The sequence below is a fragment of the Rhipicephalus microplus genome, chromosome 8, assembly GCF_043290135.1.
Source record: "Rhipicephalus microplus isolate Deutch F79 chromosome 8, USDA_Rmic, whole genome shotgun sequence".
NCBI lineage: Eukaryota > Metazoa > Arthropoda > Arachnida > Ixodida > Ixodidae > Rhipicephalus > Rhipicephalus microplus.
The window spans coordinates 67,163,126-67,235,214 of record NC_134707.1 but is presented as its reverse complement, the minus strand read 5'-3'; the positions used below and the strand labels follow the sequence as shown (position 1 = coordinate 67,235,214).

Sequence of the window (72,089 nt, the reverse complement as noted above, 5' to 3'; positions counted from 1 at the left end):
AGTGTGAAAACACTCTTATTCGCATGTTTTGGCGTCACGTAGCACGTGAGCTTATTATGAGCGGGCAGCTGATTAATTGTCCCTCTTATACAACCTAAACACATCAAGTCTGCCAGTACGAGACCCTCGTTCAATGAAATAAGGGAGAGAAGTGTATACCTAAGGGCTCGTATTTCCATGGTTTAACACAATATTACTGAGATATAACAGACAGTAATGCCAAGGAATGTACAGGGGAAGTTATTAGAACCAATGGAATGTATATAAGAAGAAAGAAGAAAGAAAAGTGGATGAAAACATTACCAGCTGTGAGCAGGAATCAAACCTATGACCTTCGAATAACGCGTTGGATGCTCTAACCACTGAGCTATCACAGCGGCCGTCCCTCCATCCACTTCTTTTTGGGGTTTATATGTGAATTTAGAACTAGGAGTGACAGTCAGCGCCATCTATAAGCCAAACAACGAGTGTGAAAACACTCTTATTCGCATGTTTTGGCGTCACGTAGCACGTGAACTTATTATGAGCGGGCAGCTGAATAATTGTCCCTCTTATACAACCTAAACACACCAAGTCTGCCAGTACGAGACCCTCGTTCAATGAATTAAGGGAGAGAAGTGTATACCTAAGGGCTCGTATTTCCGTGGTTTAACACAATATTAATGAGATATAACAGAAAAGTGCCAAGGAATGTACAGGGGAAGTTATTAGAACCAATCGAATGTAAATAAGAAGAAATAAGAAAGAAAAGTGGATGAAAAAATTACCAGCTGTGAGCAGGAATCGAACCTACGACCTTCGGATAACGCGTTCGATGCTCTAACCACTGAGCTATCACAGCGGCCGTCCCTCCGTCCACTTTTTTTGGGGTTTATATGTGAATTTAGAAGTAGGAGTGACAGTCAGCGCCATCTATAAGCCAAACAACGAGTGTGAAAACACTCTTATTCGCATGTTTTGGCGTCACTTAGCACGTGAACTTATTATGAGCCGGCAGCTGATCAATTGTCCCTCTTATACAACCTAAACACACCAAGTCTGCCAGTACGAGACCCTCGTTCAATGAAATAAGGGAGAGAAGTGTATACCTAAGGGCTCGTATTTCCGTGGTTTAACACAATATTAATGAGATATAACAGACAGTAATGCCAAGGAATGTATAGGGGAAGTTATTAGAACCATTGGAATGTACATAAGAAGAAAGAAGAAAGAAAAGTGGATGACAAAATTACCAGCTGTGAGCAGGAATTGAACCTACGACTTTCTAATAACGCGTTTGATGCTCTAACCACTGAGCTATCACAGCGGCCGTCCCTCCATCTACTTTTTTGGGGGGTCTATATGTGAATTTAGAAGTAGGAATAACAGTCAGCGCCATGTATAAGCCAAATAACGAGTGTGAAAACACCCCTATTCGCATGTTTTGGCGTCACGTAGCACGTGAATTTATTATAAGCGGGCAGCTGATTAATTGTCCCTCTTATACAACCTAAACACACCAAGTCGGCCAGTACGAGACCCTCGTTCAATGAAAAAAGGGAGAGAAGTGTATACCTAAGGGCTCGTATTTCCGTGGTTTAACACAATATTAATGAGATATAACAGACAGTAATGCCAAGGAATGTACTGGGGAAGTTATTAGAACCAATGGAATGTAAACAAGGAGAAAGAAGAAAGAAAAGTGGATGAAAAAATTACCAGCTGTGAGCACGAATCGAACCTACGACCTTCGAATAACGCGTTCGATGCTCTAACCACTGAGCTATCACAGCGGCCGTCCCTCCATCCGCTTTTTTTGGGTGTCTATATGTGAATTTAGAAGTAGGAGTGACAGTCAGCGCCATCTATAAGCGAAACAACGAGTGTGAAAACAGTCTTATTCGCATGTTTTGGCGTCACGTAGCACGTGAATTTATTATTAGCGGGCAGCTGATTAATTGTCCCTCTTATACAACCTAAACACACCAAGTCTGCCAGTACGAGACCCTCGTTCAATGAAAAAAGGGAGAGAAGTGTATACCTAAGGGCTCGTATTTCCGTGGTTTAACACAATAATAATGAGATATAACAGACAGTAATGTCAAGGAATGTACAGGGGAAGTTATTAGAACCAATGGAATGTAAATAGGAAGAAAGAAGAAAGAAAAGTGGATGAAAAAATTACCAGCTGTGAGCAGGAATCGAACCTACGACCTTCGAATAACGCGTTCGATGCTCTAACCACTGAGCTATCACAGCGGCCGTCCCTCCATCCACTTTTTTTTGGGGGGTTTATATGTGAATTTAGAAGTAGGAGTGACAGTCAGCGTCATCTATAAGCCAAACAACGAGTGTGAAAACACTCTTATTCGCATGTTTTGGCGTCACGTAGCACGTGAACTTATTATGAGTGGGCAGCTGATTAATTGTCCCTCTTATACAACCTAAACACACCAAGTCTGCCAGTACGAGACCCTCGTTCAATGAAATAAGGGAGAGAAGTGTATACCTAAGGGCTCGTATTTCCGTGGTTTAACACAATATTACTGAGATATAACAGACAGTAATGCCAAGGAATGTACAGGGGAAGTTATTAGAACCAATGGAATGTAAATAAGAAGAAAGAAGAACGAAAAGTGGATGAAAAATTACCAGCTGTGAGCAGGAATCGAACCTACGACCTTCGAATAACGCAATCCATGCTCAAACCACTGAGCTATCACAGCGGCCGTCCCTCCATCCACTTTTTTTGGGGTTTATATGTGAATTTAGAAGTAGGAGTGACAGTCAGCGCCATCTATAAGCCAAACAACGAGTGTGAAAACACTCTTATTCGCATGTTTTGGCGTCACGTAGCACGTTAACTTATTATGAGCGGGCAGCTGATTAATTGTCCCTCTTATACAACCTAAACACACCAAGTCTGCCAGTACGAGACCCTTATTCAATGAAATAAGGGAGAGACGTGTATACCTAAGGGCTCGTATTTCCGTGGTTTAACACAATATTAACGAGATATAACAGACAGTAATGCCAAGGAATGTACAGGGGAAGTTATTAGAACCAATGGAATGTAAATAAGAAGAAAGAAGAAAAAAAAGTGGATGAAAAAATTACCAGCTGTGAGCAGGAATCGAACCTACGACCTTCGAATAGCGCGTTCGATGCTCTAACCACTGAGCTATCACAGCGGCCGTCCCTCCATCCACTTTTTTTTGGGGTTTATATGTGAATTTAGAAGTAGGCGTGACAGTCAGCGCCATCTATAAGCCAAACAACGAGTGTGAAAACACTCTTATTCGCATGTTTTGGCGTCACGTAGCACGTGAACTTATTATGAGCGGGCAGCTGATTAATTGTCCCTCTTATACAACCTAAACACACCAAGTCTGCCAGTACGAGACCCTCGTTCAATGAATTAAGGGAGAGAAGTGTATACCTAAGGGCTCGTATTTCCGTGGTTTAACACAATATTAATGAGATATAACAGACAGTAATGCCAAGGAATGTACAGGGGAAGTTATTAGAACCAATGGAATGTAAATAAGAAGAAAGAAGAAAAAAAGTGGATGAAAAACTTACCAGCTGTGAGCAGGAATCGAACCTACGACCTTCAAATAGCGCGTTCGATGCTCTAACCATTGAGCTATTACAGCGGCCGTCCCTCCATCCACTTTTTTGGGGTTTATAAGTGAATTTAGAAGTAGGAGTGACAGTCAGCGCCATCTATAAGCCAAACAACGAGTGTGAAAACATTCTTATTCGCATGTTTTGGCGTCACGTAGCACGTGAACTTATTATGAGCGGGCAGCTGATCAATTGTCCCTCTTATACAACCTAAACACACCAAGTCTGCCAGTACGAGACCCTCGTTCAATGAAATAAGGGAGAGAAGTGTATACCTAAGGGCTCGTATTTCCGTGGTTTAACACAATAATAATGAGATATAACAGACAGTAATGCCAAGGAATGTACAGGGGAATGTATTAGAACCAATGGAATGTAAATAAGAAGAAAGAAGAAAGAAAAGTGGATAAAAAAAATAACCAGCTGTGAGCAGGAATTGAACCTACGACCTTTGAATAACGCGTTCAATGCTCTAATGACTGAGCTATCACAGCGGCCGTCCCTCCATCCACTTTTTTTGGGGTTTATATGTGAATTGAGAAGTAGGAGTGACAGTCAGCGCCATCTATAAGCCAAACAACGAGTGTGAAAACACTCTTATTCGCATGTTTTGGCGTCACGTAGCACGTGAACTTATTATGAGCGGGCAGCTGATTAATTGTCCCTCTTATACAACCTAAACACACCAAGTCTGCCAGTACGAGACCCTTATTCAATGAAATAAGGCAGAGAAGTGTATACCTAAGGACTCGTATTTCCGTGCTTTAACACAATATTAATGAGATTTAACAGACAGTAATGCCAAGGAATGTACAGGGGAAGTTATTAGAACCAATGGAATGTAAATAAGGAGAAAGAAGAAAGAAAAGTGGATGAAAAAATTACCAGCTGTGAGCAGGAATCGAACCTACGACCTTCGAATAACGCGTTCGATGCTCTGACCACTGAGCTATCACAGCGGCCGTCCCTCCATCCACTTTTTTTGGGGTTTATATGTGAATTTATAAGTAGGAGTGAAGGTCAGCGCCATCTATAAGCCAAACAACGAGTGTGAAAACACTCTTATTCGCATGTTTTGGCGTCACGTAGCACGTGAATTTATTATGAGGGGGCAGCTGATTAATTGTCCCTCTTATACAACCTAAACACACCAAGTCTGCAAGTACGAGACCCTCGTTCAATGAAAAAGGATGAGAAGTGTATACCTAAGGGCTCGTATTTCCGTGGTTTAACACAATATTAATGAGATATAACAGACAGTAATGCCAAGGAATGTACAGTGGAAGTTATTAGAACCAATGGAATGTAAATAAGAAGAAAGAAGAAAGAAAAGTGGATGAAAAAATTACCAGCTGTGAGCAGGAATCGAACCTACGACCTTCGAATAACGCGTTTGATGCTCTAACCTCTGTGCTATCACAGCGGCCGTCCCTCCATCCACTTTTTTTGGGGGTTTATATGTGAATTTAGAACTAGGAGTGACAGTCAGCGCCATCTATAAGCCAAACAACGAGTTTGAAAACACTCTTATTCGCATGTTTTGGCGTCACGTAGCACGTGAACTTATTATGAGCGGGCAGCTGATTAATTGTCCCTCTTATACAACCTAAACACACCAAGTCTGCCAGTACGAGACCCTCGTTCAATGAAATAAGGGAGAGAAGTGTATACCTAAGGGCTCGTCTTTCCGCGGTTTAACACAATATTACTGAGATATAACAGACTGTAATGCCAAGGAATGTACACGGAAAGTTATTAGAACCAATGGAATGTAAACAGGAAGAAAGAAGAAAGAAAAGTTGATGAAAAAATTACCAGCTGTGAGCAGGAATCGAACCTACGACTTTCTAATAACGCGTTTGATGCTCTAACCACTGAGCTATCACAGCGGCCGTCCCTCCATCTACTTTTTTGGGGGGTCTATATGTGAATTTAGAAGTAGGAATAACAGTCAGCGCCATGTATAAGCCAAATAACGAGTGTGAAAACACCCTTATTCGCATGTTTTGGCGTCACGTAGCACGTGAATTTATTATAAGCGGGCAGCTGATTAATTGTCCCTCTTATACAACCTAAACACACCAAGTCGGCCAGTACGAGACCCTCGTTCAATGAAAAAAGGGAGAGAAGTGTATACCTAAGGGCTCGTATTTCCGTGGTTTAACACAATAATAATGAGATATAACAGACAGTAATGCCAAGGAATGTACAGGGGAAGTTATTGGAACCAATGGAATGTAAATAAGAAGAAAGAAGAAAGAAAAGTGGATGAGAAAATTACCAGCTGTGAGCAGGAATCGAACCTACGACCTTCGAATAACGCGTTCAATGCTCTAACCACTGAGCTATCACAGCGGCCGTCCCTCCATCCATTTTTTTGGAGTTTATATGTGAATTTAGAAGTAGGAGTGACAGTCAGCGCCATCTATAGGCCAAACAACGAGTGTGAAAACACTCTTATTTGCATGTTTTGGCGTCACGTAGCACGTGAACTTATTATGAGCGGGCAGCTGAATAATTTTCCCTCTTATACAACCTAAACACACCAAGTCTGCCAGTACGAGACCCTTATTCAATGAAATAAGGGAGAGAAGTGTATACCTAAGGGCTCGTATTTCCGTGCTTTAACACAATATTAATGAGATTTAACAGACAGTAATGCCAAGGAATGTACTGGGGAAGTTATTAGAACCAATGGAATGTAAACAAGGAGAAAGAAGAAAGAAAAGTGGATGAAAAAATTACCAGCTGTGAGCACGAATCGAACCTACGACCTTCGAATAACGCGTTCGATGCTCTAACCACTGAGCTATCACAGCGGCCGTCCCTCCATCCGCTTTTTTTGGGTGTCTATATGTGAATTTAGAAGTAGGAGTGACAGTCAGCGCCATCTATAAGCGAAACAACGAGTGTGAAAACAGTCTTATTCGCATGTTTTGGCGTCACGTAGCACGTGAATTTATTATTAGCGGGCAGCTGATTAATTGTCCCTCTTATACAACCTAAACACACCAAGTCTGCCAGTACGAGACCCTCGTTCAATGAAAAAAGGGAGAGAAGTGTATACCTAAGGGCTCGTATTTCCGTGGTTTAACACAATAATAATGAGATATAACAGACAGTAATGTCAAGGAATGTACAGGGGAAGTTATTAGAACCAATGGAATGTAAATAGGAAGAAAGAAGAAAGAAAAGTGGATGAAAAAATTACCAGCTGTGAGCAGGAATCGAACCTACGACCTTCGAATAACGCGTTCGATGCTCTAACCACTGAGCTATCACAGCGGCCGTCCCTCCATCCACTTTTTTTTGGGGGGTTTATATGTGAATTTAGAAGTAGGAGTGACAGTCAGCGTCATCTATAAGCCAAACAACGAGTGTGAAAACACTCTTATTCGCATGTTTTGGCGTCACGTAGCACGTGAACTTATTATGAGTGGGCAGCTGATTAATTGTCCCTCTTATACAACCTAAACACACCAAGTCTGCCAGTACGAGACCCTCGTTCAATGAAATAAGGGAGAGAAGTGTATACCTAAGGGCTCGTATTTCCGTGGTTTAACACAATATTACTGAGATATAACAGACAGTAATGCCAAGGAATGTACAGGGGAAGTTATTAGAACCAATGGAATGTAAATAAGAAGAAAGAAGAAAAAAAAGTGGATGAAAAAATTACCAGCTGTGAGCAGGAATCGAACCTGCGACCTTCGAATAGCGCGTTCGATGCTCTAACCACTGAGCTATCACAGCGGCCGTCCCTCCATCCACTTTTTTTTGGGGTTTATATGTGAATTTAGAAGTAGGCGTGACAGTCAGCGCCATCTATAAGCCAAACAACGAGTGTGAAAACACTCTTATTCGCATGTTTTGGCGTCACGTAGCACGTGAACTTATTATGAGCGGGCAGCTGATTAATTGTCCCTCTTATACAACCTAAACACACCAAGTCTGCCAGTACGAGACCCTCGTTCAATGAATTAAGGGAGAGAAGTGTATACCTAAGGGCTCGTATTTCCGTGGTTTAACACAATATTAATGAGATATAACAGACAGTAATGTAATGCCAAGGAATGTACAGGGGAAGTTATTAGAACCAATGGAATGTAAATAAGAAGAAAGAAGAAAAAAAGTGGATGAAAAACTTACCAGCTGTGAGCAGGAATCGAACCTACGACCTTCAAATAGCGCGTTCGATGCTCTAACCATTGAGCTATTACAGCGGCCGTCCCTCCATCCACTTTTTTGGGGTTTATAAGTGAATTTAGAAGTAGGAGTGATAGTCAGCGCCATCTATAAGCCAAACAACGAGTGTGAAAACATTCTTATTCGCATGTTTTGGCGTCACGTAGCACGTGAACTTATTATGAGCGGGCAGCTGATCAATTGTCCCTCTTATACAACCTAAACACACCAAGTCTGCCAGTACGAGACCCTCGTTCAATGAAATAAGGGAGAGAAGTGTATACCTAAGGGCTCGTATTTCCGTGGTTTAACACAATAATAATGAGATATAACAGACAGTAATGCCAAGGAATGTACAGGGGAATGTATTAGAACCAATGGAATGTAAATAAGAAGAAAGAAGAAAGAAAAGTGGATGAAAAAATTACCAGCTGTGAGCAGGAATTGAACCTACGACCTTTGAATAACGCGTTCAATGCTCTAATGACTGAGCTATCACAGCGGCCGTCCCTCCATCCACTTTTTTTGGGGTTTATATGTGAATTGAGAAGTAGGAGTGACAGTCAGCGCCATCTATAAGCCAAACAACGAGTGTGAAAACACTCTTATTCGCATGTTTTGGCGTCACGTAGCACGTGAACTTATTATGAGCGGGCAGCTGATTAATTGTCCCTCTTATACAACCTAAACACACCAAGTCTGCCAGTACGAGACCCTCGTTCAATGAAAAAAGGGAGAGAAGTGTATACCTAAGGGCTCGTATTTCCGTGGTTTAACACAATATTAATGCGATATAACAGACAGTAATGCCAAGGAATGTACAGGGGAAGTTATTAGAACCAATGGAATGTAAATAAGAAGAAAGAAAAAAGAAAAGTGGATGAAAAAATTACCAGCTGTGAGCAGGAATCGAACCTACGACCTTCGAATAACGCGTTCGATGCTTTAACCACTGAGCTATCACAGCGGCCGTCCCTCCATACACTTTTTTTGGGGGTTTATATGTGAATTTAGAAGTAGGAGTGACAGTCAGCGCCATCCTTAAGCCAAACAACGAGTGTGAGAACACTCTTATTCGTATGTTTTGGCGTCACGTAGCACGTGAACTTATTATGAGCGGGCAGCTGATTAACTGTCCCTCTTATACAACCTAAACACACCAAGTCTGCCAGTACGAGACCCTCGTTCAATGAAATAAGGGAGAGAAGTGTATACCTAAGGGCTCGTATTTCCGTGGTTTAACACAATATTACTGAGATATAACAGACAGTAATGCCAAGGAATGTACAGGGGAAGTTATTTGAACCAATGGAATGTATATAAGAAGAAAGAAAAGTGGATGAAAAAATTACCAGCTGTGAGATGGAATCGAACCTACGACCTTCGAATAACGCGTTCGATGCTCTAACCACTGAGCTATCACAGCGGCCGTCCCTCAATCCACTTTTCTGGGGGTCTATATGTGAATTTAGAAGTAGGAGTGACAGTCAGCGCCATCTATAAGCCAAACAACGAGTGTGAAAACACTTTTATTCGCATGTTTTGGCGTCACGTAGCACGTGAACTTATAATGAGCGGGCAGCTGAATAATTGTCCCTCTTATACAACCTAAACACACCAAGTCTGCCAGTACGAGACCCTCGTTCAATGAAATAAGGGAGAGAAGTGTATACCTAAGGGCTCGTCTTTCCGTGGTTTAACACAATATTACTGAGATATAACAGACAGTAATGCCAAGGAATGTACAGGGGAAGTTATTAGAACCAATCGAATGTAAATAAGAAGAAAGAAGAAAGAAAAGTGGATGAAAAAGTTACCAGCTGTTAGCAGGAATCGAACCTACGACCTTCGAATAACGCGTTCGATGCTCTAACCACTGAGCTATCACAGCGGCCGTCCCTCCATCCACTTTTTGGGGGGTTTATATGTGAATTTAGAAGTAGGAGTGACAGTCAGCGCCATCTATAGGCCAAACAACGAGTGTGAAAACACTCTTATTCGCATGTTTTGGCGTCACGTAGCACGTGAATTTATTATGAGCGGGCAGCTGATTAATTGTCCCTCTTATACAACCTAAACACACCAAGTCTGCCAGTACGAGACCCTTATTCAATGAAATAAGGCAGAGAAGTGTATACCTAAGGGCTCGTATTTCCGTGCTTTAACACAATAATAATGAGATTTAACAGACAGTAATGCCAAGGAATGTACAGGGGAAGTTATTAGAACCAATGGAATGTAAATAAGAAGAAAGAAGAAAGAAAAGTGGATGAAAAAATTACCCGCTGTGAGCAGGAATCGAACCTACGACCTTCGAATAACGCCTTCGAAGCTCTAACCACTGAGCTATCACAGCGGCCGTCCCTCCATCCACTTTTTGGGGGTCTATATGTGAATTTAGAAGTAGGAGTGACAGTCAGCGCCATCTATAAGACAAACAACGAGTGTGAAAACACTCTTTTTCGCATGTTTTGGCGTCAAGTAGCACGTGAACTTATAATGAGCGGGCAGCTGAATAATTGTCCCTCTTATACAACCTAAACACACCAAGTCTGCCAGTACGAGACCCTCGTTCAATGAATTAAGGGAGAGAAGTGTATACCTAAGGGCTCGTATTTCCGTGGTTTAACACAATATTACTGAGATATAACAGACAGTAATGCCAAGGAATGTACAGGGGAAGTTATTAGAACCAATCGAATGTAAATAAGAAGAAAGAAGAAAGAAAAGTGGATGAAAAAATTACCAGCTGTGAGCAAGAATCGAACCTACGACCTTCGAATAACGCGTTCGGTGCTCTAACCACTGTGCTATCACAGCGGCCGTCCCTCCATCCACTTTTTTTGGGGGTCTATATGTGAATTTAGAAGTAGGAGTGACAGTCAGCGCCATCTATAAGCCAAACAACGAGTGTGAAAACACTCTTATTCGCATGTTTTGGCGTCACGTAGCACGTGAATTTATTATGAGCGGGCAGCTGATTAATTGTCCCTCTTATACAACCTAAACACACCAAGTCTGCCAGTACGAGACCCTCGTTCAATGAAAAAAGGGAGAGAAGTGTATACCTAAGGGCTCGTATTTCCGTGGTTTAACACAATATTAATGCGATATAACAGACAGTAATGCCAAGGAATGTACAGGGGAAGTTATTAGAACCAATGGAATGTAAATAAGAAGAAAGAAAAAAGAAAAGTGGATGAAAAAATTACCAGCTGTGAGCAGGAATCGAGCCTACGACCTTCGAATAACGCGTTCGATGCTTTAACCACTGAGCTATCACAGCGGCCGTCCCTCCATACACTTTTTTTGGGGTTTATATGTGAATTTAGAAGTAGGAGTGACAGTCAGCGCCATCCTTAAGCCAAACAACGAGTGTGAGAACACTCTTATTCGTATGTTTTGGCGTCACGTAGCACGTGAACTTATTATGAGCGGGCAGCTGATTAACTGTCCCTCTTATACAACCTAAACACACCAAGTCTGCCAGTACGAGACCCTCGTTCAATGAAATAAGGGAGAGAAGTGTATACCTAAGGGCTCGTATTTCCGTGGTTTAACACAATATTACTGAGATATAACAGACAGTAATGCCAAGGAATGTACAGGGGAAGTTATTTGAACCAATGGAATGTATATAAGAAGAAAGAAAAGTGGATGAAAAAATTACCAGCTGTGAGCAGGAATCGAACCTACGACCTTCGAATAACGCGTTCGATGCTCTGACCACTGAGCTATCACAGCGGCCGTCCCTCCATCCACTTTTTTTGGGGGTCTATATGTGAATTTAGAAGTAGGAGTGACAGTCAGCGCCATCTATAAGCCAAACAACGAGTGTGAAAACACTCTTATTCGCATGTTTTGGCGTCACGTAGCACGTGAATTTATTATGAGCGGGCAGCTGATTAATTGTCCCTCTTATACAACCTAAACACACCAAGTCTGCCAGTACGAGACCCTCGTTCAATGAAAAAAGGGAGAGAAGTGTATACCTAAGGGCTCGTATTTCCGTGGTTTAACACAATATTAATGCGATATAACAGACAGTAATGCCAAGGAATGTACAGGGGAAGTTATTAGAACCAATGGAATGTAAATAAGAAGAAAGAAAAAAGAAAAGTGGATGAAAAAATTACCAGCTGTGAGCAGGAATCGAACCTACGACCTTCGAATAACGCGTTCGATGCTTTAACCACTGAGCTATCACAGCGGCCGTCCCTCCATACACTTTTTTTGGGGGTTTATATGTGAATTTAGAAGTAGGAGTGACAGTCAGCGCCATCCTTAAGCCAAACAACGAGTGTGAGAACACTCTTATTCGTATGTTTTGGCGTCACGTAGCACGTGAACTTATTATGAGCGGGCAGCTGATTAACTGTCCCTCTTATACAACCTAAACACACCAAGTCTGCCAGTACGAGACCCTCGTTCAATGAAATAAGGGAGAGAAGTGTATACCTAAGGGCTCGTATTTCCGTGGTTTAACACAATATTACTGAGATATAACAGACAGTAATGCCAAGGAATGTACAGGGGAAGTTATTTGAACCAATGGAATGTATATAAGAAGAAAGAAAAGTGGATGAAAAAATTACCAGCTGTGAGATGGAATCGAACCTACGACCTTCGAATAACGCGTTCGATGCTCTAACCACTGAGCTATCACAGCGGCCGTCCCTCCATCCACTTTTCTGGGGGTCTATATGTGAATTTAGAAGTAGGAGTGACAGTCAGCGCCATCTATAAGCCAAACAACGAGTGTGAAAACACTTTTATTCGCATGTTTTGGCGTCACGTAGCAGGTGAACTTATAATGAGCGGGCAGCTGAATAATTGTCCCTCTTATACAACCTAAACACACCAAGTCTGCCAGTACGAGACCCTCGTTCAATGAAATAAGGGAGAGAAGTGTATACCTAAGGGCTCGTCTTTCCGTGGTTTAACACAATATTACTGAGATATAACAGACAGTAATGCCAAGGAATGTACAGGGGAAGTTATTAGAACCAATCGAATGTAAATAAGAAGAAAGAAGAAAGAAAAGTGGATGAAAAAATTACCAGCTGTTAGCAGGAATCGAACCTACGACCTTCGAATAACGCGTTCGATGCTCTAACCACTGAGCTATCACAGCGGCCGTCCCTCCATCCACTTTTTGGGGGGTTTATATGTGAATTTAGAAGTAGGAGTGACAGTCAGCGCCATCTATAGGCCAAACAACGAGTGTGAAAACACTCTTATTCGCATGTTTTGGCGTCACGTAGCACGTGAATTTATTATGAGCGGGCAGCTGATTAATTGTCCCTCTTATACAACCTAAACACACCAAGTCTGCCAGTACGAGACCCTTATTCAATGAAATAAGGCAGAGAAGTGTATACCTAAGGGCTCGTATTTCCGTGCTTTAACACAATAATAATGAGATTTAACAGACAGTAATGCCAAGGAATGTACAGGGGAAGTTATTAGAACCAATGGAATGTAAATAAGAAGAAAGAAGAAAGAAAAGTGGATGAAAAAATTACCAGCTGTGAGCAGCAATCGAACCTACGACCTTCGAATAACGCCTTCGAAGCTCTAACCACTGAGCTATCACAGCGGCCGTCCCTCCATCCACTTTTTGGGGGTCTATATGTGAATTTAGAAGTAGGAGTGACAGTCAGCGCCATCTATAAGACAAACAACGAGTGTGAAAACACTCTTATTCGCATGTTTTGGCGTCACGTAGCACGTGAATTTATTATGAGCGGGCAGCTGATTAATTGTCCCTCTTATACAACCTAAACACACCAAGTCTGCCAGTACGAGACCCTCGTTCAATGAAAAAAGGGAGAGAAGTGTATACCTAAGGGCTCGTATTTCCGTGGTTTAACACAATATTAATGCGATATAACAGACAGTAATGCCAAGGAATGTACAGGGGAAGTTATTAGAACCAATGGAATGTAAATAAGAAGAAAGAAAAAAGAAAAGTGGATGAAAAAATTACCAGCTGTGAGCAGGAATCGAACCTACGACCTTCGAATAACGCGTTCGATGCTTTAACCACTGAGCTATCACAGCGGCCGTCCTTCCATACACTTTTTTTGGGGTTTATATGTGAATTTAGAAGTAGGAGTGACAGTCAGCGCCATCCTTAAGCCAAACAACGAGTGTGAGAACACTCTTATTCGTATGTTTTGGCGTCACGTAGCACGTGAACTTATTATGAGCGGGCAGCTGATTAACTGTCCCTCTTATACAACCTAAACACACCAAGTCTGCCAGTACGAGACCCTCGTTCAATGAAATAAGGGAGAGAAGTGTATACCTAAGGGCTCGTATTTCCGTGGTTTAACACAATATTACTGAGATATAACAGACAGTAATGCCAAGGAATGTACACGGGAAGCATTTGAACCAATGGAATGTATATAAGAAGAAAGAAAAGTGGATGAAAAAATTACCAGCTGTGAGCAGGAATCGAACCTACGACCTTCGAATAACGCGTTCGATGCTCTAACCACTGAGCTATCACAGCGGCCGTCCCTCCATCCACTTTTCTGGGCGTCTATATGTGAATTTAGAAGTAGGAGTGACAGTCAGCGCCATCTATAAGCCAAACAACGAGTGTGAAAACACTCTTATTCGCATGTTTTGGCGTCACGTAGCACGTGAACTTATAATGAGCGGGCAGCTGAATAATTGTCCCTCTTATACAACCTAAACACACCAAGTCTGCCAGTACGAGACCCTTAATCAATGAAATAAGGCAGAGAAGTGTATACCTAAGGGCTCGTATTTCCGTGCTTTAACACAATATTAATGAGATTTAACAGACAGTAATGCCAAGGAATGTACAGGGGAAGTTATTAGAACCAATGGAATGTAAATAAGGAGAAAGAAGAAAGAAAAGCGGATGAAAAAATTACCAGCTGCGAGCAGGAATCGAACCTACGACCTTCGAATAACGCGTTCGATGCTCTGACCACTGAGCTATCACAGCGGCCGTCCCTCCATCCACTTTTTTGGGGGGTCTATATGTGAATTTAGAAGTAGGAGTGACAGTCAGCGCCATCTATAAGCCAAACAACGAGTGTGAAAACACTCTTATTCGCATGTTTTGGCGTCACGTAGCACGTGAATTTATTATGAGCGGGAAGCTGATTAATTGTCCCTCTTATACAACCTAAACACACCAAGTCTGCCAGTACGAGACCCTCGTTCAATGAAAAAAGGGAGAGAAGTGTATACCTAAGGGCTCGTATTTCCGTGGTTTAACACAATATTAATGCGATATAACAGAGTAATGCCAAGGAATGTACAGGGGAAGTTATTAGAACCAATGGAATGTAAATAAGAAGAAAGAAAAAAGAAAAGTGGATGAAAAAATTACCAGCTGTGAGCAGGAATCGAACCTACGACCTTCGAATAACGCGTTCGATGCTTTAACCACTGAGCTACCACAGCGGCCGTCCCTCCATCCACTTTTTTTTGGGGTTTATATGTGAATTTAGAAGTAGGAGTGACAGTCAGCGCCATCTATAAGCCAAACAACGAGTGTGAAAACACTCTTATTCGCATGTTTTGGCGTCACGTAGCACGTGAACTTATTATGAGCGGGCAGCTGATTAACTGTCCCTCTTATACAACCTAAACACACCAAGTCTGCCAGTACGAGACCCTCGTTCAATGAAATAAGGGAGAGAAGTGTATACCTAAGGGCTCGTATTTCCGTGGTTTAACACAATATTAATGCGATATAACAGACAGTAATGCCAAGGAATGTACAGGGGAAGTTATTAGAACCAATGGAATGTAAATAAGAAGAAAGAAAAAAGAAAAGTGGATGAAAAAATTACCAGCTGTGAGCAGGAATCGAACCTACGACCTTCGAATAACGCGTTCGATGCTTTAACCACTGAGCTATCACAGCGGCCGTCCTTCCATACACTTTTTTTGGGGTTTATATGTGAATTTAGAAGTAGGAGTGACAGTCAGCGCCATCCTTAAGCCAAACAACGAGTGTGAGAACACTCTTATTCGTATGTTTTGGCGTCACGTAGCACGTGAACTTATTATGAGCGGGCAGCTGATTAACTGTCCCTCTTATACAACCTAAACACACCAAGTCTGCCAGTACGAGACCCTCGTTCAATGAAATAAGGGAGAGAAGTGTATACCTAAGGGCTCGTATTTCCGTGGTTTAACACAATATTACTGAGATATAACAGACAGTAATGCCAAGGAATGTACACGGGAAGCATTTGAACCAATGGAATGTATATAAGAAGAAAGAAAAGTGGATGAAAAAATTACCAGCTGTGAGCAGGAATCGAACCTACGACCTTCGAATAACGCCTTCGAAGCTCTAACCACTGAGCTATCACAGCGGCCGTCCCTCCATCCACTTTTTGGGGGTCTATATGTGAATTTAGAAGTAGGAGTGACAGTCAGCGCCATCTATAAGACAAACAACGAGTGTGAAAACACTCTTTTTCGCATGTTTTGGCGTCAAGTAGCACGTGAACTTATAATGAGCGGGCAGCTGAATAATTGTCCCTCTTATACAACCTAAACACACCAAGTCTGCCAGTACGAGACCCTCGTTCAATGAATTAAGGGAGAGAAGTGTATACCTAAGGGCTCGTATTTCCGTGGTTTAACACAATATTACTGAGATATAACAGACAGTAATGCCAAGGAATGTACAGGGGAAGTTATTAGAACCAATCGAATGTAAATAAGAAGAAAGAAGAAAGAAAAGTGGATGAAAAAATTACCAGCTGTGAGCAAGAATCGAACCTACGACCTTCGAATAACGCGTTCGGTGCTTTAACCACTGAGCTACCACAGCGGCCGTCCCTCCATCCACTTTTTTTTGGGGTTTATATGTGAATTTAGAAGTAGGAGTGACAGTCAGCGCCATCTATAAGCCAAACAACGAGTGTGAAAACACTCTTATTCGCATGTTTTGGCGTCACGTAGCACGTGAACTTATTATGAGCGGGCAGCTGATTAACTGTCCCTCTTATACAACCTAAACACACCAAGTCTGCCAGTACGAGACCCTCGTTCAATGAAATAAGGGAGAGAAGTGTATACCTAAGGGCTCGTATTTCCGTGGTTTAACACAATATTAATGCGATATAACAGACAGTAATGCCAAGGAATGTACACGGGAAGCATTTGAACCAATGGAATGTATATAAGAAGAAAGAAAAGTGGATGAAAAAATTACCAGCTGTGAGCAGGAATCGAACCTACGACCTTCGAATAACGCCTTCGAAGCTCTAACCACTGAGCTATCACAGCGGCCGTCCCTCCATCCACTTTTTGGGGGTCTATATGTGAATTTAGAAGTAGGAGTGACAGTCAGCGCCATCTATAAGACAAACAACGAGTGTGAAAACACTCTTTTTCGCATGTTTTGGCGTCAAGTAGCACGTGAACTTATAATGAGCGGGCAGCTGAATAATTGTCCCTCTTATACAACCTAAACACACCAAGTCTGCCAGTACGAGACCCTTAATCAATGAAATAAGGCAGAGAAGTGTATACCTAAGGGCTCGTATTTCCGTGCTTTAACACAATATTAATGAGATTTAACAGACAGTAATGCCAAGGAATGTACAGGGGAAGTTATTAGAACCAATGGAATGTAAATAAGGAGAAAGAAGAAAGAAAAGCGGATGAAAAAATTACCAGCTGCGAGCAGGAATCGAACCTACGACCTTCGAATAACGCGTTCGATGCTCTGACCACTGAGCTATCACAGCGGCCGTCCCTCCATCCACTTTTTTGGGGGGTCTATATGTGAATTTAGAAGTAGGAGTGACAGTCAGCGCCATCTATAAGCCAAACAACGAGTGTGAAAACACTCTTATTCGCATGTTTTGGCGTCACGTAGCACGTGAATTTATTATGAGCGGGAAGCTGATTAATTGTCCCTCTTATACAACCTAAACACACCAAGTCTGCCAGTACGAGACCCTCGTTCAATGAAAAAAGGGAGAGAAGTGTATACCTAAGGGCTCGTATTTCCGTGGTTTAACACAATATTAATGCGATATAACAGAGTAATGCCAAGGAATGTACAGGGGAAGTTATTAGAACCAATGGAATGTAAATAAGAAGAAAGAAAAAAGAAAAGTGGATGAAAAAATTACCAGCTGTGAGCAGGAATCGAACCTACGACCTTCGAATAACGCGTTCGATGCTTTAACCACTGAGCTACCACAGCGGCCGTCCCTCCATCCACTTTTTTTTGGGGTTTATATGTGAATTTAGAAGTAGGAGTGACAGTCAGCGCCATCTATAAGCCAAACAACGAGTGTGAAAACACTCTTATTCGCATGTTTTGGCGTCACGTAGCACGTGAACTTATTATGAGCGGGCAGCTGATTAACTGTCCCTCTTATACAACCTAAACACACCAAGTCTGCCAGTACGAGACCCTCGTTCAATGAAATAAGGGAGAGAAGTGTATACCTAAGGGCTCGTATTTCCGTGGTTTAACACAATATTAATGCGATATAACAGACAGTAATGCCAAGGAATGTACAGGGGAAGTTATTAGAACCAATGGAATGTAAATAAGAAGAAAGAAAAAAGAAAAGTGGATGAAAAAATTACCAGCTGTGAGCAGGAATCGAACCTACGACCTTCGAATAACGCGTTCGATGCTTTAACCACTGAGCTATCACAGCGGCCGTCCTTCCATACACTTTTTTTGGGGTTTATATGTGAATTTAGAAGTAGGAGTGACAGTCAGCGCCATCCTTAAGCCAAACAACGAGTGTGAGAACACTCTTATTCGTATGTTTTGGCGTCACGTAGCACGTGAACTTATTATGAGCGGGCAGCTGATTAACTGTCCCTCTTATACAACCTAAACACACCAAGTCTGCCAGTACGAGACCCTCGTTCAATGAAATAAGGGAGAGAAGTGTATACCTAAGGGCTCGTATTTCCGTGGTTAAACACAATATTACTGAGATATAACAGACAGTAATGCCAAGGAATGTACACGGGAAGCATTTGAACCAATGGAATGTATATAAGAAGAAAGAAAAGTGGATGAAAAAATTACCAGCTGTGAGCAGGAATCGAACCTACGACCTTCGAATAACGCCTTCGAAGCTCTAACCACTGAGCTATCACAGCGGCCGTCCCTCCATCCACTTTTTGGGGGTCTATATGTGAATTTAGAAGTAGGAGTGACAGTCAGCGCCATCTATAAGACAAACAACGAGTGTGAAAACACTCTTTTTCGCATGTTTTGGCGTCAAGTAGCACGTGAACTTATAATGAGCGGGCAGCTGAATAATTGTCCCTCTTATACAACCTAAACACACCAAGTCTGCCAGTACGAGACCCTCGTTCAATGAATTAAGGGAGAGAAGTGTATACCTAAGGGCTCGTATTTCCGTGGTTTAACACAATATTACTGAGATATAACAGACAGTAATGCCAAGGAATGTACAGGGGAAGTTATTAGAACCAATCGAATGTAAATAAGAAGAAAGAAGAAAGAAAAGTGGATGAAAAAATTACCAGCTGTGAGCAAGAATCGAACCTACGACCTTCGAATAACGCGTTCGGTGCTCTAACCACTGTGCTATCACAGCGGCCGTCCCTCCATCCACTTTTTTTGGGGGTCTATATGTGAATTTAGAAGTAGGAGTGACAGTCAGCGCCATCTATAAGCCAAACAACGAGTGTGAAAACACTCTTATTCGCATGTTTTGGCGTCACGTAGCACGTGAATTTATTATGAGTGGGCAGCTGATTAATTGTCCCTCTTATACAACCTAAACACACTAAGTCTGCCAGTACGAGACCCTCGTTCAATGAAAAAAGGGAGAGAAGTGTATACCTAAGGGCTCGTATTTCCGTGGTTTAACACAATATTAATGCGATATAACAGACAGTAATGCCAAGGAATGTACAGGGGAAGTTATTAGAACCAATGGAATGTAAATAAGAAGAAAGAAAAAAGAAAAGTGGATGAAAAAATTACCAGCTGTGAGCAGGAATCGAGCCTACGACCTTCGAATAACGCGTTCGATGCTTTAACCACTGAGCTATCACAGCGGCCGTCCCTCCATACACTTTTTTTGGGGTTTATATGTGAATTTAGAAGTAGGAGTGACAGTCAGCGCCATCCTTAAGCCAAACAACGAGTGTGAGAACACTCTTATTCGTATGTTTTGGCGTCACGTAGCACGTGAACTTATTATGAGCGGGCAGCTGATTAACTGTCCCTCTTATACAACCTAAACACACCAAGTCTGCCAGTACGAGACCCTCGTTCAATGAAATAAGGGAGAGAAGTGTATACCTAAGGGCTCGTATTTCCGTGGTTTAACACAATATTACTGAGATATAACAGACAGTAATGCCAAGGAATGTACAGGGGAAGTTATTTGAACCAATGGAATGTATATAAGAAGAAAGAAAAGTGGATGAAAAAATTACCAGCTGTGAGCAGGAATCGAACCTACGACCTTCGAATAACGCGTTCGATGCTCTGACCACTGAGCTATCACTGCGGCCGTCCCTCCATCCACTTTTTTTGGGGGTCTATATGTGAATTTAGAAGTAGGAGTGACAGTCAGCGCCATCTATAAGCCAAACAACGAGTGTGAAAACACTCTTATTCGCATGTTTTGGCGTCACGTAGCACGTGAATTTATTATGAGCGGGCAGCTGATTAATTGTCCCTCTTATACAACCTAAACACACCAAGTCTGCCAGTACGAGACCCTCGTTCAATGAAAAAAGGGAGAGAAGTGTATACCTAAGGGCTCGTATTTCCGTGGTTTAACACAATATTAATGCGATATAACAGACAGTAATGCCAAGGAATGTACAGGGGAAGTTATTAGAACCAATGGAATGTAAATAAGAAGAAAGAAAAAAGAAAAGTGGATGAAAAAATTACCAGCTGTGAGCAGGAATCGAACCTACGACCTTCGAATAACGCGTTCGATGCTTTAACCACTGAGCTATCACAGCGGCCGTCCCTCCATACACTTTTTTTGGGGGTTTTTATGTGAATTTAGAAGTAGGAGTGACAGTCAGCGCCATCCTTAAGCCAAACAACGAGTGTGAGAACACTCTTATTCGTATGTTTTGGCGTCACGTAGCACGTGAACTTATTATGAGCGGGCAGCTGATTAACTGTCCCTCTTATACAACCTAAACACACCAAGTCTGCCAGTACGAGACCCTCGTTCAATGAAATAAGGGAGAGAAGTGTATACCTAAGGGCTCGTATTTCCGTGGTTTAACACAATATTACTGAGATATAACAGACAGTAATGCCAAGGAATGTACAGGGGAAGTTATTTGAACCAATGGAATGTATATAAGAAGAAAGAAAAGTGGATGAAAAAATTACCAGCTGTGAGATGGAATCGAACCTACGACCTTCGAATAACGCGTTCGATGCTCTAACCACTGAGCTATCACAGCGGCCGTCCCTCCATCCACTTTTCTGGGGGTCTATATGTGAATTTAGAAGTAGGAGTGACAGTCAGCGCCATCTATAAGCCAAACAACGAGTGTGAAAACACTTTTATTCGCATGTTTCGGCGTCACGTAGCAGGTGAACTTATAATGAGCGGGCAGCTGAATAATTGTCCCTCTTATACAACCTAAACACACCAAGTCTGCCAGTACGAGACCCTCGTTCAATGAAATAAGGGAGAGAAGTGTATACCTAAGGGCTCGTCTTTCCGTGGTTTAACACAATATTACTGAGATATAACAGACAGTAATGCCAAGGAATGTACAGGGGAAGTTATTAGAACCAATCGAATGTAAATAAGAAGAAAGAAGAAAGAAAAGTGGATGAAAAAATTACCAGCTGTTAGCAGGAATCGAACCTACGACCTTCGAATAACGCGTTCGATGCTCTAACCACTGAGCTATCACAGCGGCCGTCCCTCCATCCACTTTTTGGGGGGTTTATATGTGAATTTAGAAGTAGGAGTGACAGTCAGCGCCATCTATAGGCCAAACAACGAGTGTGAAAACACTCTTATTCGCATGTTTTGGCGTCACGTAGCACGTGAATTTATTATGAGCGGGCAGCTGATTAATTGTCCCTCTTATACAACCTAAACACACCAAGTCTGCCAGTACGAGACCCTTATTCAATGAAATAAGGCAGAGAAGTGTATACCTAAGGGCTCGTATTTCCGTGCTTTAACACAATAATAATGAGATTTAACAGACAGTAATGCCAAGGAATGTACAGGGGAAGGTATTAGAACCAATGGAATGTAAATAAGAAGAAAGAAGAAAGAAAAGTGGATGAAAAAATTACCAGCTGTGAGCAGGAATCGAACCTACGACCTTCGAATAACGCCTTCGAAGCTCTAACCACTGAGCTATCACAGCGGCCGTCCCTCCATCCACTTTTTGGGGGTCTATATGTGAATTTAGAAGTAGGAGTGACAGTCAGCGCCATCTATAAGACAAACAACGAGTGTGAAAACACTCTTATTCGCATGTTTTGGCGTCACGTAGCACGTGAATTTATTATGAGCGGGCAGCTGATTAATTGTCCCTCTTGTACAACCTAAACACACCAAGTCTGCCAGTACGAGACCCTCGTTCAATGAAAAAAGGGAGAGAAGTGTATACCTAAGGGCTCGTATTTCCGTGGTTTAACACAATATTAATGCGATATAACAGACAGTAATGCCAAGGAATGTACAGGGGAAGTTATTAGAACCAATGGAATGTAAATAAGAAGAAAGAAAAAAGAAAAGTGGATGAAAAAATTACCAGCTGTGAGCAGGAATCGAACCTACGACCTTCGAATAACGCGTTCGATGCTTTAACCACTGAGCTATCACAGCGGCCGTCCTTCCCTACACTTTTTTTGGGGTTTATATGTGAATTTAGAAGTAGGAGTGACAGTCAGCGCCATCCTTAAGCCAAACAACGAGTGTGAGAACACTCTTATTCGTATGTTTTGGCGTCACGTAGCACGTGAACTTATTATGAGCGGGCAGCTGATTAACTGTCCCTCTTATACAACCTAAACACACCAAGTCTGCCAGTACGAGACCCTCGTTCAATGAAATAAGGGAGAGAAGTGTATACCTAAGGGCTCGTATTTCCGTGGTTTAACACAATATTACTGAGATATAACAGACAGTAATGCCAAGGAATGTACACGGGAAGCATTTGAACCAATGGAATGTATATAAGAAGAAAGAAAAGTGGATGAAAAAATTACCAGCTGTGAGCAGGAATCGAACCTACGACCTTCGAATAACGCGTTCGATGCTCTAACCACTGAGCTATCACAGCGGCCGTCCCTCCATCCACTTTTCTGGGGGTCTATATGTGAATTTAGAAGTAGGAGTGACAGTCAGCGCCATCTATAAGCCAAACAACGAGTGTGAAAACACTCTTATTCGCATGTTTTGGCGTCACGTAGCACGTGAACTTATAATGAGCGGGCAGCTGAATAATTGTCCCTCTTATACAACCTAAACACACCAAGTCTGCCAGTACGAGACCCTTAATCAATGAAATAAGGCAGAGAAGTGTATACCTAAGGGCTCGTATTTCCGTGCTTTAACACAATATTAATGAGATTTAACAGACAGTAATGCCAAGGAATGTACAGGGGAAGTTATTAGAACCAATGGAATGTAAATAAGGAGAAAGAAGAAAGAAAAGTGGATGAAAAAATTACCAGCTGCGAGCAGGAATCGAACCTACGACCTTCGAATAACGCGTTCGATGCTCTGACCACTGAGCTATCACAGCGGCCGTCCCTCCATCCACTTTTTTGGGGGGTCTATATGTGAATTTAGAAGTAGGAGTGACAGTCAGCGCCATCTATAAGCCAAACAACGAGTGTGAAAACACTCTTATTCGCATGTTTTGGCGTCACGTAGCACGTGAATTTATTATGAGCGGGAAGCTGATTAATTGTCCCTCTTATACAACCTAAACACACCAAGTCTGCCAGTACGAGACCCTCGTTCAATGAAAAAAGGGAGAGAAGTGTATACCTAAGGGCTCGTATTTCCGTGGTTTAACACAATATTAATGCGATATAACAGAGTAATGCCAAGGAATGTACAGGGGAAGTTATTAGAACCAATGGAATGTAAATAAGAAGAAAGAAAAAAAAAAGTGGATGAAAAAATTACCAGCTGTGAGCAGGAATCGAACCTACGACCTTCGAATAACGCGTTCGATGCTTTAACCACTGAGCTACCACAGCGGCCGTCCCTCCATCCACTTTTTTTTGGGGTTTATATGTGAATTTAGAAGTAGGAGTGACAGTCAGCGCCATCTATAAGCCAAACAACGAGTGTGAAAACACTCTTATTCGCATGTTTTGGCGTCACGTAGCACGTGAACTTATTATGAGCGGGCAGCTGATTAACTGTCGCTCTTATACAACCTAAACACACCAAGTCTGCCAGTACGAGACCCTCGTTCAATGAAATAAGGGAGAGAAGTGTATACCTAAGGGCTCGTATTTCCGTGGTTTAACACAATATTACTGAGATATAACAGACAGTAATGCCAAGGAATGTACAGGGGAAGTTATTTGAACCAATGGAATGTATATAAGAAGAAAGAAAAATGAAAAAATTACCAGCTGTTAGCAGGAATCGAACCTACGACCTTCAAATAACGCGTTCAATGCTCTAACCACTGAGCTATCACAGCGGCCGTCCCTCCATCCACTTTTTTTGGGGGTTTATATGTGAATTTAGAAGTAGGAGTGACAGTCAGCGCCATTATTAAGCCAAACAACGAGTGTGAGAACACTCTTATTCGCATGTTTTGGCGTCACGTAGCACGTGAACTTATTATGAGCGGGCAGCTGATTAATTGTCCCTCTTATACAACCTAAACACACCAAGTCTGCCAGTACGAGACCCTCATTCAATGAAATAAGGGAGAGAAGTGTATACCTAAGGGCTCGTATTTCCGTGGTTTAACACAATATTAATGAGATTTAACAGACAGTAATGCCAAGGAATGTACAGGGGAAGTTATTAGAACCATTGGAATGTAAATAAGAAGAAAGAAGAAAGAAAAGTGGATGAAAAAAATTACCAGCTGTGAGCAGGAATCGAACCTACGACCTTCGAATAACGCGTTCGATGCTCTAACCACTGAGCTATCACAGCGGCCGTCCCTCCATCCACTTTTTTTGGGGGTCTATATGTGAATTTAGAAGTAGGAGTGACAGTCAGCGCCATCTATAAGCCAAACAACGAGTGTGAAAACACTCTTATTCGCATGTTTTGGCGTCACGTAGCGCGTGAACTTATTATGAGCGGGCAGCTGATTAATTGTCTCTCTTATACAACCTAAACACACCAAGTCTGCCAGTACGAGACCCTCGTTCAATGAAATAAGGGAGAGAAGTGTATACCTAAGGGCTCGTATTTCCGTGGTTTAACACAATATTAATGAGATTTAACAGACAGTAATGCCAAGGAATGTACAGGGGAAGTTATTAGAACCATTGGAATGTAAATAAGAAGAAAGAAGAAAGAAAAGTGGATGAAAAATATTACCAGCTGTGAGCAGGAATCGAACCTACGACCTTCGAATAACGCGTTCGATGCTCTAACCACTGAGCTATCACAGCGGCCGTCCCTCCATCCACTTTTTTGGGGGTTTATATGTGAATTTAGAAGTAGGAGTGACAGTCAGCGCCATCTATAAGCCAAACAACGAGTGTGAAAACACTCTTATTCGCATGTTTTGGCGTCACGTAGCACGTGAACCTATTATGAGCGGGCAGCTGATTAATTGTCCCTCTTATACAACCTAAACACACCAAGTCTGCCAGTACGAGACCATCGTTCATTGAAATAAGGGAGAGAAGTGTATACCTAAGGGCTCGTATTTCCGTGGTTTAACACAATATTAATGAGATTTAACAGACAGTAATGCCAAGGAATGTACAGGGGAAGTTATTAGAACCAATCGAATGTAAATACGAAGAAAGAAGAAAGGAAAGTGGATGAAAAAATTACCAGCTGTGAGCAGGAATCGAACCTACGACCTTCGAATAACGCGTTCGATGCTGTAACCACTGAGCTATCACAGCGGCCGTCCCTCCATCCACTTTTTTTGGGGGTTTATATGTGAATTTAGAAGTAGGAGTGACAGTCAGCGCCATCTATAAGCCAAACAACGAGTGTGAAAACACTCTTATTCGCATGTTTTGGCGTCACGTAGCACGTGAACTTATTATGAGCGGGCAGCTGATTAACTGTCCCTCTTATACAACCTAAACACACCAAGTCTGCCAGTACGAGACCCTCGTTCAATGAAATAAGGGAGAGAAGTGTATACATAAGGGCTCGTATTTCCGTGGTTTAACACAATATTACTGAGATATAACAGACAGTAATGCCAAGAAATGTACAGGGGAAGTTATTTGAATCAATGGAATGTATATAAGAAGAAAGAAAAGTGGATGAAAAAATTACCAGCTGTGAGCAGGAATCGAACCTACGACCTTCGAATAACGCGTTCGATGCTCTAACCACTGAGCTATCACAGCGGCCGTCCCTCCATCCACTTTTTTGGGGTTTATATGTGAATTTAGAAGTAGTAGTGACAGTCAGCGCCATCTATAAGCCAAACAACGAGTGTGAGAACACTCTTATTCGCATGTTTTGGCGTCACGTAGCACGTGAACTTATTATGAGCGGGCAGATGATTAATTGTCCCTCTTATACAACCTAAACACACCAAGTCTGCCAGTACGAGACCCTCGTTCAATGAAAAAAGGGAGAGAAGTGTATACCTAAGGGCTCGTATTTCCGTGGTTTAACACAATATTACTGAGATATAACAGACAGTAATGCCAAGGAATGTACAGGGGAAGTTATTTGAACCAATGGAATGTATATAAGAAGAAAGAAAAGTGGATGAAAAAATTACCAGCTGTGAGATGGAATCGAACTTACGACCTTCGAATAACGCGTTCGATGCTCTAACCACTGAGCTATCACAGCGGCCGTCCCTCCATCCACTTTTCTGGGGGTCTATATGTGAATTTAGAAGTAGGAGTGACAGTCAGCGCCATCTATAAGCCAAACAACGAGTGTGAAAACACTTTTATTCGCATGTTTTGGCGTCACGTAGCAGGTGAACTTATAATGAGCGGGCAGCTGAATAATTGTCCCTCTTATACAACCTAAACACACCAAGTCTGCCAGTACGAGACCCTCGTTCAATGAAATAAGGGAGGGAAGTGTATACCTAAGGGCTCGTCTTTCCGTGGTTTAACACAATATTACTGAGATATAACAGACAGTAATGCCAAGGAATGTACAGGGGAAGTTATTAGAACCAATCGAATGTAAATAAGAAGAAAGAAGAAAGAAAAGTGGATGAAAAAATTACCAGCTGTTAGCAGGAATCGAACCTACGACCTTCGAATAACGCGTTCGATGCTCTAACCACTGAGCTATCACAGCGGCCGTCCCTCCATCCACTTTTTGGGGGGTTTATATGTGAATTTAGAAGTAGGAGTGACAGTCAGCGCCATCTATAGGCCAAACAACGAGTGTGAAAACACTCTTATTCGCATGTTTTGGCGTCACGTAGCACGTGAATTTATTATGAGCGGGCAGCTGATTAATTGTCCCTCTTATACAACCTAAACACACCAAGTCTGCCAGTACGAGACCCTTATTCAATGAAATAAGGCAGAGAAGTGTATACCTAAGGGCTCGTATTTCCGTGCTTTAACACAATAATAATGAGATTTAACAGACAGTAATGCCAAGGAATGTACAGGGGAAGTTATTAGAACCAATGGAATGTAAATAAGAAGAAAGAAGAAAGAAAAGTGGATGAAAAAATTACCAGCTGTGAGCAGGAATCGAACCTACGACCTTCGAATAACGCCTTCGAAGCTCTAACCACTGAGCTATCACAGCGGCCGTCCCTCCATCCACTTTTTGGGGGTCTATATGTGAATTTAGAAGTAGGAGTGACAGTCAGCGCCATCTATAAGACAAACAACGAGTGTGAAAACACTCTTATTCGCATGTTTTGGCGTCAAGTAGCACGTGAACTTATAATGAGCGGGCAGCTGAATAATTGTCCCTCTTATACAACCTAAACACACCAAGTCTGCCAGTACGAGACCCTCGTTCAATGAATTAAGGGAGAGAAGTGTATACCTAAGGGCTCGTATTTCCGTGGTTTAACACAATATTACTGAGATATAACAGACAGTAATGCCAAGGAATGTACAGGGGAAGTTATTAGAACCAATCGAATGTAAATAAGAAGAAAGAAGAAAGAAAAGTGGATGAAAAAATTACAAGCTGTGAGCAAGAATCGAACCTACGACCTTCGAATAACGCGTTCGATGCTTTAACCACTGAGCTATCACAGCGGCCGTCCTTCCATACACTTTTTTTGGGGTTTATATGTGAATTTAGAAGTAGGAGTGACAGTCAGCGCCATCCTTAAGCCAAACAACGAGTGTGAAAACACTCTTATTCGCATGTTTTGGCGTCACGTAGCACGTGAACTTATTATGAGCGGGCAGATGATTAATTGTCCCTCTTATACAACCTAAACACACCAAGTCTGCCAGTACGAGACCCTCGTTCAATGAAAAAAGGGAGAGAAGTGTATACCTAAGCGCTCGTATTTCCGTGGTTTAACACAATATTACTGAGATATAACAGACAGTAATGCCAAGGAATGTACAGGGGAAGTTATTTGAACCAATGGAATGTATATAAGAAGAAAGAAAAGTGGATGAAAAAATTACCAGCTGTGAGATGGAATCGAACTTACGACCTTCGAATAACGCGTTCGATGCTCTAACCACTGAGCTATCACAGCGGCCGTCCCTCCATCCACTTTTCTGGGGGTCTATATGTGAATTTAGAAGTAGGAGTGACAGTCAGCGCCATCTATAAGCCAAACAACGAGTGTGAAAACACTTTTATTCGCATGTTTTGGCGTCACGTAGCAGGTGAACTTATAATGAGCGGGCAGCTGAATAATTGTCCCTCTTATACAACCTAAACACACCAAGTCTGCCAGTACGAGACCCTCGTTCAATGAAATAAGGGAGGGAAGTGTATACCTAAGGGCTCGTCTTTCCGTGGTTTAACACAATATTACTGAGATATAACAGACAGTAATGCCAAGGAATGTACAGGGGAAGTTATTAGAACCAATCGAATGTAAATAAGAAGAAAGAAGAAAGAAAAGTGGATGAAAAAATTACCAGCTGTTAGCAGGAATCGAACCTACGACCTTCGAATAACGCGTTCGGTGCTCTAACCACTGTGCTATCACAGCGGCCGTCCCTCCATCCACTTTTTTGGGGGGTCTATATGTGAATTTAGAAGTAGGAGTGACAGTCAGCGCCATCTATAAGCCAAACAACGAGTGTGAAAACACTCTTATTCGCATGTTTTGGCGTCACGTAGCACGTGAATTTATTATGAGCGGGCAGCTGATTAATTGTCCCTCTTATACAACCTAAACACACCAAGTCTGCCAGTACGAGACCCTCGTTCAATGAAAAAAGGGAGAGAAGTGTATACCTAAGTGCTCGTATTTCCGTGGTTTAACACAATATTAATGCGATATAACAGACAGTAATGCCAAGGAATGTACAGGGGAAGTTATTAGAACCAATGGAATGTAAATAAGAAGAAAGAAAAAAGAAAAGTGGATGAAAAAATTACCAGCTGTGAGCAGGAATCGAACCTACGACCTTCGAATAACGCGTTCGATGCTTTAACCACTGAGCTATCACAGCGGCCGTCCTTCCATACACTTTTTTTGGGGTTTATATGTGAATTTAGAAGTAGGAGTGACAGTCAGCGCCATCCTTAAGCCAAACAACGAGTGTGAGAACACTCTTATTCGTATGTTTTGGCGTCACGTAGCACGTGAACTTATTATGAGCGGGCAGCTGATTAACTGTCCCTCTTATACAACCTAAACACACCAAGTCTGCCAGTACGAGACCCTCCTTCAATGAAATAAGGGAGAGAAGTGTATACCTAAGGGCTCGTATTTCCGTGGTTTAACACAATATTACTGAGATATAACAGACAGTAATGCCAAGGAATGTACAGGGGAAGTTATTTGAACCAATGGAATGTATATAAGAAGAAAGAAAAGTGGATGAAAAAATTACCAGCTGTGAGCAGGAATCGAACCTACGACCTTCGAATAACGCGTTCGATGCTCTAACCACTGAGCTATCACAGCGGCCGTCCCTCCATCCACTTTTCTGGGGGTCTATATGTGAATTTAGAAGTAGGAGTGACAGTCAGCGCCATCTATAAGCCAAACAACGAGTGTGAAAACACTCTTATTCGCATGTTTTGGCGTCACGTAGCACGTGAACTTATAATGAGCGGGCAGCTGAATAATTGTCCCTCTTATACAACCTAAACACACCAAGTCTGCCAGTACGAGACCCTTAATCAATGAAATAAGGCAGAGAAGTGTATACCTAAGGGCTCGTATTTCCGTGCTTTAACACAATATTAATGAGATTTAACAGACAGTAATGCCAAGGAATGTACAGGGGAAGTTATTAGAACCAATGGATTGTAAATAAGGAGAAAGAAGAAAGAAAAGTGGATGAAAAAATTACCAGCTGCGAGCAGGAATCGAACCTACGACCTTCGAATAAAGCGTTCGATGCTCTGACCACTGAGCTATCACAGCGGCCGTCCCTCCATCCACTTTTTTGGGGGGTCTATATGTGAATTTAGAAGTAGGAGTGACAGTCAGCGCCATCTATAAGCCAAACAACGAGTGTGAAAACACTCTTATTCGCATGTTTTGGCGTCACGTAGCACGTGAATTTATTATGAGCGGGAAGCTGATTAATTGTCCCTCTTATACAACCTAAACACACCAAGTCTGCCAGTACGAGACCCTCGTTCAATGAAAAAAGGGAGAGAAGTGTATACCTAAGGGCTCGTATTTCCGTGGTTTAACACAATATTAATGCGATATAACAGAGTAATGCCAAGGAATGTACAGGGGAAGTTATTAGAACCAATGGAATGTAAATAAGAAGAAAGAAAAAAGAAAAGTGGATGAAAAAATTACCAGCTGTGAGCAGGAATCGAACCTACGACCTTCGAATAACGCGTTCGATGCTTTAACCACTGAGCTATCACAGCGGCCGTCCCTCCATCCACTTTTTTTGGGGGTTTATATGTGAATTTAGAAGTAGGAGTGACAGTCAGCGCCATCTATAAGCCAAACAACGAGTGTGAAAACACTCTTATTCGCATGTTTTGGCGTCACGTAGCACGTGAACTTATTATGAGCGGGCAGCTGATTAACTGTCGCTCTTATACAACCTAAACACACCAAGTCTGCCAGTACGAGACCCTCGTTCAATGAAATAAGGGAGAGAAGTGTATACCTAAGGGCTCGTATTTCCGTGGTTTAACACAATATTACTGAGATATAACAGACAGTAATGCCAAGGAATGTACAGGGGAAGTTATTTGAACCAATGGAATGTATATAAGAAGAAAGAAAAATGAAAAAATTACCAGCTGTTAGCAGGAATCGAACCTACGACCTTCAAATAACGCGTTCAATGCTCTAACCACTGAGCTATCACAGCGGCCGTCCCTCCATCCACTTTTTTTGGGGGTTTATATGTGAATTTAGAAGTAGGAGTGACAGTCAGCGCCATTATTAAGCCAAACAACGAGTGTGAGAACACTCTTATTCGCATGTTTTGGCGTCACGTAGCACGTGAACTTATTATGAGCGGGCAGCTGATTAATTGTCCCTCTTATACAACCTAAACACACCAAGTCTGCCAGTACGAGACCCTCATTCAATGAAATAAGGGAGAGAAGTGTATACCTAAGGGCTCGTATTTCCGTGGTTTAACACAATATTAATGAGATTTAACAGACAGTAATGCCAAGGAATGTACAGGGGAAGTTATTAGAACCATTGGAATGTAAATAAGAAGAAAGAAGAAAGAAAAGTGGATGAAAAAAATTACCAGCTGTGAGCAGGAATCGAACCTACGACCTTCGAATAACGCGTTCGATGCTCTAACCACTGAGCTATCACAGCGGCCGTCCCTCCATCCACTTTTTTTGGGGGTCTATATGTGAATTTAGAAGTAGGAGTGACAGTCAGCGCCATCTATAAGCCAAACAACGAGTGTGAAAACACTCTTATTCGCATGTTTTGGCGTCACGTAGCGCGTGAACTTATTATGAGCGGGCAGCTGATTAATTGTCTCTCTTATACAACCTAAACACACCAAGTCTGCCAGTACGAGACCCTCGTTCAATGAAATAAGGGAGAGAAGTGTATACCTAAGGGCTCGTATTTCCGTGGTTTAACACAATATTAATGAGATTTAACAGACAGTAATGCCAAGGAATGTACAGGGGAAGTTATTAGAACCATTGGAATGTAAATAAGAAGAAAGAAGAAAGAAAAGTGGATGAAAAATATTACCAGCTGTGAGCAGGAATCGAACCTACGACCTTCGAATAACGCGTTCGATGCTCTAACCACTGAGCTATCACAGCGGCCGTCCCTCCATCCACTTTTTTGGGGGTTTATATGTGAATTTAGAAGTAGGAGTGACAGTCAGCGCCATCTATAAGCCAAACAACGAGTGTGAAAACACTCTTATTCGCATGTTTTGGCGTCACGTAGCACGTGAACCTATTATGAGCGGGCAGCTGATTAATTGTCCCTCTTATACAACCTAAACACACCAAGTCTGCCAGTACGAGACCATCGTTCATTGAAATAAGGGAGAGAAGTGTATACCTAAGGGCTCGTATTTCCGTGGTTTAACACAATATTAATGAGATTTAACAGACAGTAATGCCAAGGAATGTACAGGGGAAGTTATTAGAACCAATCGAATGTAAATACGAAGAAAGAAGAAAGGAAAGTGGATGAAAAAATTACCAGCTGTGAGCAGGAATCGAACCTACGACCTTCGAATAACGCGTTCGATGCTGTAACCACTGAGCTATCACAGCGGCCGTCCCTCCATCCACTTTTTTTGGGGGTTTATATGTGAATTTAGAAGTAGGAGTGACAGTCAGCGCCATCTATAAGCCAAACAACGAGTGTGAAAACACTCTTATTCGCATGTTTTGGCGTCACGTAGCACGTGAACTTATTATGAGCGGGCAGCTGATTAACTGTCCCTCTTATACAACCTAAACACACCAAGTCTGCCAGTACGAGACCCTCGTTCAATGAAATAAGGGAGAGAAGTGTATACATAAGGGCTCGTATTTCCGTGGTTTAACACAATATTACTGAGATATAACAGACAGTAATGCCAAGAAATGTACAGGGGAAGTTATTTGAATCAATGGAATGTATATAAGAAGAAAGAAAAGTGGATGAAAAAATTACCAGCTGTGAGCAGGAATCGAACCTACGACCTTCGAATAACGCGTTCGATGCTCTAACCACTGAGCTATCACAGCGGCCGTCCCTCCATCCACTTTTTTGGGGTTTATATGTGAATTTAGAAGTAGTAGTGACAGTCAGCGCCATCTATAAGCCAAACAACGAGTGTGAGAACACTCTTATTCGCATGTTTTGGCGTCACGTAGCACGTGAACTTATTATGAGCGGGCAGATGATTAATTGTCCCTCTTATACAACCTAAACACACCAAGTCTGCCAGTACGAGACCCTCGTTCAATGAAAAAAGGGAGAGAAGTGTATACCTAAGGGCTCGTATTTCCGTGGTTTAACACAATATTACTGAGATATAACAGACAGTAATGCCAAGGAATGTACAGGGGAAGTTATTTGAACCAATGGAATGTATATAAGAAGAAAGAAAAGTGGATGAAAAAATTACCAGCTGTGAGATGGAATCGAACTTACGACCTTCGAATAACGCGTTCGATGCTCTAACCACTGAGCTATCACAGCGGCCGTCCCTCCATCCACTTTTCTGGGGGTCTATATGTGAATTTAGAAGTAGGAGTGACAGTCAGCGCCATCTATAAGCCAAACAACGAGTGTGAAAACACTTTTATTCGCATGTTTTGGCGTCACGTAGCAGGTGAACTTATAATGAGCGGGCAGCTGAATAATTGTCCCTCTTATACAACCTAAACACACCAAGTCTGCCAGTACGAGACCCTCGTTCAATGAAATAAGGGAGGGAAGTGTATACCTAAGGGCTCGTCTTTCCGTGGTTTAACACAATATTACTGAGATATAACAGACAGTAATGCCAAGGAATGTACAGGGGAAGTTATTAGAACCAATCGAATGTAAATAAGAAGAAAGAAGAAAGAAAAGTGGATGAAAAAATTACCAGCTGTTAGCAGGAATCGAACCTACGACCTTCGAATAACGCGTTCGATGCTCTAACCACTGAGCTATCACAGCGGCCGTCCCTCCATCCACTTTTTGGGGGGTTTATATGTGAATTTAGAAGTAGGAGTGACAGTCAGCGCCATCTATAGGCCAAACAACGAGTGTGAAAACACTCTTATTCGCATGTTTTGGCGTCACGTAGCACGTGAATTTATTATGAGCGGGCAGCTGATTAATTGTCCCTCTTATACAACCTAAACACACCAAGTCTGCCAGTACGAGACCCTTATTCAATGAAATAAGGCAGAGAAGTGTATACCTAAGGGCTCGTATTTCCGTGCTTTAACACAATAATAATGAGATTTAACAGACAGTAATGCCAAGGAATGTACAGGGGAAGTTATTAGAACCAATGGAATGTAAATAAGAAGAAAGAAGAAAGAAAAGTGGATGAAAAAATTACCAGCTGTGAGCAGGAATCGAACCTACGACCTTCGAATAACGCCTTCGAAGCTCTAACCACTGAGCTATCACAGCGGCCGTCCCTCCATCCACTTTTTGGGGGTCTATATGTGAATTTAGAAGTAGGAGTGACAGTCAGCGCCATCTATAAGACAAACAACGAGTGTGAAAACACTCTTATTCGCATGTTTTGGCGTCAAGTAGCACGTGAACTTATAATGAGCGGGCAGCTGAATAATTGTCCCTCTTATACAACCTAAACACACCAAGTCTGCCAGTACGAGACCCTCGTTCAATGAATTAAGGGAGAGAAGTGTATACCTAAGGGCTCGTATTTCCGTGGTTTAACACAATATTACTGAGATATAACAGACAGTAATGCCAAGGAATGTACAGGGGAAGTTATTAGAACCAATCGAATGTAAATAAGAAGAAAGAAGAAAGAAAAGTGGATGAAAAAATTACAAGCTGTGAGCAAGAATCGAACCTACGACCTTCGAATAACGCGTTCGATGCTTTAACCACTGAGCTATCACAGCGGCCGTCCTTCCATACACTTTTTTTGGGGTTTATATGTGAATTTAGAAGTAGGAGTGACAGTCAGCGCCATCCTTAAGCCAAACAACGAGTGTGAAAACACTCTTATTCGCATGTTTTGGCGTCACGTAGCACGTGAACTTATTATGAGCGGGCAGATGATTAATTGTCCCTCTTATACAACCTAAACACACCAAGTCTGCCAGTACGAGACCCTCGTTCAATGAAAAAAGGGAGAGAAGTGTATACCTAAGGGCTCGTATTTCCGTGGTTTAACACAATATTAATGCGATATAACAGAGTAATGCCAAGGAATGTACAGGGGAAGTTATTAGAACCAATGGAATGTAAATAAGAAGAAAGAAAAAAGAAAAGTGGATGAAAAAATTACCAGCTGTGAGCAGGAATCGAACCTACGACCTTCGAATAACGCGTTCGATGCTTTAACCACTGAGCTATCACAGCGGCCGTCCCTCCATCCACTTTTTTTGGGGGTTTATATGTGAATTTAGAAGTAGGAGTGACAGTCAGCGCCATCTATAAGCCAAACAACGAGTGTGAAAACACTCTTATTCGCATGTTTTGGCGTCACGTAGCACGTGAACTTATTATGAGCGGGCAGCTGATTAACTGTCGCTCTTATACAACCTAAACACACCAAGTCTGCCAGTACGAGACCCTCGTTCAATGAAATAAGGGAGAGAAGTGTATACCTAAGGGCTCGTATTTCCGTGGTTTAACACAATATTACTGAGATATAACAGACAGTAATGCCAAGGAATGTACAGGGGAAGTTATTTGAACCAATGGAATGTATATAAGAAGAAAGAAAAATGAAAAAATTACCAGCTGTTAGCAGGAATCGAACCTACGACCTTCAAATAACGCGTTCAATGCTCTAACCACTGAGCTATCACAGCGGCCGTCCCTCCATCCACTTTTTTTGGGGGTTTATATGTGAATTTAGAAGTAGGAGTGACAGTCAGCGCCATTATTAAGCCAAACAACGAGTGTGAGAACACTCTTATTCGCATGTTTTGGCGTCACGTAGCACGTGAACTTATTATGAGCGGGCAGCTGATTAATTGTCCCTCTTATACAACCTAAACACACCAAGTCTGCCAGTACGAGACCCTCATTCAATGAAATAAGGGAGAGAAGTGTATACCTAAGGGCTCGTATTTCCGTGGTTTAACACAATATTAATGAGATTTAACAGACAGTAATGCCAAGGAATGTACAGGGGAAGTTATTAGAACCATTGGAATGTAAATAAGAAGAAAGAAGAAAGAAAAGTGGATGAAAAAAATTACCAGCTGTGAGCAGGAATCGAACCTACGACCTTCGAATAACGCGTTCGATGCTCTAACCACTGAGCTATCACAGCGGCCGTCCCTCCATCCACTTTTTTTGGGGGTCTATATGTGAATTTAGAAGTAGGAGTGACAGTCAGCGCCATCTATAAGCCAAACAACGAGTGTGAAAACACTCTTATTCGCATGTTTTGGCGTCACGTAGCGCGTGAACTTATTATGAGCGGGCAGCTGATTAATTGTCTCTCTTATACAACCTAAACACACCAAGTCTGCCAGTACGAGACCCTCGTTCAATGAAATAAGGGAGAGAAGTGTATACCTAAGGGCTCGTATTTCCGTGGTTTAACACAATATTAATGAGATTTAACAGACAGTAATGCCAAGGAATGTACAGGGGAAGTTATTAGAACCATTGGAATGTAAATAAGAAGAAAGAAGAAAGAAAAGTGGATGAAAAATATTACCAGCTGTGAGCAGGAATCGAACCTACGACCTTCGAATAACGCGTTCGATGCTCTAACCACTGAGCTATCACAGCGGCCGTCCCTCCATCCACTTTTTTGGGGGTTTATATGTGAATTTAGAAGTAGGAGTGACAGTCAGCGCCATCTATAAGCCAAACAACGAGTGTGAAAACACTCTTATTCGCATGTTTTGGCGTCACGTAGCACGTGAACCTATTATGAGCGGGCAGCTGATTAATTGTCCCTCTTATACAACCTAAACACACCAAGTCTGCCAGTACGAGACCATCGTTCATTGAAATAAGGGAGAGAAGTGTATACCTAAGGGCTCGTATTTCCGTGGTTTAACACAATATTAATGAGATTTAACAGACAGTAATGCCAAGGAATGTACAGGGGAAGTTATTAGAACCAATCGAATGTAAATACGAAGAAAGAAGAAAGGAAAGTGGATGAAAAAATTACCAGCTGTGAGCAGGAATCGAACCTACGACCTTCGAATAACGCGTTCGATGCTGTAACCACTGAGCTATCACAGCGGCCGTCCCTCCATCCACTTTTTTTGGGGGTTTATATGTGAATTTAGAAGTAGGAGTGACAGTCAGCGCCATCTATAAGCCAAACAACGAGTGTGAAAACACTCTTATTCGCATGTTTTGGCGTCACGTAGCACGTGAACTTATTATGAGCGGGCAGCTGATTAACTGTCCCTCTTATACAACCTAAACACACCAAGTCTGCCAGTACGAGACCCTCGTTCAATGAAATAAGGGAGAGAAGTGTATACATAAGGGCTCGTATTTCCGTGGTTTAACACAATATTACTGAGATATAACAGACAGTAATGCCAAGAAATGTACAGGGGAAGTTATTTGAATCAATGGAATGTATATAAGAAGAAAGAAAAGTGGATGAAAAAATTACCAGCTGTGAGCAGGAATCGAACCTACGACCTTCGAATAACGCGTTCGATGCTCTAACCACTGAGCTATCACAGCGGCCGTCCCTCCATCCACTTTTTTGGGGTTTATATGTGAATTTAGAAGTAGTAGTGACAGTCAGCGCCATCTATAAGCCAAACAACGAGTGTGAGAACACTCTTATTCGCATGTTTTGGCGTCACGTAGCACGTGAACTTATTATGAGCGGGCAGATGATTAATTGTCCCTCTTATACAACCTAAACACACCAAGTCTGCCAGTACGAGACCCTCGTTCAATGAAAAAAGGGAGAGAAGTGTATACCTAAGGGCTCGTATTTCCGTGGTTTAACACAATATTACTGAGATATAACAGACAGTAATGCCAAGGAATGTACAGGGGAAGTTATTTGAACCAATGGAATGTATATAAGAAGAAAGAAAAGTGGATGAAAAAATTACCAGCTGTGAGATGGAATCGAACTTACGACCTTCGAATAACGCGTTCGATGCTCTAACCACTGAGCTATCACAGCGGCCGTCCCTCCATCCACTTTTCTGGGGGTCTATATGTGAATTTAGAAGTAGGAGTGACAGTCAGCGCCATCTATAAGCCAAACAACGAGTGTGAAAACACTTTTATTCGCATGTTTTGGCGTCACGTAGCAGGTGAACTTATAATGAGCGGGCAGCTGAATAATTGTCCCTCTTATACAACCTAAACACACCAAGTCTGCCAGTACGAGACCCTCGTTCAATGAAATAAGGGAGGGAAGTGTATACCTAAGGGCTCGTCTTTCCGTGGTTTAACACAATATTACTGAGATATAACAGACAGTAATGCCAAGGAATGTACAGGGGAAGTTATTAGAACCAATCGAATGTAAATAAGAAGAAAGAAGAAAGAAAAGTGGATGAAAAAATTACCAGCTGTTAGCAGGAATCGAACCTACGACCTTCGAATAACGCGTTCGATGCTCTAACCACTGAGCTATCACAGCGGCCGTCCCTCCATCCACTTTTTGGGGGGTTTATATGTGAATTTAGAAGTAGGAGTGACAGTCAGCGCCATCTATAGGCCAAACAACGAGTGTGAAAACACTCTTATTCGCATGTTTTGGCGTCACGTAGCACGTGAATTTATTATGAGCGGGCAGCTGATTAATTGTCCCTCTTATACAACCTAAACACACCAAGTCTGCCAGTACGAGACCCTTATTCAATGAAATAAGGCAGAGAAGTGTATACCTAAGGGCTCGTATTTCCGTGCTTTAACACAATAATAATGAGATTTAACAGACAGTAATGCCAAGGAATGTACAGGGGAAGTTATTAGAACCAATGGAATGTAAATAAGAAGAAAGAAGAAAGAAAAGTGGATGAAAAAATTACCAGCTGTGAGCAGGAATCGAACCTACGACCTTCGAATAACGCCTTCGAAGCTCTAACCACTGAGCTATCACAGCGGCCGTCCCTCCATCCACTTTTTGGGGGTCTATATGTGAATTTAGAAGTAGGAGTGACAGTCAGCGCCATCTATAAGACAAACAACGAGTGTGAAAACACTCTTATTCGCATGTTTTGGCGTCAAGTAGCACGTGAACTTATAATGAGCGGGCAGCTGAATAATTGTCCCTCTTATACAACCTAAACACACCAAGTCTGCCAGTACGAGACCCTCGTTCAATGAATTAAGGGAGAGAAGTGTATACCTAAGGGCTCGTATTTCCGTGGTTTAACACAATATTACTGAGATATAACAGACAGTAATGCCAAGGAATGTACAGGGGAAGTTATTAGAACCAATCGAATGTAAATAAGAAGAAAGAAGAAAGAAAAGTGGATGAAAAAATTACAAGCTGTGAGCAAGAATCGAACCTACGACCTTCGAATAACGCGTTCGATGCTTTAACCACTGAGCTATCACAGCGGCCGTCCTTCCATACACTTTTTTTGGGGTTTATATGTGAATTTAGAAGTAGGAGTGACAGTCAGCGCCATCCTTAAGCCAAACAACGAGTGTGAAAACACTCTTATTCGCATGTTTTGGCGTCACGTAGCACGTGAACTTATTATGAGCGGGCAGATGATTAATTGTCCCTCTTATACAACCTAAACACACCAAGTCTGCCAGTACGAGACCCTCGTTCAATGAAAAAAGGGAGAGAAGTGTATACCTAAGCGCTCGTATTTCCGTGGTTTAACACAATATTACTGAGATATAACAGACAGTAATGCCAAGGAATGTACAGGGGAAGTTATTTGAACCAATGGAATGTATATAAGAAGAAAGAAAAGTGGATGAAAAAATTACCAGCTGTGAGATGGAATCGAACTTACGACCTTCGAATAACGCGTTCGATGCTCTAACCACTGAGCTATCACAGCGGCCGTCCCTCCATCCACTTTTCTGGGGGTCTATATGTGAATTTAGAAGTAGGAGTGACAGTCAGCGCCATCTATAAGCCAAACAACGAGTGTGAAAACACTTTTATTCGCATGTTTTGGCGTCACGTAGCAGGTGAACTTATAATGAGCGGGCAGCTGAATAATTGTCCCTCTTATACAACCTAAACACACCAAGTCTGCCAGTACGAGACCCTCGTTCAATGAAATAAGGGAGGGAAGTGTATACCTAAGGGCTCGTCTTTCCGTGGTTTAACACAATATTACTGAGATATAACAGACAGTAATGCCAAGGAATGTACAGGGGAAGTTATTAGAACCAATCGAATGTAAATAAGAAGAAAGAAGAAAGAAAAGTGGATGAAAAAATTACCAGCTGTTAGCAGGAATCGAACCTACGACCTTCGAATAACGCGTTCGGTGCTCTAACCACTGTGCTATCACAGCGGCCGTCCCTCCATCCACTTTTTTGGGGGGTCTATATGTGAATTTAGAAGTAGGAGTGACAGTCAGCGCCATCTATAAGCCAAACAACGAGTGTGAAAACACTCTTATTCGCATGTTTTGGCGTCACGTAGCACGTGAATTTATTATGAGCGGGCAGCTGATTAATTGTCCCTCTTATACAACCTAAACACACCAAGTCTGCCAGTACGAGACCCTCGTTCAATGAAAAAAGGGAGAGAAGTGTATACCTAAGTGCTCGTATTTCCGTGGTTTAACACAATATTAATGCGATATAACAGACAGTAATGCCAAGGAATGTACAGGGGAAGTTATTAGAACCAATGGAATGTAAATAAGAAGAAAGAAAAAAGAAAAGTGGATGAAAAAATTACCAGCTGTGAGCAGGAATCGAACCTACGACCTTCGAATAACGCGTTCGATGCTTTAACCACTGAGCTATCACAGCGGCCGTCCTTCCATACACTTTTTTTGGGGTTTATATGTGAATTTAGAAGTAGGAGTGACAGTCAGCGCCATCCTTAAGCCAAACAACGAGTGTGAGAACACTCTTATTCGTATGTTTTGGCGTCACGTAGCACGTGAACTTATTATGAGCGGGCAGCTGATTAACTGTCCCTCTTATACAACCTAAACACACCAAGTCTGCCAGTACGAGACCCTCCTTCAATGAAATAAGGGAGAGAAGTGTATACCTAAGGGCTCGTATTTCCGTGGTTTAACACAATATTACTGAGATATAACAGACAGTAATGCCAAGGAATGTACAGGGGAAGTTATTTGAACCAATGGAATGTATATAAGAAGAAAGAAAAGTGGATGAAAAAATTACCAGCTGTGAGCAGGAATCGAACCTACGACCTTCGAATAACGCGTTCGATGCTCTAACCACTGAGCTATCACAGCGGCCGTCCCTCCATCCACTTTTCTGGGGGTCTATATGTGAATTTAGAAGTAGGAGTGACAGTCAGCGCCATCTATAAGCCAAACAACGAGTGTGAAAACACTCTTATTCGCATGTTTTGGCGTCACGTAGCACGTGAACTTATAATGAGCGGGCAGCTGAATAATTGTCCCTCTTATACAACCTAAACACACCAAGTCTGCCAGTACGAGACCCTTAATCAATGAAATAAGGCAGAGAAGTGTATACCTAAGGGCTCGTATTTCCGTGCTTTAACACAATATTAATGAGATTTAACAGACAGTAATGCCAAGGAATGTACAGGGGAAGTTATTAGAACCAATGGATTGTAAATAAGGAGAAAGAAGAAAGAAAAGTGGATGAAAAAATTACCAGCTGCGAGCAGGAATCGAACCTACGACCTTCGAATAAAGCGTTCGATGCTCTGACCACTGAGCTATCACAGCGGCCGTCCCTCCATCCACTTTTTTGGGGGGTCTATATGTGAATTTAGAAGTAGGAGTGACAGTCAGCGCCATCTATAAGCCAAACAACGAGTGTGAAAACACTCTTATTCGCATGTTTTGGCGTCACGTAGCACGTGAATTTATTATGAGCGGGAAGCTGATTAATTGTCCCTCTTATACAACCTAAACACACCAAGTCTGCCAGTACGAGACCCTCGTTCAATGAAAAAAGGGAGAGAAGTGTATACCTAAGGGCTCGTATTTCCGTGGTTTAACACAATATTAATGCGATATAACAGAGTAATGCCAAGGAATGTACAGGGGAAGTTATTAGAACCAATGGAATGTAAATAAGAAGAAAGAAAAAAGAAAAGTGGATGAAAAAATTACCAGCTGTGAGCAGGAATCGAACCTACGACCTTCGAATAACGCGTTCGATGCTTTAACCACTGAGCTATCACAGCGGCCGTCCCTCCATCCACTTTTTTTGGGGGTTTATATGTGAATTTAGAAGTAGGAGTGACAGTCAGCGCCATCTATAAGCCAAACAACGAGTGTGAAAACACTCTTATTCGCATGTTTTGGCGTCACGTAGCACGTGAACTTATTATGAGCGGGCAGCTGATTAACTGTCCCTCTTATACAACCTAAACACACCAAGTCTGCCAGTACGAGACCCTCGTTCAATGAAATAAGGGAGAGAAGTGTATACCTAAGGGCTCGTATTTCCGTGGTTTAACACAATATTACTGAGATATAACAGACAGTAATGCCAAGGAATGTACAGGGGAAGTTATTTGAACCAATGGAATGTATATAAGAAGAAAGAAAAATGAAAAAATTACCAGCTGTTAGCAGGAATCGAACCTACGACCTTCAAATAACGCGTTCAATGCTCTAACCACTGAGCTATCACAGCGGCCGTCCCTCCATCCACTTTTTTTGGGGGTTTATATGTGAATTTAGAAGTAGGAGTGACAGTCAGCGCCATCTATAAGCCAAACAACGAGTGTGAGAACACTCTTATTCGCATGTTTTGGCGTCACGTAGCACGTGAACTTATTATGAGCGGGCAGCTGATTAATTGTCCCTCTTATACAACCTAAACACACCAAGTCTGCCAGTACGAGACCCTCATTCAATGAAATAAGGGAGAGAAGTGTATACCTAAGGGCTCGTATTTCCGTGGTTTAACACAATATTAATGAGATTTAACAGACAGTAATGCCAAGGAATGTACAGGGGAAGTTATTAGAACCATTGGAATGTAAATAAGAAGAAAGAAGAAAGAAAAGTGGATGAAAAAAATTACCAGCTGTGAGCAGGAATCGAACCTACGACCTTCGAATAACGCGTTCGATGCTCTAACCACTGAGCTATCACAGCGGCCGTCCCTCCATCCACTTTTTTTGGGGGTCTATATGTGAATTTAGAAGTAGGAGTGACAGTCAGCGCCATCTATAAGCCAAACAACAAGTGTGAAAACACTCTTATTCGCATGTTTTGGCGTCACGTAGCGCGTGAACTTATTATGAGCGGGCAGCTGATTAATTGTCTCTCTTATACAACCTAAACACACCAAGTCTGCCAGTACGAGGCCCTCGTTCAATGAAATAAGGGAGAGAAGTGTATACCTAAGGGCTCGTATTTCTGTGGTTTAACACAATATTAATGAGATTTAACAGACAGTAATGCCAAGGAATGTACAGGGGAAGTTATTAGAACCATTGGAATGTAAATAAGAAGAAAGAAGAAAGAAAAGTGGATGAAAAATATTACCAGCTGTGAGCAGGAATCGAACCTACCACCTTCGAATAACGCGTTCGATGCTCTAACCACTGAGCTATCACAGCGGCCGTCCCTCCATCCACTTTTTTGGGGGTTTATATGTGAATTTAGAAGTAGGAGTGACAGTCAGCGCCATCTATAAGCCAAACAACGAGTGTGAAAACACTCTTATTCGCATGTTTTGGCGTCACGTAGCACGTGAACCTATTATGAGCGGGCAGATGATTAATTGTCCCTCTTATACAACCTAAACACACCAAGTCTGCCAGTACGAGACCCTCGTTCATTGAAATAAGGGAGAGAAGTGTATACCTAAGGGCTCGTATTTCCGTGGTTTAACACAATATTAATGAGATTTAACAGACAGTAATGCCAAGGAATGTACAGGGGAAGTTATTAGAACCAATCGAATGTAAATAAGAAGAAAGAAGAAAGAAAAGTGGATGAAAAAATTACCAGCTGTGAGCAGGAATCGAACCTACGACCTTCGAATAACGCGTTCGGTGCTCTAACCACTGAGCTATCACAGCGGCCGTCCCTCCATCCACTTTTTGGGGGGTTTATATGTGAATTTAGAAGTAGGAGTGACAGTCAGCGCCATCTATAGGCCAAACAACGAGTGTGAAAACACTCTTATTCGCATGTTTTGGCGTCACGTAGCACGTGAACTTATTATGAGCGGGCAGCTGATTAACTGTCCCTCTTATACAACCTAAACACACCAAGTCTGCCAGTACGAGACCCTCGTTCAATGAAATAAGGGAGAGAAGTGTATACCTAAGGGCTCGTATTTCCGTGGTTTAACACAATATTACTGAGATATAACAGACAGTAATGCCAAGGAATGTACAGGGGAAGTTATTAGAACCAATCGAATGTAAATACGAAGAAAGAAGAAAGGAAAGTGGATGAAAAAATTACCAGCTGTGAGCAGGAATCGAACCTACGACCTTCGAATAACGCGTTCGATGCTGTAACCACTGAGCTATCACAGCGGCCGTCCCTCCATCCACTTTTTTTTGGGGTTTATATGTGAATTTAGAAGTAGGAGTGACAGTCAGCGCCATCTATAAGCCAAACAACGAGTGTGAAAACACTCTTATTCGCATGTTTTGGCGTCACGTAGCACGTGAACTTATTATGAGCGGGCAGCTGATTAACTGTCCCTCTTATACAACCTAAACACACCAAGTCTGCCAGTACGAGACCCTCGTTCAATGAAATAAGGGAGAGAAGTGTATACCTAAGGGCTCGTATTTCCGTGGTTTAACACAATATTACTGAGATATAACAGACAGTAATGCCAAGGAATGTACAGGGGAAGTTATTTGAACCAATGGAATGTATATAAGAAGAAAGAAAAATGAAAAAATTACCAGCTGTTAGCAGGAATCGAACCTACGACCTTCAAATAACGCGTTCAATGCTCTAACCACTGAGCTATCACAGCGGCCGTCCCTCCATCCACTTTTTTGGGGGGTTTATATGTGAATTTAGAAGTAGGAGTGACAGTCAGCGCCATCTATAAGCCAAACAACGAGTGTGAGAACACTCTTATTCGCATGTTTTGGCGTCACGTAGCACGTGAACTTATTATGAGCGGGCAGCTGATTAATTGTCCCTCTTATACAACCTAAACACACCAAGTCTGCCAGTACGAGACCCTCATTCAATGAAATAAGGGAGAGAAGTGTATACCTAAGGGCTCGTATTTCCGTGGTTTAACACAATATTAATGAGATTTAACAGACAGTAATGCCAAGGAATGTACAGGGGAAGTTATTAGAACCATTGGAATGTAAATAAGAAGAAAGAAGAAAGAAAAGTGGATGAAAAAAATTACCAGCTGTGAGCAGGAATCGAACCTACGACCTTCGAATAACGCGTTCGATGCTCTAACCACTGAGCTATCACAGCGGCCGTCCCTCCATCCACTTTTTTTGGGGGTCTATATGTGAATTTAGAAGTAGGAGTGACAGTCAGCGCCATCTATAAGCCAAACAACAAGTGTGAAAACACTCTTATTCGCATGTTTTGGCGTCACGTAGCGCGTGAACTTATTATGAGCGGGCAGCTGATTAATTGTCTCTCTTATACAACCTAAACACACCAAGTCTGCCAGTACGAGGCCCTCGTTCAATGAAATAAGGGAGAGAAGTGTATACCTAAGGGCTCGTATTTCCGTGGTTTAACACAATATTAATGAGATTTAACAGACAGTAATGCCAAGGAATGTACAGGGGAAGTTATTAGAACCATTGGAATGTAAATAAGAAGAAAGAAGAAAGAAAAGTGGATGAAAAATATTACCAGCTGTGAGCAGGAATCGAACCTACGACCTTCGAATAACGCGTTCGATGCTCTAACCACTGAGCTATCACAGCGGCCGTCCCTCCATCCACTTTTTTGGGGGTTTATATGTGAATTTAGAAGTAGGAGTGACAGTCAGCGCCATCTATAAGCCAAACAACGAGTGTGAAAACACTCTTATTCGCATGTTTTGGCGTCACGTAGCACGTGAACCTATTATGAGCGGGCAGCTGATTAATTGTCCCTCTTATACAACCTAAACACACCAAGTCTGCCAGTACGAGACCCTCGTTCATTGAAATAAGGGAGAGAAGTGTATACCTAAGGGCTCGTATTTCCGTGGTTTAACACAATATTAATGAGATTTAACAGACAGTAATGCCAAGGAATGTACAGGGGAAGTTATTAGAACCAATCGAATGTAAATAAGAAGAAAGAAGAAAGAAAAGTGGATGAAAAAATTACCAGCTGTGAGCAGGAATCGAACCTACGACCTTCGAATAACGCGTTCGGTGCTCTAACCACTGAGCTATCACAGCGGCCGTCCCTCCATCCACTTTTTGGGGGGTTTATATGTGAATTTAGAAGTAGGAGTGACAGTCAGCGCCATCTATAGGCCAAACAACGAGTGTGAAAACACTCTTATTCGCATGTTTTGGCGTCACGTAGCACGTGAACTTATTATGAGCGGGCAGCTGATTAACTGTCCCTCTTATACAACCTAAACACACCAAGTCTGCCAGTACGAGACCCTCGTTCAATGAAATAAGGGAGAGAAGTGTATACCTAAGGGCTCGTATTTCCGTGGTTTAACACAATATTACTGAGATATAACAGACAGTAATGCCAAGGAATGTACAGGGGAAGTTATTAGAACCAATCGAATGTAAATACGAAGAAAGAAGAAAGGAAAGTGGATGAAAAAATTACCAGCTGTGAGCAGGAATCGAACCTACGACCTTCGAATAACGCGTTCGATGCTGTAACCACTGAGCTATCACAGCGGCCGTCCCTCCATCCACTTTTTTTTGGGGTTTATATGTGAATTTAGAAGTAGGAGTGACAGTCAGCGCCATCTATAAGCCAAACAACGAGTGTGAAAACACTCTTATTCGCATGTTTTGGCGTCACGTAGCACGTGAACTTATTATGAGCGGGCAGCTGATTAACTGTCCCTCTTATACAACCTAAACACACCAAGTCTGCCAGTACGAGACCCTCGTTCAATGAAATAAGGGAGAGAAGTGTATACCTAAGGGCTCGTATTTCCGTGGTTTAACACAATTTTAATGAGATATAACAGAGAGTAATGCCAAGGAACGAACAGGGGAAGTTATTAGAACCAATGGAATGTAAATAAGAAGAAAGAAGAAAGAAAAGTGGATGAAAAAATTACCAGCTGTGAGCAGGAATCGAACCTACGACCTTCGAATAACGCGCTCGATGCTCTAACCACTGAGCTATCACAGCGGCCGTCCCTCCATCCACTTTTTTGGGGTTTATATGTGAATTTAGAAGTAGGAGTAACAGTCAGCGCCATCTATAAGCCAAACAACGAGTGTGAAAACACTCTTATTCGCATGTTTTGGCGTCACGTAGCACGTGAACTTATTATGAGCGGGCAGCTGATTAATTGTCCCTCTTATACAACCTAAACACACTAAGTCTGCCAGTACGAGACCCTCGTTCAATGAAATAAGGGAGACAAGTGTATACCTAAGGGCTCGTCTTTCCGTGGTTTTACACAATATTACTGAGATATAACAGACAGTAATGCCAAGGAATGTACAGGGGAAGTTATTAGAACCAATCGAATGTAAATAAGAAGAAAGAAGAAAGAAAAGTGGATGAAAAAATTACCAGCTGTTAGCAGGAATCGAACCTACGACCTTCGAATAACGCGTTCGATGCTCTAACCACTGAGCTATCACAGCGGCCGTCCCTCCATCCACTTTTTGGGGGGTTTATATGTGAATTTAGAAGTAGGAGTGACAGTCAGCGCCATCTATAGGCCAAACAACGAGTGTGAAAACACTCTTATTCGCATGTTTTGGCGTCACGTAGCACGTGAACTTATTATGAGCGGGCAGCTGATTAATTGTCCCTCTTATACAACCTAAACACACCAAGTCTGCCAGTACGAGACCCTTATTCAATGAAATAAGGCAGAGAAGTGTATACCTAAGGGCTCGTATTTCCGTGCTTTAACACAATAATAATGAGATTTAACAGACAGTAATGCCAAGGAATGTACAGGGGAAGTTATTAGAACCAATGGAATGTAAATAAGGAGAAAGAAGAAAGAAAAGTGGATGAAAAAATTACCAGCTGTGAGCAGGAATCGAACCTACGACCTTCGAATAACGCGTTCGATGCTCTGACCACTGAGCTATCACAGCGGCCGTCCCTCCATCCACTATTTTTGGGGGTCTATATGTGAATTTAGAAGTAGGAGTGACAGTCAGCGCCATCTATAAGCCAAACAACGAGTGGGAAAACACTCTTATTCGCATGCTTTGGCGTCACGTAGCACGTGAACTTATTATGAGCGGGCAGCTGATTAATGGTTCCTCTTATACAACCTAAACACACCAAGTCTGCCAGTACGAGACCCTCATTCAATGAAATAAGGTAGAGAAGTGTATACCTAAGGGCTCGTATTTCCGTGCTTTAACACAATATTAATGAGATTTAACAGACAGTAATGCCAAGGAATGTACAGGGGAAGTTATTTGAACCAATGGAATGTATATATGAAGAAAGAAAAGTGAATGAAAAAATTTCCAGCTGTGAGCAGGAATCGAACCTACGACCTTCGAATAATGCGTTCGATGCTCTAACCACTGAGCTATCACAGCAGCCGTCCCTCCATCCACTTTTTTGGGGTTTATATGTGAATTTAGAAGTAGTAGTGACAGTCAGCGCCATCTAAAAGCCAAACAACGAGTGTGAGAACACTCTTATTTGCATGTTTTGGCGTCACGTAGCACGTGAACTTATTATGAGCGGGCAGATGATTAATTGTCCCTCTTATACAACCTAAACACACCAAATCTGCCAGTACGAGACCCTCATTCAATGAAATAAGGTAGAGAAGTGTATACCTAAGGGCTCGTATTTCCGTGCTTTAACACAATATTAATGAGATTTAACAGACAGTAATGCCAAGGAATGTACAGGGGAAGTTATTAGAACCAAAGGAATGTCAATAAGGAGAAAGAAGAAAGAAAAGTGGATGAAAAAATTACCAGCTGTGAGCAGGAATCGAACCTACGCCTTCGAATAACGCGTTCGATGCTCTAACCACTGAGCTATCACAGCGGCCGTCCCTCCATCCACTTTTTTGGGGTTTATATGTGAATTTAGAAGTAGGAGTGACAGTCAGCGCCATCTATAAGCCAAATAAAGAGTGTGAAAACACTCTTATTCGCATGATCTGGCGTCACGTAGCACGTGAATTTATTATGAGCAGGCAGCTGATTAATTGTCCCTATTATACAACCTAAACACACCAAGTCTGCCAGTACGAAACCCTCGTTCAATGAAAAAAGGGAGAGAAGTGTATACCTAAGGGCTCGTATTTCCGTTGTTTAACACAATATTAATGAGATATAACAGACAGTAATGCCAAGGAATGTGCAGGGGAAGTTATTAGAACCAATGGAATGTAAATAAGAAGACAGAAGAAAGAAAAGTGGATGAAAAAATTACCAGCTGTGAGCAGGAATCGAACCTACGACCTTCGAATAACGCGTTCGATGCTCTAACCACAGAGCTATCACAGGGGCCGTCCCTCCATCCACTTTTTTTGGGGTTTATATGTGAATTTAGAAGTAGGAGTGACAGTCAGCGCCATCTATAAGCCAAACAACGAGTGTGAAAACACTCTTATTCGCATGTTTTGGCGTCACGTAGCACGTGAACTTATTATGAGCGGGCAGCTGATTAATTGTCCCTCTTATACAACCTAAACACACCAAGTCTGCCAGTACGAGACCCTCGTTCAATGAAATAAGGGAGAGAAGTGTATACCTAAGGGCTCGTATTTCCGTGGTTTAACACAATTTTAATGAGATATAACAGAGAGTAATGCCAAGGAACGTACAGGGGAAGTTATTAGAACCAATGAAATGTAAATAAGAAGAAAGAAGAAAGAAAAGTGGATGAAAAAATTACCAGCTGTGAGCAGGAATCGAACCTACGACCTTTGAATAACGCGTTCGATGCTCTAACCACTGAGCTATCACAGCGGCCGTCCCTCCATCCACTTTTTTTGGGGTTTATATGTGAATTTAGAAGTAGGAGTAACAGTCAGCGCCATCTATAAGCCAAACAACGAGTGTGAAAACACTCTTATTCGCATGTTTTGGCGTCACGTAGCACGTGAACTTATTATGAGCGGGCAGCTGATCAATTGTCCCTCTTATACAACCTAAACACACCAAGTCTGCCAGTACGAGACCCTCGTTCAATGAAAAAAGGGAGAGAAGTGTATACCTAAGGGCTCGTATTTCCGTGGTTTAACACAGTATTAATGAGATATAACAGACAGTAATGCCAAGGAATGTACAGGGGAAGTTATTAGAACCAATGGAATGTAAATAAGAAGACAAAAGAAAGAAAAGTGGATGAAAAAATTACCAGCTGTGAGCAGGAATCGAACCTACAACCTTCGAATAACGCGTTCGATGCTCTAACCACTGAGCTATCACAGCGGCCGTCCCTCCATCCACTTTTTTGGGGGTCTATATGTAAATTTAGAAGTAGGAGTGACAGTCAGCGCCATCTATAAGCCAAACAACGAGTGTGAAAACACTCTTATTCGCATGTTTTGGCGTCACGTAGCACGTGAACTTATAATGAGCGGGCAGCTGAATAATTGTCCCTCTTATACAATCTAAACAAACTAAGTCTGCCAGTACGAGACCCTCGTTCAATGAAATAAGGGAGAGAAGTGTATACCTAAGGGCTCGTCTTTCCGTGGTTTAACACAATATTACTGAGATATAACGGACAGTAATGCCAAGGAATGTACAGGGGAAGTTATTAGAACCAATGGAATGTAAATAAGAAGAAAGAAGAAAAAAAAGTGGATGAAAAAATTACCAGCTGTGAGCAGAAATTGAACCTACGACCTTCGAATAACGCGTTCGAAGCTCTAACCACTGAGCTATCACAGCGGCCGTCCCTCCATCCACTTTTTTGGGGGTTTATATGTGAATTTAGAAGTAGGAGTGACAGTCAGCGCCATCTATAAGCCAAACAACCAGTGTGAAAACACTCTTATTCGCATGTTTTGGCGTCACGTAGCACGTGAACTTATTATGAGCGGGCAGCTGATCAATTGTCCCTCTTATACAACCTAAACACACCAAGTCTGCCAGTACGAAACCCTCGTTCAATGAAATAAGGGAGAGAAGTGTATACCTAAGGGCTCGTATTTCCGTGGTTTAACACAATAAAAATGAGATATAACAGACAGTAATGCCAAGGAATGTACAGGGGAATGTATTAGAACCAATGGAATGTAAATAGGAAGACAGAAGAAAGAAAAGTGGATGAAAAAATTACCAGCTGTGAGCAGGAATCGAACCTACGACCTTCGAATAACGCGTTCGATGCTCTAACCACAGAGCTATCACAGGGGCCGTCCCTCCATCCACTTTTTTGGGGGTTTATATGTGAATTTAGAAGTAGGAGTGACAGTCAGCGCCATCTATAAGCCAAACAACGAGTGTGAAAACACTCTTATTCGCATGTTTTGGCGTCACGTAGCACGTGAACTTATTATGAGCGGGCAGCTGATTAATTGTCCCTCTTATACAACCTAAACACACCAAGTCTGCCAGTACGAGACCCTCGTTCAATGAAATAAGGGAGAGAAGTGTATACCTAAGGGCTCGTATTTCCGTGGTTTAACACAATTTTAATGAGATATAACAGAGAGTAATGCCAAGGAACGTACAGGGGAAGTTATTAGAACCAATGAAATGTAAATAAGAAGAAAGAAGAAAGAAAAGTGGATGAAAAAATTACCAGCTGTGAGCAGGAATCGAACCTACGACCTTCGAATAACGCGTTCGATGCTCTAACCACTGAGCTATCACAGCGGCCGTCCCTCCATCCACTTTTTTGGGGTTTATATGTGAATTTAAGTAGGAGTAACAGTCAGCGCCATCTATAAGCCAAACAACGAGTGTGAAAACACTCTTATTCGCATGTTTTGGCGTCACGTAGCACGTGAACTTATTATGAGAGGGCAGCTGATCAATTGTCCCTCTTATACAACCTAAACACACTAAGTCTGCCAGTACGAGACCCTCGTTCAATGAAATAAGGGAGAGAAGTGTATACCTAAGGGCTCGTCTTTCCGTGGTTTAACACAATATTACTGAGATATAACGGACAGTAATGCCAAGGAATGTACAGGGGAAGTTATTAGAACCAATCGAATGTAAATAAGAAGAAAGAAGAAAGAAAAATGGATGAAATAATTACCAGCTGTTAGCAGGAATCGAACCTACGACTTTCGAATAACGCGTTCGATGCTCTAACCACTGAGCTATCACAGCGGCCGTACCTCCATTCACTTTTTTGGGGGGTTTATATGTGAATTTAGAAGTAGGAGTGACAGTCAGTGGCATCTATAAGCCAAACAACGAGTGTGAAAACACTCTTATTCGAATGTTTTGGCGTCACGTAGCACGTGAACTTATTATGAGCGGGCAGCTGATCAATTGTCCCTCTTATACAACCTAAACACACCAAGTCTGCCAGTACGAAACCCTCGTTCAATGAAATAAGGGAGTGAAGTGTATACCTAAGGGCTCGTATATCCATGCTTTAACATAATATTAATGAGATTTAACACACAGTAATGCCAAGGAATGTACAGGGGAAGTTATTAGAACCAATGAAATGTAAATAAGAAGAAAGAAGAAAGAAAAGTGGATGAAAAAATTACCAGCTGTGAGCAGGAATCGAACCTACGACCTTCGAATAACGCGTTCGATGCTCTAACCACTGAGCTATCACAGCGGCCGTCCCTCCATCCACTTTTTTTGGGGTTTATATGTGAATTTAGAAGTAGGAGTAACAGTCAGCGCCATCTATAAGCCAAACAACGAGTGTGAAAACACTCTTATTCGCATGTTTTGGCGTCACGTAGCACGTGAACTTATTATGAGCGGGCAGCTGATCAATTGTCCCTCTTATACAACCTAAACACACTAAGTCTGCCAGTACGAGACCCTCGTTCAATGAAATAAGGGAGAGAAGTGTATACCTAAGGGCTCGTCTTTCCGTGGTTTAACACAATATTACTGAGATATAACGGACAGTAATGCCAAGGAATGTACAGGGGAAGTTATTAGAACCAATCGAATGTAAATAAGAAGAAAGAAGAAAGAAAAATGGATGAAATAATTACCAGCTGTTAGCAGGAATCGAACCTACGACTTTCGAATAACGCGTTCGATGCTCTAACCACTGAGCTATCACAGCGGCCGTACCTCCATTCACTTTTTGGGGGGTTTATATGTGAATTTAGAAGTAGGAGTGACAGTCAGTGGCATCTATAAGCCAAACAACGAGTGTGAAAACACTCTTATTCGCATGTTTTGGCGTCACGTAGCACGTGAACTTATTATGAGCGGGCAGCTGAATAATTGTCCCTCTTATACAACCTAAACACACCAAGTCTGCCACTACGAGACCTTCGTTCAATAAAATAAGGGAGAGAAGTGTATACCTAAGGGCTCGTATTTCCCTGGTTTAACACAATAATAATGTGATATAACAGATAGTCATGCCAAGGAATGTACAGGGGAAGTTATTAGAACCAATGGAATGTAAATAAGAAGAAAGAAGAAAAAAAGTGGATGAAAAAATTACCAGCTGTGAGCAGGAATTGAACCTACGACCTTCGAATAACGCGTTCGATGCTCTAACCACTGAGCTATCACAGCGGCCGTCCCTCCATCCACTTTTTTGGGGGTTTATATGTGAATTTAGAAGTAGGAGTGACAGTCAGCGCCATCTATAAGCCAAACAACCAGTGTGAAAACACTCTTATTCGCATGTTTTGGCGTCACGTAGCACGTGAACTTATTATGAGCGGGCAGCTGATCAATTGTCCCTCTTATACAACCTAAACACACCAAGTCTGCCAGTACGAAACCCTCGTTCAATGAAATAAGGGAGAGAAGTGTATACCTAAGGGCTCGTATTTCCGTGGTTTAACACAATAATAATGAGATATAACAGACAGTAATGCCAAGGAATGTACAGGGGAATGTATTAGAACCAATGGAATGTAAATAAGAAGAAAGAAGAAAGAAAAGTGGATGAAAAAATTACCAGCCTTGAGCAGGAATTGAACCTACGACCTTCGAATAACGCGTTCGATGCTCTAACGACTGAGCTGTCACAGCGGCCGTCCCTCCATCCACTTTTTTTGGGGTTTATATGTGAATTTAGAAGTAGGAGTGACAGTCAGTGCCATCTATAAGCCAAACAACGAGTGTGAAAACACTCTTATTCGCATGTTTTGGCGTCACGTAGCACGTGAATTTATTATGAGCGGGCAGCTGAATAATTGTCCCTCTCATACAACCTAAACACACCAAGTCTGCCAGTACGAGACCCTCGTTCAATGAAATAAAGGAGAGAAGTGTATACCTAAGGGCTCGTCTTTCCGTGGTTTAACACAATATTACTGAGATATAACAGACAGTAATGCCAAGGAATGTACAGGGGAAGGTATTAGAACCAATGGAATGTAAATATGGCGAAAGAAGAAAGAAAAGTGGATAAAAAATTACCAGCTATGAGCAGGAATCGAACCTACGACCTTCGAATAACGCGTTCGATGCTCTAACCACTGAGCTATCACAGCGGCCGTCTCTCCATCCACTTTTTTGGGGGTTTATATGTGAATTTAGAAGTAGGCGTGACAGTCAGCGCCATCTATAAGCCAAACAACGAGTGTGAAAACGCTCTTATTCGCATGTTTTGGCGTCACGTAGCACGTGAACTTATTATGAGCGGGCAGCTGATCAATTGTCCCTCTTATACAACCTAAACACACCAAGTCTGCCAGTACGAAACCCTCGTTCAATGAAATAAGGGAGAGAAGTGTATACCTAAGGGCTCGTATATCCATGCTTTAACATAATATTAATGAGATTTAACACACAGTAATGCCAAGGAATGTACAGGGGAAGTTATTAGAACCAATGGAATGTAAATAAGGAGAAAGAAGAAAGAAAAGTGGATGAAAAAATTACCAGCTGTGAGCAGGAATCGAACCTACAACCTTCGAATAACGCGTTCGATGCTCTAACCACTGAGCTATCACAGCGGCCGTCCCTCCATCCACATTTTTGGGGGTCTATATGTGAATTTAGAAGTAGGAGTGACAGTCAGCGCACTCTATAAGCCAAACAACCAGTGTGAAAACAATCTTATTCGCATGTTTTGGCGTCACGTAGCACGTGAACTTATTATGAGCGGGCCGCTGAATAATTGTCCCTCTTATACAACCTAAACACACCAAGTCTGCCAGTACGAGACCCTCGTTCAATGAAATAAGGGAGAGAAGTGTATACCTAAGGGCTCGTCTCTCCGTGGTTAAACACAATATTACTGAGATATAACAGACAGTAATGCCAAGGAATGTACAGGGGAAGTTATTAGAACCAATCTAATGTAAATAAGAAGATAGAAGAAAGAAAACTGGATGAAAAAGTTACCAGCTGTGAGCAGGAATCGAACCTACGACCTTCGAATAACGCGTTCGATGCTCTAACCACTGAGCTATCACAGCGGCCGTCCCTCCTTCCACTTTTTTGGGGGTTTATATGTGAATTTAGAAGTAGGAGTGACAGTCAGCGCCATCTATAGGCCAAACAACGAGTGTGAAAACACTCTTATTCGCATGTTTTGGCATGACGTAGCACGTGAACTTATTATGATCGGGCAGCTGAATAATTGTCCCTCTTATACAACCTAAACACACCAAGTCTGCCAGTACGAGACCCATATTCAATGAAATAAGGGAGAGAAGTGTATACCTAAGGGCTCGTATTTCCGTGCTTTAACACAATATTAATGAGATTTAACAGACAGTAATGCCAAGGAATGTACAGGGGAAGTTATCAGAACCAATGGAATGTAAATAGGGAGAAAGAGGAAAGAAAAGTGGATGAAAAAATTACCAGCTGTGAGCAGGAATCGAACCTACGACCTTCGAATAACGCGTTTGATGGTCTGACCACTGAGCTATCAAAGCGGCCGTCCCTCCATCCACTTTTTGTGGGGGTCTATATGTGAATTTAGAAGTAGGAGTGACAGTCAGCGCCATCTATAAGCCAAACAACGAGTGTGAAAACACTCTTATTCGCATGTTTTGGCGTCACGTAGCACATGAATTTATTATGAGCGGGCAGCTGATTAATTGTCCCTCTTATACAACCTAAACACACCAAGTCTGCCAGTACGAGACCCTCGTTCAATAAAAAAGGGAGAAAAGTGTATACCTAAGGGCTCGTATTTCCGTGGTTTAACACAATATTAATGCGATATAACAGACAGTAATGCCAAGGAATGTACAGGGGAAGTTATTAGAACCAATGGAATGTAAATAAGAAGAAAGAAAAAAAATGGATGAAAAAATTACCAGCTGTGAGCAGGAATCGAACCTACGACCTTAGAATAACGCGTTCTATGCTCTAACCACTGAGCTATCACAGCGGCCGTCCCTCCATCCACCTTTTTTTGGGGTTTATATGTGAATTTAGAAGTAGGAGTGACAGTCAGCGCCATCTATAAGCCAAACAACGAGTGTGAAAACACTCTTATTCGCATGTTTTGGTGTCACGTAGCACGTGAACTTATTATGAGCGGGCAGCTGAATAATTGTCCCTCTTATACAACCTAAACACACCAAGTCTGCCAGTACGAGACCCTCGTTCAATGAAATAAGGGAGAGAAGTGTATACCTAAGGGCTCGTATTTCCGTGGTTTAACACAATATTACTGAGATATAACAGACAGTAATGCCAAGGAATGTACAGGGGAAGTTATTTGAACCAATGGAATGTATATAAGAAGAAAGAAAAGTGGATGAAAAAATTACCAGCTGTGAGCAGGAATCGAACCTACGACCTTCGAATAACGCGTTCGATGCTCTAACCACTGAGCTATCACAGCGGCCGTCCCTCCATCCACTTTTTTGGGGTTTATATGTGAATTTAGAAGTAGGAGTGACAGTCAGCGCCATCTATAAGCCAAATAACGAGTGTGAAAACACTCTTATTCGCATGTTTTGGCGTCACGTAGCACGTGAATTTATTATGAGCAGGCAGCTGATTAATTGTCCTTCTTATACAACCTAAACACACCAAGTCTGCCAGTACGAGACCCTCGTTCAATGAAAAAAGGGAGAGAAGTGTATACCTAAGGGCTCGTATTTCCGTGGTTTAACACAGTATTAATGAGATATAACAGACAGTAATGCCAAGGAATGTACAGGGGAAGTTATTAGAACCAATGGAATGTAAATAAGAAGACAAAAGAAAGAAAAGTGGATGAAAAAATTACCAGCTGTGAGCAGGAATCGAACCTACGACCTTCGAATAACGCGTTCGATGCTCTAACCACTGAGCTATCACAGCGGCCGTCCCTCCATCCACTTTTTTGGGGGTCTATATGTAAATTTAGAAGTAGGAGTGACAGTCAGCGCCATCTATAAGCCAAACAACGAGTGTGAAAACACTCTTATTCGCATGTTTTGGCATCACGTAGCACGTGAACTTATAATGAGCGGGCAGCTGAATAATTGTCCCTCTTATACAACCTAAACACACTAAGTCTGCCAGTACGAGACCCTCGTTCAATGAAATAAGGAAGAGAAGTGTATACCTAAGGGCTCGTCTCTCCGTGGTTAAACACAATATTACTGAGATATAACAGACAGTAATGCCAAGGAATGTACAGGGGAAGTTATTAGAACCAATCTAATGTAAATAAGAAGATAGAAGAAAGAAAACTGGATGAAAAAGTTACCAGCTGTGAGCAGGAATCGAACCTACGACCTTCGAATAACGCGTTCGATGCTCTAACCACTGAGCTATCACAGCGGCCGTCCCTCCTTCCACTTTTTTGGGGGTTTATATGTGAATTTAGAAGTAGGAGTGACAGTCAGCGCCATCTATAGGCCAAACAACGAGTGTGAAAACACTCTTATTCGCATGTTTTGGCGTGACGTAGCACGTGAACTTATTATGATCGGGCAGCTGAATAATTGTCCCTCTTATACAACCTAAACACACCAAGTCTGCCAGTACGAGACCCATATTCAATGAAATAAGGGAGAGAAGTGTATACCTAAGGGCTCGTATTTCCGTGCTTTAACACAATATTAATGAGATTTAACAGACAGTAATGCCAAGGAATGTACAGGGGAAGTTATCAGAACCAATGGAATGTAAATAGGGAGAAAGAGGAAAGAAAAGTGGATGAAAAAATTACCAGCTGTGAGCAGGAATCGAACCTACGACCTTCGAATAACGCGTTTGATGGTCTGACCACTGAGCTATCAAAGCGGCCGTCCCTCCATCCACTTTTTTTGGGGGTCTATATGTGAATTTAGAAGTAGGAGTGACAGTCAGCGCCATCTATAAGCCAAACAACGAGTGTGAAAACACTCTTATTCGCATGTTTTGGCGTCACGTAGCACGTGAATTTATTATGAGCGGGCAGCTGATTAATTGTCCCTCTTATACAACCTAAACACACCAAGTCTGCCAGTACGAGACCCTCGTTCAATAAAAAAGGGAGAAAAGTGTATACCTAAGGGCTCGTATTTCCGTGGTTTAACACAATATTACTGAGATATAACAGACAGTAATGCCAAGGAATGTACAGGGGAAGTTATTTGAACCAATGGAATGTATATAAGAAGAAAGAAAAGTGGATGAAAAAATTACCAGCTGTGAGCAGGAATCGAACCTACGACCTTCGAATAACGCGTTCGATGCTCTAACCACTGAGCTATCACAGCGGCCGTCCCTCCATCCACTTTTTTTGTGGTTTATATGTGAATTTAGAAGTAGGAGTGACAGTCAGCGCCATCTATAAGCCAAACAACGAGTGTGAAAACACTCTTATTCGCATGTTTTGGCGTCACGTAGCACGTGAACTTATTATGAGCGGGCAGCTGATTAATTGTCCCTCTTATACAACCTAAACACACCAAGTCTGCCAGTACGAGACCCTCATTCAATGAAATAAGGGAGAGAAGTGTATACCTAAGGGCTCGTATTTCCGTGCTTTAACACAATTTTAATGAGATATAACAGAGAGTAATGCCAAGGAATGTACAGGGGAAGGTATTAGAACCAATGGAATGTAAATAAGAAGAAAGAAGAAAGAAAAGTGGATGAAAAAATTACCAGCCTTGAGCAGGAATTGAACCTACGACCTTCGAATAACGCGTTCGATGCTCTAACGACTGAGCTGTCACAGCGGCCGTCCCTCCATCCACTTTTTTTGGGGTTTATATGTGAATTTAGAAGTAGGAGTGACAGTCAGTGCCATCTATAAGCCAAACAACGAGTGTGAAAACACTCTTATTCGCATGTTTTGGCGTCACGTAGCACGTGAATTTATTATGAGCGGGCAGCTGAATAATTGTCCCTCTCATACAACCTAAACACACCAAGTCTGCCAGTACGAGACCCTCGTTCAATGAAATAAAGGAGAGAAGTGTATACCTAAGGGCTCGTCTTTCCGTGGTTTAACACAATATTACTGAGATATAACAGACAGTAATGCCAAGGAATGTACAGGGGAAGGTATTAGAACCAATGGAATGTAAATAAGGCGAAAGAAGAAAGAAAAGTGGATAAAAAAATTACCAGCTATGAGCAGGAATCGAACCTACGACCTTCGAATAACGCGTTCGATGCTCTAACCACTGAGCTATCACAGCGGCCGTCTCTCCATCCACTTTTTTGGGGGTTTATATGTGAATTTAGGAGTAGGCGTGACAGTCAGCGCCATCTATAAGCCAAACAACGAGTGTGAAAACGCTCTTATTCGCATGTTTTGGCGTCACGTAGCACGTGAACTTATTATGAGCGGGCAGCTGATCAATTGTCCCTCTTATACAACCTAAACACACCAAGTCTGCCAGTACGAAACCCTCGTTCAATGAAATAAGGGAGAGAAGTGTATACCTAAGGGCTCGTATATCCATGCTTTAACATAATATTAATGAGATTTAACACACAGTAATGCCAAGGAATGTACAGGGGAAGTTATTAGAACCAATGGAATGTAAATAAGGAGAAAGAAGAAAGAAAAGTGGATGAAAAAATTACCAGCTGTGAGCAGGAATCGAACCTACAACCTTCGAATAACGCGTTCGATGCTCTAACCACTGAGCTATCACAGCGGCCGTCCCTCCATCCACATTTTTGGGGGTCTATATGTGAATTTAGAAGTAGGAGTGACAGTCAGCGCACTCTATAAGCCAAACAACCAGTGTGAAAACAATCTTATTCGCATGTTTTGGCGTCACGTAGCACGTGAACTTATTATGAGCGGGCCGCTGAATAATTGTCCCTCTTATACAACCTAAACACACCAAGTCTGCCAGTACGAGACCCTCGTTCAATGAAATAAGGGAGAGAAGTGTATACCTAAGGGCTCGTCTCTCCGTGGTTAAACACAATATTACTGAGATATAACAGACAGTAATGCCAAGGAATGTACAGGGGAAGTTATTAGAACCAATCTAATGTAAATAAGAAGATAGAAGAAAGAAAACTGGATGAAAAAGTTACCAGCTGTGAGCAGGAATCGAACCTACGACCTTCGAATAACGCGTTCGATGCTCTAACCACTGAGCTATCACAGCGGCCGTCCCTCCTTCCACTTTTTTGGGGGTTTATATGTGAATTTAGAAGTAGGAGTGACAGTCAGCGCCATCTATAGGCCAAACAACGAGTGTGAAAACACTCTTATTCGCATGTTTTGGCATGACGTAGCACGTGAACTTATTATGATCGGGCAGCTGAATAATTGTCCCTCTTATACAACCTAAACACACCAAGTCTGCCAGTACGAGACCCATATTCAATGAAATAAGGGAGAGAAGTGTATACCTAAGGGCTCGTATTTCCGTGCTTTAACACAATATTAATGAGATTTAACAGACAATAATGCCAAGGAATGTACAGGGGAAGTTATCAGAACCAATGGAATGTAAATAGGGAGAAAGAGGAAAGAAAAGTGGATGAAAAAATTACCAGCTGTGAGCAGGAATCGAACCTACGACCTTCGAATAACGCGTTTGATGGTCTGACCACTGAGCTATCAAAGCGGCCGTCCCTCCATCCACTTTTTTTGGGGGTCTATATGTGAATTTAGAAGTAGGAGTGACAGTCAGCGCCATCTATAAGCCAAACAACGAGTGTGAAAACACTCTTATTCGCATGTTTTGGCGTCACGTAGCACGTGAATTTATTATGAGCGGGCAGCTGATTAATTGTCCCTCTTATACAACCTAAACACACCAAGTCTGCCAGTACGAGACCCTCGTTCAATAAAAAAGGGAGAAAAGTGTATACCTAAGGGCTCGTATTTCCGTGGTTTAACACAATATTAATGCGATATAACAGACAGTAATGCCAAGGAATGTACAGGGGAAGTTATTAGAACCAATGGAATGTAAATAAGAAGAAAGAAAAAAAATGGATGAAAAAATTACCAGCTGTGAGCAGGAATCGAACCTACGACCTTAGAATAACGCGTTCGATGCTCTAACCACTGAGCTATCACAGCGGCCGTCCCTCCATCCACCTTTTTTTGGGGTTTATATGTGAATTTAGAAGTAGGAGTGACAGTCAGCGCCATCTATAAGCCAAACAACGAGTGTGAAAACACTCTTATTCGCATGTTTTGGTGTCACGTAGCACGTGAACTTATTATGAGCGGGCAGCTGAATAATTGTCCCTCTTATACAACCTAAACACACGAAGTCTGCCAGTACGAGACCCTCGTTCAATGAAATAAGGGAGAGAAGTGTATACCTAAGGGCTCGTATTTCCGTGGTTTAACAGAATATTACTGAGATATAACAGACAGTAATGCCAAGGAATGTACAGGGGAAGTTATTTGAACCAATGGAATGTATATAAGAAGAAAGAAAAGTGGATGAAAAAATTACCAGCTGTAAGCAGGAATCGAACCTACGACCTTCGAATAACGCGTTCGATGCTCTAACCACTGAGCTATCACAGCGGCCGTCCCTCCATCCACTTTTTTTGGGGGTTTATATGTGAATTTAGAAGTAGGAGTGACAGTCAGCGCCATCTATAAGCCAAACAACGAGTGTGAAAACACTCTTATTCGCATGTTTTGGCGTCACGTAGCACGTGAACTTATTATGAGCGGGCAGCTGAATAATTGTCCCTCTTATACAACCTAAACACACCAAGTCTGCCAGTACGAGACCCTCATTCAATGAAATAAGGGAGAGAAGTTTATACCTAAGGGCTCGTATTTCCGTGCTTTAACACAATTTTAATGAGATATAACAGAGAGTAATGCCAAGGAACGTACAGGGGAAGTTATTAGAACCAATGGAATGTAAATAAGAAGAAAGAAGAAAGAAAAGTGGATGAAAACATTACCAGCTGTGAGCAGGAATCGAACCTACGACCTTCGAATAACGCGTTCGATGCTCTAACCACTGAGCTATCACAGCGGCCGTCCCTCCATCCACTTTTTTGGGGTTTATATGTGAATTTAGAAGTAGGAGTGACAGTCAGCGCCATCTATAAGCCAAATAACGAGTGTGAAAACACTCTTATTCGCATGTTTTGGCGTCACGTAGCACGTGAATTTATTATGAGCAGGCAGCTGATTAATTGTCCTTCTTATACAACCTAAACACACCAAGTCTGCCAGTACGAGACCCTCGTTCAATGAAAAAAGGGAGAGAAGTGTATACCTAAGGGCTCGTATTTCCGTGGTTTAACACAGTATTAATGAGATATAACAGACAGTAATGCCAAGGAATGTACAGGGGAAGTTATTAGAACCAATGGAATGTAAATAAGAAGACAAAAGAAAGAAAAGTGGATGAAAAAATTACCAGCTGTGAGCAGGAATCGAACCTACGGCCTTCGAATAACGCGTTCGATGCTCTAACCACTGAGCTATCACAGCGGCCGTCCCTCCATCCACTTTTTTGGGGGTCTATATGTAAATTTAGAAGTAGGAGTGACAGTCAGCGCCATCTATAAGCCAAACAACGAGTGTGAAAACACTCTTATTCGCATGTTTTGGCGTCACGTAGCACGTGAACTTATAATGAGCGGGCAGCTGAATAATTGTCCCTCTTATACAACCTAAACACACTAAGTCTGCCAGTACGAGACCCTCATTCAATGAAATAAGGAAGAGAAGTGTATACCTAAGGGCTCGTCTCTCCGTGGTTAAACACAATATTACTGAGATATAACAGACAGTAATGCCAAGGAATGTACAGGGGAAGTTATTAGAACCAATCTAATGTAAATAAGAAGATAGAAGAAAGAAAACTGGATGAAAAAGTTACCAGCTGTGAGCAGGAATCGAACCTACGACCTTCGAATAACGCGTTCGATGCTCTAACCATTGAGCTATCACAGCGGCCGTCCCTCCTTCCACTTTTTTGGGGGTTTATATGTGAATTTAGAAGTAGGAGTGACAGTCAGCGCCATCTATAGGCCAAACAACGAGTGTGAAAACACTCTTATTCGCATGTTTTGGCGTGACGTAGCACGTGAACTTATTATGATCGGGCAGCTGAATAATTGTCCCTCTTATACAACCTAAACACACCAAGTCTGCCAGTACGAGACCCATATTCAATGAAATAAGGGAGAGAAGTGTATACCTAAGGGCTCGTATTTCCGTGCTTTAACACAATATTAATGAGATTTAACAGACAGTAATGCCAAGGAATGTACAGGGGAAGTTATCAGAACCAATGGAATGTAAATAGGGAGAAAGAGGAAAGAAAAGTGGATGAAAAAATTACCAGCTGTGAGCAGGAATCGAACCTACGACCTTCGAATAACGCGTTTGATGGTCTGACCACTGAGCTATCAAAGCGGCCGTCCCTCCATCCACTTTTTTTGGGGGTCTATATGTGAATTTAGAAGTAGGAGTGACAGTCAGCGCCATCTATAAGCCAAACAACGAGTGTGAAAACACTCTTATTCGCATGTTTTGGCGTCACGTAGCACGTGAATTTATTATGAGCGGGCAGCTGATTAATTGTCCCTCTTATACAACCTAAACACACCAAGTCTGCCAGTACGAGACCCTCGTTCAATAAAAAAGGGAGAAAAGTGTATACCTAAGGGCTCGTATTTCCGTGGTTTAACACAATATTAATGCGATATAACAGACAGTAATGCCAAGGAATGTACAGGGGAAGTTATTAGAACCAATGGAATGTAAATAAGAAGAAAGAAAAAAAATGGATGAAAAAATTACCAGCTGTGAGCAGGAATCGAACCTACGACCTTAGAATAACGCGTTCGATGCTCTAACCACTGAGCTATCACAGCGGCCGTCCCTCCATCCACCTTTTTTTGGGGTTTATATGTGAATTTAGAAGTAGGAGTGACAGTCAGCGCCATCTATAAGCCAAACAACGAGTGTGAAAACACTCTTATTCGCATGTTTTGGTGTCACGTAGCACGTGAACTTATTATGAGCGGGCAGCTGAATAATTGTCCCTCTTATACAACCTAAACACACGAAGTCTGCCAGTACGAGACCCTCGTTCAATGAAATAAGGGAGAGAAGTGTATACCTAAGGGCTCGTATTTCCGTGGTTTAACAGAATATTACTGAGATATAACAGACAGTAATGCCAAGGAATGTACAGGGGAAGTTATTTGAACCAATGGAATGTATATAAGAAGAAAGAAAAGTGGATGAAAAAATTACCAGCTGTAAGCAGGAATCGAACCTACGACCTTCGAATAACGCGTTCGATGCTCTAACCACTGAGCTATCACAGCGGCCGTCCCTCCATCCACTTTTTTTGGGGGTTTATATGTGAATTTAGAAGTAGGAGTGACAGTCAGCGCCATCTATAAGCCAAACAACGAGTGTGAAAACACTCTTATTCGCATGTTTTGGCGTCACGTAGCACGTGAACTTATTATGAGCGGGCAGCTGAATAATTGTCCCTCTTATACAACCTAAACACACCAAGTCTGCCAGTACGAGACCCTCATTCAATGAAATAAGGGAGAGAAGTTTATACCTAAGGGCTCGTATTTCCGTGCTTTAACACAATTTTAATGAGATATAACAGAGAGTAATGCCAAGGAACGTACAGGGGAAGTTATTAGAACCAATGGAATGTAAATAAGAAGAAAGAAGAAAGAAAAGTGGATGAAAACATTACCAGCTGTGAGCAGGAATCGAACCTACGACCTTCGAATAACGCGTTCGATGCTCTAACCACTGAGCTATCACAGCGGCCGTCCCTCCATCCACTTTTTTGGGGTTTATATGTGAATTTAGAAGTAGGAGTGACAGTCAGCGCCATCTATAAGCCAAATAACGAGTGTGAAAACACTCTTATTCGCATGTTTTGGCGTCACGTAGCACGTGAATTTATTATGAGCAGGCAGCTGATTAATTGTCCTTCTTATACAACCTAAACACACCAAGTCTGCCAGTACGAGACCCTCGTTCAATGAAAAAAGGGAGAGAAGTGTATACCTAAGGGCTCGTATTTCCGTGGTTTAACACAGTATTAATGAGATATAACAGACAGTAATGCCAAGGAATGTACAGGGGAAGTTATTAGAACCAATGGAATGTAAATAAGAAGACAAAAGAAAGAAAAGTGGATGAAAAAATTACCAGCTGTGAGCAGGAATCGAACCTACGGCCTTCGAATAACGCGTTCGATGCTCTAACCACTGAGCTATCACAGCGGCCGTCCCTCCATCCACTTTTTTGGGGGTCTATATGTAAATTTAGAAGTAGGAGTGACAGTCAGCGCCATCTATAAGCCAAACAACGAGTGTGAAAACACTCTTATTCGCATGTTTTGGCGTCACGTAGCACGTGAACTTATAATGAGCGGGCAGCTGAATAATTGTCCCTCTTATACAACCTAAACACACTAAGTCTGCCAGTACGAGACCCTCATTCAATGAAATAAGGAAGAGAAGTGTATACCTAAGGGCTCGTCTCTCCGTGGTTAAACACAATATTACTGAGATATAACAGACAGTAATGCCAAGGAATGTACAGGGGAAGTTATTAGAACCAATCTAATGTAAATAAGAAGATAGAAGAAAGAAAACTGGATGAAAAAGTTACCAGCTGTGAGCAGGAATCGAACCTACGACCTTCGAATAACGCGTTCGATGCTCTAACCATTGAGCTATCACAGCGGCCGTCCCTCCTTCCACTTTTTTGGGGGTTTATATGTGAATTTAGAAGTAGGAGTGACAGTCAGCGCCATCTATAGGCCAAACAACGAGTGTGAAAACACTCTTATTCGCATGTTTTGGCGTGACGTAGCACGTGAACTTATTATGATCGGGCAGCTGAATAATTGTCCCTCTTATACAACCTAAACACACCAAGTCTGCCAGTACGAGACCCATATTCAATGAAATAAGGGAGAGAAGTGTATACCTAAGGGCTCGTATTTCCGTGCTTTAACACAATATTAATGAGATTTAACAGACAGTAATGCCAAGGAATGTACAGGGGAAGTTATCAGAACCAATGGAATGTAAATAGGGAGAAAGAGGAAAGAAAAGTGGATGAAAAAATTACCAGCTGTGAGCAGGAATCGAACCTACGACCTTCGAATAACGCGTTTGATGGTCTGACCACTGAGCTATCAAAGCGGCCGTCCCTCCATCCACTTTTTTTGGGGGTCTATATGTGAATTTAGAAGTAGGAGTGACAGTCAGCGCCATCTATAAGCCAAACAACGAGTGTGAAAACACTCTTATTCGCATGTTTTGGCGTCACGTAGCACGTGAATTTATTATGAGCGGGCAGCTGATTAATTGTCCCTCTTATACAACCTAAACACACCAAGTCTGCCAGTACGAGACCCTCGTTCAATAAAAAAGGGAGAAAAGTGTATACCTAAGGGCTCGTATTTCCGTGGTTTAACACAATATTAATGCGATATAACAGACAGTAATGCCAAGGAATGTACAGGGGAAGTTATTAGAACCAATGGAATGTAAATAAGAAGAAAGAAAAAAAATGGATGAAAAAATTACCAGCTGTGAGCAGGAATCGAACCTACGACCTTAGAATAACGCGTTCGATGCTCTAACCACTGAGCTATCACAGCGGCCGTCCCTCCATCCACCTTTTTTTGGGGTTTATATGTGAATTTAGAAGTAGGAGTGACAGTCAGCGCCATCTATAAGCCAAACAACGAGTGTGAAAACACTCTTATTCGCATGTTTTGGTGTCACGTAGCACGTGAACTTATTATGAGCGGGCAGCTGAATAACTGTCCCTCTTATACAACCTAAACACACCAAGTCTGCCAGTACGAGACCCTCGTTCAATGAAATAAGGGAGAGAAGTGTATACCTAAGGGCTCGTATTTCCGTGGTTTAACACAATATTACTGAGATATAACAGACAGTAATGCCAACGAATGTACAGGGGAAGTTATTTGAACCAATGGAATGTATATAAGAAGAAAGAAAAGTGAATGAAAAAATTACCAGCTGTGAGCAGGAATCGAACCTACGACCTTCGAATAACGCGTTCGTTGCTCTAACCACTGAGCTATCACAGCGGCCGTCCCTCCATCCACTTTTTTTGGGGTTTATATGTGAATTTAGAAGTAGTAGTGACAGTCAGCGCCATCTAAAAGCCAAACAACGAGTGTGAGAACACTCTTATTTGCATGTTTTGGCGTCACGTAGCACGTGAACTTATTATGAGCGGGCAGATGATTAATTGTCCCTCTTATACAACCTAAACACACCAAGTCTGCCAGTACGAGACCCTCATTCAATGAAATAAGGTAGAGAAGTGTATACCTAAGGGCTCGTATTTCCGTGCTTTAACACAATATTGATGAGATTTAACAGACAGTAATGCCAAGGAATGTACAGGGGAAGTTATTAGAACCAAAGGAATGTCAATAAGGAGAAAGAAGAAAGAAAAGTGGATGAAAAAATTACCAGCTGTGAGCAGGAATCGAACCTACGACCTTCGATTAAAGCGTTCGATGCTCTAACCACTGAGCTATCACAGCGGCCGTCCCTCCATCCACTTTTTTGGGGTTTATATGTGAATTTAGAAGTAGGAGTGACAGTCAGCGCCATCTATAAGCCAAATAACGAGTGTGAAAACACACTTATTCGCATGTTTTGGCGTCACGTAGCACGTGAACTTATTATGAGCGGGCAGCTGATCAATTGTCCCTCTTATACAACCTAAACACACCAAGTCTGCCAGTACGAGACCCTCGTTCAATGAAAAAAGGGAGAGAAGTGTATACCTAAGGGCTCGTATTTCCGTGGTTTAACACAGTATTAATGAGATATAACAGACAGTAATGCCAAGGAATGTACAGGGGAAGTTATTAGAACCAATGGAATGTAAATAAGAAGACAAAAGAAAGAAAAGTGGATGAAAAAATTACCAGCTGTGAGCAGGAATCGAACCTACGACCTTCGAATAACGCGTTCGATGCTCTAACCACTGAGCTATCACAGCGGCCGTCCCTCCATCCACTTTTTTGGGGGTCTATATGTAAATTTAGAAGTAGGAGTGACAGTCAGCGCCATCTATAAGCCAAACAACCAGTGTGAAAACACTCTTATTCGCATGTTTTGGCGTCACGTAGCACGTGAACTTATAATGAGCGGGCAGCTGAATAATTGTCCTTCTTATACAACCTAAACACACCAAGTCTGCCAGTACGAGACCCTCGTTCAATGAAATAAGGGAGAGAAGTGTATACCTAAGGGCTCGTCTTTCCGTGGTTTAACACAATATTACTGAGATATAACGGACAGTAATGCCAAGGAATGTACAGGGGAAGTTATTAGAACCAATGGAATGTAAATAAGGCGAAAGAAGAAAGAAAAGTGGATGAAATAATTACCAGCTGTTAGCAGGAATCGAACCTACGACCTTCGAATAACGCGTTCGATGCTCTAACCACTGAGCTATCACAGCGGCCGTACCTCCATTCACTTTTTTGGGGGGTTTATATGTGAATTTAGAAGTAGGAGTGACAGTCAGTGGCATCTATAAGCCAAACAACGAGTGTGAAAACACTCTTATTCGCATGTTTTGGCGTCACGTAGCATGTGAACTTATTATGAGCTGGCAGCTGAATAATTGTCCCTCTTATACAACCTAAACACACCAAGTCTGCCACTACGAGACCTTCGTTCAATAAAATAAGGGAGAGAAGTGTATACCTAAGGGCTCGTATTTCCCTGGTTTAACACAATAATAATGTGATATAACAGATAGTCATGCCAAGGAATGTACAGGGGAAGTTATTAGAACCAATGGAATGTAAATAAGAAGAAAGAAGAAAAAAAAGTGGATGAAAAAAATACCAGCTGTGAGCAGGAATTGAACCTACGACCTTCGAATAACGCGTTCGATGCTCTAACCACTGAGCTATCACAGCGGCCGTCCCTCCATCCACTTTTTTGGGGGTTTATATGTGAATTTAGAAGTAGGAGTGACAGTCAGCGCCATCTATAAGCCAAACAACCAGTGTGAAAACACTCTTATTCGCATGTTTTGGCGTCCCGTAGCACGTGAACTTATTATGAGCGGGCAGCTGATCAATTGTCCCTCTTATACAACCTAAACACACCAAGTCTGCCAGTACGAAACCCTCGTTCAATGAAATAAGGGAGAGAAGTGTATACCTAAGGGCTCGTATTTCCGTGGTTTAACACAATAAAAATGAGATATAACAGACAGTAATGCCAAGGAATGTACAGGGGAATGTATTAGAACCAATGGAATGTAAATAAGAAGACAGAAGAAAGAAAAGTGGATGAAAAAATTACCAGCCTTGAGCAGGAATCGAACCTACGACCTTCGAATAACGCGTTCGATGCTCTAACCACAGAGCTATCACAGGGGCCGTCCCTCCATCCACTTTTTTTGGGGTTTATATGTGAATTTAGAAGTAGGAGTGACAGTCAGCGCCATCTATAAGCCAAACAACGAGTGTGAAAACACTCTTATTCGCATGTTTTGGCGTCACGTAGCACGTGAACTTATTATGAGCGGGCAGCTGATTAATTGTCCCTCTTATACAACCTAAACACACCAAGTCTGTCAGTACGAGACCCTCGTTCAATGAAATAAGGGAGAGAAGTGTATACCTAAGGGCTCGTATTTCCGTGGTTTAACACAATTTTAATGAGATATAACAGAGAGTAATGCCAAGGAACGTACAGGAGAAGTTATTAGAACCAATGAAATGTAAATAAGAAGAAAGAAGAAAGAAAAGTGGATGAAAAAATTACCAGCTGTGAGCAGGAATCGAACCTACGACCTTTGAATAACGCGTTCGATGCTCTAACCACTGAGCTATCACAGCGGCCGTCCCTCCATCCACTTTTTTTGGGGTTTATATGTGAATTTAGAAGTAGGAGTAACAGTCAGCGCCATCTATAAGCCAAACAACGAGTGTGAAAACACTCTTATTCGCATGTTTTGGCGTCACGTAGCACGTGAACTTATTATGAGCGGGCAGCTGATCAATTGTCCCTCTTATACAACCTAAACACACCAAGTCTGCCAGTACGAGACCCTCGTTCAATGAAATAAGGGAGAGAAGTGTATACCTAAGGGCTCGTATTTCCGTGCTTTAACACAATTTTGATGAGATATAACAGAGAGTAATGCCAAGGAACGTACAGGGGAAGTTATTAGAACCAATGGAATGTAAATAAGAAGAAAGAAGAAAGAAAAGTGGATGAAAACATTACCAGCTGTGAGCAGGAATCGAACCTACGACCTTCGAATAACGCGTTCGATGCTCTAACCACTGAGCTATCACAGCGGCCGTCCCTCCATCCACTTTTTTGGGGTTTATATGTGAATTTAGAAGTAGGAGTGACAGTCAGCGCCATCTATAAGCCAAATAACGAGTGTGAAAACACTCTTATTCGCATGTTTTGGCGTCACGTAGCACGTGAATTTATTATGAGCAGGCAGCTGATTAATTGTCCCTCTTATACAACCTAAACACACCAAGTCTGCCAGTACGAGACCCTCGTTCAATGAAAAAAGGGAGAGAAGTGTATACCTAAGGGCTCGTATTTCCGTGGTTTAACACAGTATTAATGAGATATAACAGACAGTAATGCCAAGGAATGTACAGGGGAAGTTATTAGAACCAATGGAATGTAAATAAGAAGACAAAAGAAAGAAAAGTGGATGAAAAAATTACCAGCTGTGAGCAGGAATCGAACCTACGACCTTCGAATAACGCGTTCGATGCTCTAACCACTGAGCTATCACAGCGGCCGTCCCTCCATCCACTTTTTTGGGGATCTATATGTAAATTTAGAAGTAGGAGTGACAGTCAGCGCCATCTATAAGCCAAACAACGAGTGTGAAAACACTCTTATTCGCATGTTTTGGCGTCACGTAGCACGTGAACTTATAATGAGCGGGCAGCTGAATAATTGTCCCTCTTATACAACCTAAACACACCAAGTCTGCCAGTACGAAACCCTCGTTCAATGAAATAAGGGAGAGAAGTGTATACCTAAGGGCTCGTATTTCCGTGGTTTAACACAATAAAAATGAGATATAACAGACAGTAATGCCAAGGAATGTACAGGGGAATGTATT

At 42.0% G+C, this 72,089-nt stretch overlaps 5 non-coding genes across 5 annotated transcripts; all 5 read right to left on the bottom strand.

Annotated features, from left to right (window-relative positions):
* Window positions 1–3,097: 3,097 nt before the first annotated feature.
* TRNAA-CGC (transfer RNA alanine (anticodon CGC)) lies at window positions 3,098–3,170 on the bottom strand. Its single transcript has one exon. It is a non-coding gene; the product is annotated as a tRNA-Ala (tRNA).
* Window positions 3,171–7,286: 4,116 nt separating this feature from the next.
* Window positions 7,287–7,359, bottom strand: TRNAA-CGC (transfer RNA alanine (anticodon CGC)). The gene has a single exon. It is a non-coding gene; the product is annotated as a tRNA-Ala (tRNA).
* Window positions 7,360–30,431: 23,072 nt separating this feature from the next.
* TRNAK-CUU (transfer RNA lysine (anticodon CUU)) lies at window positions 30,432–30,504 on the bottom strand. The gene has a single exon. It is a non-coding gene; the product is annotated as a tRNA-Lys (tRNA).
* An 11,494-nt stretch (window positions 30,505–41,998) lies between these two features.
* Window positions 41,999–42,071, bottom strand: TRNAK-CUU (transfer RNA lysine (anticodon CUU)). The gene has a single exon. It is a non-coding gene; the product is annotated as a tRNA-Lys (tRNA).
* Window positions 42,072–48,954: 6,883 nt separating this feature from the next.
* Window positions 48,955–49,027, bottom strand: TRNAM-CAU (transfer RNA methionine (anticodon CAU)). The gene has a single exon. It is a non-coding gene; the product is annotated as a tRNA-Met (tRNA).
* Window positions 49,028–72,089: the final 23,062 nt, after the last annotated feature.